The following is a 72,089-nucleotide window of genomic DNA, read 5'->3' on the forward strand; positions in this document are numbered from 1 at the left end:
AAGCTTCATGGGAGTGCCAGCCTACAATCCCATGGCCAGAGAGTCTGGGAAACAGAAACTTCATTCAGTGGCTGATGGAAGAAGAGGCAGACTCCCACGGCTAAGTACTGAGCTGAACTCAAGAAAGCCAGTAACAGACAGGGAGGACTGATGGCCAAAGGAGTTAAGACTGGGCTGGTTTAACCCCAGAAACAGCTGACCTGACAAGGGTTAATTCTTGAATCCCAGGCTGATGCCTGGGAATCCAACATGGGACTGATCAAGACCCCCTGAATGGGGGCATCAGTGAGGAGGCCTAGGTAATCTATTGAGCCTTGGGCAGTAGATCAGTCTACATCCCAAGTATACACATGGATTTTGGACTCCCAGCAATGTGAGAAGAACTCTCACCCTGAACTCTTGTGGGGAGGGTATAGGCCCTGCCCTGGATGAAATGACAGACTATGGACACCCCCTTGCAGGGCCTCACCCTCCCTGGGAAAATGAGGGGATAATGGGGGAGTTGGTGGGAGGGCATGGGAGTAGGGGAAGGAAAGGGAGGGGACCTGGAACTGACTTGTGAACCAACCATGTTTCTAATCTAAATTTAAACATAAAAATAAAAAAAATTTATAAAAGCTTGGCTGTGTTCATGAAGAATGATTAAAATTTGTCTGTATTTGTAAAAAATGGCAGGAAGAAAGAATACAAATGTGATGTTTTCTAAAGATTTTGACTTGTTTTGTGAGATTTCGTTAGCTTGGCACATCTGTCTTCTGACAATGCTTATATAGCAGACACTGTTCCACACTCTTCGGTGTACATTTTAACAGCTGAATTAGGAATCTGTTGTTTCCTTGTCTTTTTATTGTTTGTTTTGTTTTCGTTTAGTTTGTTTTCTGTTGGGGAAGTCCTGTTATTTGCCTGTGCATTTGTCAATAAAGTACTGTCTGGCCAATAGAAAACCTAGATAGGAGGGACTAGGAGTCGAGGAGGATTCTGGGAAGGGAAAACACAAGAGAGTCAACATGTGACGCCATGGGGGTAGGACGCCGGGAACTATTCTCCGGTAAGAAATATACTTAGATTAATAATTATGGGGTAATTACTTAAGGCAGAGCTAGCCAGTAAGAGACAAACAAGGCCAACAGCTTCATAATTAATATAGCCTCCTGTGTGTTTATTTGGGACTGATGCCGCTCTGGAACTAGGCGGGTGGGAAGGCTCTTCTCAAAGAAAAAGCTTCTTGTAACAGTTTTCTCCTTATTTTTTTTAAAGAAAGGGAGAGAGAAAAAAAGGCTTGTAGTTGTGTGGATGAGTAAATTGGGAGGATTTGGGAGGAGTTGTGTTTTATGGAATTTCTGTCTAATTAAAAGACATTTGCATGAAAAAAAAGAAACAAGCCTGCTTCTCATGTCAGTCCCAGCTCCTCCTCCCTTTCTTCCTCCCCTGTCCCCCTCACCCCCATCCAGTCCTCACTCCACTCTTGCTGAAGGGTGAGGCTCTTCATGGTGGAATCTCCAAAGTCTGTTATATTATTCAGTGCAGGTCCTAGGGACTCCCCCATGTGTCCAGGCTGAGATTGCATCCCTCCATGTGGAATGAGCTCACAAAGTCCATTTGGATGCCAGGGATAAATACTGATCTATGCACCAAATTATCTTAACCACTACTTCATGTATTTACTTACCATTTATGATACATATTTTAACTACATAGCAATGTACCCGGTATTGTGTTGACCTAATTAAATGTCAATGAGTGAACACTCTTTTCCCCTTTGTTAGATGTCTACATCTTTGATCAACTGCTAACAGCAAAATGACAGTTCTTCTCCAAACATGAACTCTGCTGTCTACATTCCTTACCAACCAGTGGTGATCTAAAAAGAGCTAATGAATTCTGATTCTTTCCATGAATGATTCTTACAAAATGTACTTAGTTATGATATTACAATAAGCATCTGTGGGTTCTGTTTACACATTGCCCCTCAAAATTCTCGCAGTATTTTTTAAAAGCATGCCTAAAATAGAGGTAAAGTCATACTGCATAGCCATGCAAAATGTATTCATATGAGAAAAAAATCACACAAATTACTGAATTTTATATATACTTTACAGACTTTGGGTATTTTCCCTTTAATAACAAAGAAGAAATTTGCATAGGACTGGCAAACACATCTTTTACTGTCATGTCTTGATTTTTAAAATGCCTGCACTAAACAGAAAATCATGGGATTCAACATTCTGTTTGTCATTAATTAGTGTTTGAGAATTCATAGAAAACATTGCTAAAGATTGGAACAAATGACTATTCAAACATTTCCACAGTGTGAGATGTTCAATATAAGTTGGCTGAGAATTAAAAATGATTTGTCAGTTTCATGGTATTTTCCATATTCTTCTTGAATAATCTAAATTTTTCTTGAGTTATAAAAGTAACAAAGTATTAGAATTATTTTCAAAGAAAACATACATTATAGAAAAACTATTAAGGTATAATTGCTACTTAGACTACTAATTTCTGTAGTTTATTTTTAAGTTGTTGCAGATAAAATAACAGCACATTTGAGAGCAATTCACTCTATCGATAGTGAGTCTTTCGTGCATAAAAGTTGAATCCATACTTTTATAAAGAGATTCAGGATCTTATTGTTTTAAGAAGTAACAGTTTTTCATGATCATCAGCTGGGTAATAAACACATTTCTTGGTGTGATTATCATAATGTATCTAGAGATATCTAGATCATAATGGACTCACTAATCCTTTGCTGAATCTATAATACAATATTATAGGGAGGTGATGGAAGTTAGGAAAATGAATCTAGATGAAGGAAGTAGGTCACAGGGGCATGTTGTTAGGCTGTATCTCCATCTGGATCCTTTTGATAATTCTGATTTCTCATCACTTTCATTGTAATGATGTGAATTGATCTCTCTGCCACATGCTTGACACCACTATGTATTGATACCTCCAAACCCAAGATAAATGCTTCTTTCCTTAAGTAGTTTTCTTCAGGTATCCTCATCACGCCAATAAAACGCTAACATAGGATATCAATACCAGTAGAGTCATTACTGTGTGTGTAAACCATGTGTGTCTTCAGCCTCTGGAGAGCTGGTTTGCAGGAAGATTTTGGGGGAAGAGTAGAAAAATCCTAGAATACTATACAGACATATTAATGCATGATTCTTATGAGACTCAGAAGGCCTAGATGCCAACAGAGATGTGAACAGTGAAGATTGTGTTCCTGAGGTTTCACAAAACAATAGGGACCCCACTAGTAACTGGACAAGGTGACATTCACGTTACCTTCTAGCAAAGAATTTGTCTTCCTACATATTGCCCAAGGCTATAACTTTGTGTAAGCTGAGTTTAAAGATGATGAACTGAGTAATTTTATGTGAAATTCCAAGAGAGTAATCCATTTAATTTGTGTGATGGTTATTAATGTTTGCATTTAAAGACATTTATAGGAAGAATAGTGGGCAAAGAACAGAGTGGATGAATTTGAGAGAGAAAAAAAATGTACTTCCTGACAGTAAAATGTGTGTAAAGGAAAGTGGTGGTCAAAAAAGAAGGAATGACATTAAGGATGAGCCATGAGCCAAGGAGTTTGTTTTGGAACAATACAATGGTTATCTTTATGTCATCTCAGAAATTGTAAGCTAATTTGAAGGAGTTTCTCTTGAGAATAAAAGGCATCCAGGACACACTGATCACACCAGGAGTTGTTTCCACAGATTCAGCAATCCAGGCACTCATGGATGACTACAACTATGGTCCAAGGAAGCCTGGACACAGCTTGAGCTGTTGGAGATCATGTTATTGTACAAGAGATGCTAAGTATACATTAATGCTGAATGTATAGAAGCTAGTACAATGATTTCAAAAGATAGCCTGAAAACATAGGAAATAAGTGGCAGGTTCAGAGTCTTTGAGTAGAGTCCTTAAGATGGCAATGAATAAAAGAGAATCCTGAACTTCTCAGAGAATGAAAGATTTTTGGTACATCAGAAACAGGGAGCACCTATTGGGACCAGTCCAAGAGAAAAACTATGTTGATATCAATAGCAAAATCACTAGATATGCAGTTTCCCAAACTATTTGAAGTTCAAATACAACACCAGTCCTTTATTCATATCCTACTTCTTTCCATGTCTGCAATGGAAATTGTAGTGCCCATGCCATGAACAAGTCCAAGTTATCAGGAAATGAAAGACAAGACATCCAACCATTTTTGCTAAGAGAATGTGTCTGCCTCTTTTATTGCCAGGAGACTGTGTGAGTGCATGTGTGCGTACTTGCATGAGTGTATGTCTGTGTGTGTGTGTGTGTTTGTTGCACGTGCAAAAAGATCTCTCTCTCTCCCATTGAGAGGGAGAAGCTTTATATACATGCTTATGGGACAGTGAAAAAACCCCAGGTGGAAGAGATCATGTTTTCCTCATGATAGATGTTGGTGTCAGTGGGGCAATGTGGGACCAGTAAGCCAGGACCAGAAAACAGGATGCATTTAGACTGGAAAACAGGATGGACTTGTAAACTGACCAGAGACTCATAGAGATCCTGTGGGCACTTGGACCCAACTGGAAATGTCTAGTTTTTGTCATTGTATGCTGAAGTAAGTATGCAATTTGTTAAATTTGATTATACAAGGACTCACAGCTACAGTTGCCTTAAATCTCAGAACATACTTTGTGCTTTTGATAGAATGAGATTGCTGAACTGTAGGCACTCTTAGAGAAGATCCAAATGAATTTTTCAATGTGAGATGATTATGAGCATTCTTTGAGGGGGATATTACAGTTTACTAAGATGTGCTTGGCTGCCAAGTAGACAAAGGGTGAACTTGTGATAACCATAAAATTAATGTGATGAAGAAAGAGCTGGGATATTTGTGAATCATGTCTCTAGTTCTTTCTGGGATGGTATTTCTGGAAGCAAGTACATAATAATAACTTGACCAAAACAAAGAACTGATCATTGACTGTATAATACTGGAATAGTTTTAAAGGGGTAGAGAAAGGTAGAAAGTGAAGTCTAGTTCAATGTAGGTCACTGGTGGCCAGTACTCATAGTCATATTTTACACTTGTCCTTTTCGTATTTCTTCTCTCTATCCTCTACTAACTAAGAAGGGAAGAAGCTTGTCTACCATACTGTTCTACTGTCTTGATGTTTTCCCCAAGCACATCAAAACCCATTGTATGACATTCTCAAAGTCCTTATTTAATTTAAAAAATAAAATAAATTCATAATGACAGAAAGCAGTTTATTTGAGAATGGAGTGGAAGAAGTGATAATTGTTTAAATGGACAAGAAAAGGCTGTTGTCTTACAGATGTGTTGACTATTGCTGTATTCATTTTAAACTCGAGAAAAATGAATAATGCCAAAGATATCATGCCTGATTTCAAGATATTCTATGGAGTCATATTATCAACATGGTCCTCTCATAAAAATAGACGTTTTGTATCACTGGAAGAGAGAGAGGTTTCATAAACAATTCTGCTGATTACATGTCAAGAAAGAGTTCATGTACTATTCTTTTCAGAGGCTACACGTAAAACACCATCATATTTGAGATTATATTTCATAGCATAAATTTTGCAATGACACATTCTGTGCATTAAAGAAGGGAACCATTGTAGATTCTGTTTTGAGCATGATGACTTTGGGAGTATGGAAGGCATACTGCTATGGATTTTCAAGGAGAGAGAAGAACATCTGAAAAAAATGATGATACAGACTTCAGAGAGATCTCTTCAAAGGAGAGTCAGCTGGAGATGAAGAAATTAAAAGAAAGAAGTACAAGGAAATCCAGAGCTAGAACAGAATCTATGAGGTGGAATGTGTGTGCTACTCAGTCACAGCAGCAGGAAAAATGAGAACTTTCCCAGCCTTGTCTTGAAAAAGAAGTAAAAATATATTTTCTCTAGAACATAGAGCTTTCATCAAAAGTATTCCAGGAAACTGAGGAGGTTACTATCAATAATCAAGAAGTCTTCTCTTTACCTACTCTCTATTTCAAACTCAGAACTTTCCAATAAGGCCAACTTCTTCACTCCAACCCACACTTATGATTCTTTGCTTTCTCAAAGAAAGATAGACTCCAACATAAAATTTCTCAGCATGAATGATAAACCACAAGAAAATGGATAGTATTCTCTTTGGTCTCTGGGTTAAATCCCCACTGCCTTCTTCTTGGGTAAATTGTTTCCTAGTTTTCAATTATTGACATAACACTGATAACAGTATATATTCTCAAATGTCATCTTTTATCATTAATCACAGATCTCCTATGAAGCAGACAGTGCAACTTTGATTTGTTCCTTTGACAGAAGACAATGCATTCAACTAGTGGAAGCACACATAATGGCCTCACACAGATTCTAAATGAAGCCTCCACTTTTGTCAGCATAACCCTTCAGGCGGCGGCCAGCTATGAGTGTGTGTTGGCTTATGACGACTTATATTGTCAACATATACCTCAGGTAATTGCATTTTTGATCAGCCTTCTGGAAAATAAAGGGTTGTGGGTGTGTTTTGGTTGGGTTTTTATTGTGAATTGCTGTGAAGAGACACCATGGCCATGACAACCCTTATAAAAATATGTTTATTTGGGGTGGCTTGCTTGCAGTTTCGGAGGTTCAGTCATTTATCATCATGCTGGAAAGCATGGCAACATACAGGCAGACAGTGATGGAAGTAAGAGTGCTATATCTTTCAGGAAAAAGGAACTGAACTGAGACACTAGGTGGTAATTTGAGCATAGCAAACCTCAAAGCCCATGTCTACAGTAATGCAGTTCCTCCAAGGCCATAGCCACTCCAACAAAGCCAAACCTCCTAATAATGCCACTCCCTATCAGATTATGAGAACCAATTACATTTAAATTACCACATTCCACTCTCTGGCCCCATAAGCTTTCAACAATATCACAATGCAAAATTCATTTAGTCAACTTCAAACCCTCCATAGTCTATCACAGACTTAACAATGTCTTAAATTCCAAAGTTAGAATTCTCTTCTGAGATTCATGGAATCTCTTAACTGCCATTCCCTATAAAACCAAAATCAAAAAGCAGATCATATACTTTGAACATATAATGGCAAAGGATATACATTAGTATTCTAAAATGTAGGAAAGGGGGCATGGTGAGGAAATACTTGATCAAAGCAAGACTGAAACCCAACTACACAAACTCAAAACTCTGCATCTCTTCTCATGTCAAGATGATTTTCAGATTTCCAACTCTGTTTAGTTTTTTTGTCTGTAACATACTTCTTTCTCATGAGCTGGTTCTACTCCCTGTCAGCAGCTGTCCTGGGCAGTTATCCCATGACTCTGGCAGCTATAATATCTTGGGATCTCTAAGGCAATCCAGGCTTAAATGACATAGCTTCACAAAATTGCCTCTAATGGACTCCAGTTCAGGTACACCTCTGATATGTTCTTGGACTCAACTGCTATTTTAGGCTCAGAGGCAAATTCTATAACCCATTTCTTTTATCCTTAATTCTAAAGCCAGAACCATGTGGCTGAACCTGCCAAATTCTGCTATTCGCTCGGACTAGAACATGGAACATGGACCCCCTGTGAAATTACATCTTCATCTGCTTTCTGTCTTTGACTGCCCTATGATGCTGCCCTGAAACTGAATCTCTAGATCAGGCTGGTCTCATACTCAGAGATCTACCAGACTTGGCTTTCCCGGTTCTAAGACCTTTAGGTGTGCACTACCCCAACCAGCTCTAAGATTTTCTTTAGTTCCTTTTCACAAATTGCAAGTTTAACTGGGTGTGATCTTACCCTGAAGTCACCCCTCCCTTTATTGCATTCTTCATCCCTTTATATGCTTAAACACAAGTGTGGTAGCTTGAATGCAATTGACCCCCATAATCTCATAAAGAATGTCCTAATGGGCTTTGTTGGAGTGGGTATGGCCTTGTTTGAGGAAGTGTGTCACTGTGTGGGTGGGCTTTGATGTTTCCTATGCTCAGCATGCCACCCAGTGTGTTAGTCAACTTCCTGTAGAACTCTCAGCTCCAGCACACATCTCCCTGCATGCCACCATGCTCCCCTCCATGATGACCTCTAAAACTGTAAGCAAGCAATCCCAATTAAATGTTTTCTTTATAAGAGTTGCTGAAGTCATGGTGTCTCTTCACAGCAATAGTAAAACCTAGCTAAGACACCAAGATTCAGCTCTATTCAATTTTCTGGTGTTCTTTTTCTCCTCAAATATTTTTTCATGCTCAGCTTGCTCCTTTTCATTATAAATCTTCATCATAGTTGACACTAATAACCACACAACTGAGTCTATATTAGGCTGTTTTGAGATTTCTTGTGCCAAGAGAATTAATCCAAAACTCCTCACTTTAGCCTCAGGCAGACTCTTCAGACAAGGCAAAAGGCATCCATTTTCTTCAGCAAAATATCACAAGAATGATTTATAGGAAACGTACTATCCTTGTTCTCCTCTGAAATCTCTTGACACCAACACAGCAAATCACATTCAACACTGCTTTGTTCCATGATCCTTATAGTTTGGTCCCTTATACAGCAGTTAAAGCATTCCAATATATTCCTTAACCCAACTCCCAAAGTTCACATTACTCAAAAAAAATGGTCAGGCTTGTCACAGCAATATCCCAGTCCCTGGTACTAACTTCTGTCTTGTTATGTTTTTTTTTAATTGCTGTGAAGAGACACCATGGCAACACTTATAAATCAAAGCAGTTAACTAGGGTGGTTAATTTACAGTTTCAGAGATTCAGTCCATTATCATCATGGCAGAGAGCATGGTAATATACAGTCAGATATAGTGAGGTAGAAATAGTTGAGAGTCTTACATCTTGCAGGCAACAGGATGTCAACTGAGACATTGGGCAATAACCTGTCCTTGAACTTACCAAGTAGGCAAAACTGACTGAACAGCAAGCTCCAGGGATTGAACTAGCAACTCCTCCACAGTATGGACACACTGAAAATATTTTTAAATGGCTTTTTTGTATTAAATTTAGGTTCTCATGCTTGTAAGACAAACACTTTACTAGAAGAGCTATTCCCCCAGCTTTTGAAAGCCTACAAAATATGTGTGCCTTATAATATGATTGTGTACTATGTAGTTATGAGATATTGAGAATTCCAGCTTCTTCACTTATAAGATGAATGTTATTGACTTGAATTTGATAGTAATTTTAGATGTGGGAAAAGATGGGATTCTGTGCAGCACAAGTGGTACACTGTCTTGACACACTGCAAAGCATCATTGCATAGACTTTCCTTACTTCTGGTTTAGTGCATCCCTCCTAATCATCATTTGTTTTTGAAACTAAAGCAGGTACTTAGAGTGCTGATTAAGTTTGGATTATGCAGATTATATACACTAATGGTAACTTAGTATTTTAAAAAACTATAACATGTGCTTCTGGGTCAGAAGTAGCTAATTTCACATGCTGATTCCATCCTTTACTTGGGGAGACATAGCTAAGTTAATATCCCCAAGTCTTTCTTGGTTACCAAGATATAACATACTTCATTTACAAAATTTTTGGGTGAACTGAAAGTATTATATATAAACATATTCACAGATCTTGGCTTGTGGAATATAATTGTGTCAAATATTTATTATTCAGGAAGTTAAATTAATTCAAGACATTAAACGAATGCTCATTTGTTTACAAAATTTGAAGATTTTTTAATAATTCCTGTTGGTTTCAGGAACATACACAGGGTGAGTTTTAAGTGTGCATATTAACAAGCTTCTACTCTGATCCAAAAACTCTTGTGTGGAAGGAAAGCGTCTTGGTGTATAGAACTATAACTTTGATGCCAACCCTGCCTTCTCCAGTTACAGATAAGTGAATATGTATGTATGTATGTATGTATGTATGTATGTGGATAGAGATAGAGATATCTTTGAGTCACTATCTGGATTTGCAAATAGCTCAAGCACTGCAAAGTCAATACAATACTTGATTCAAACCCTTTGTTGGAGACCCACCAGAAAAATGATTTTGTTTGCCTTCATTCTGAAAGCAAGCTTTATATGAGAAAAAATTGTGGGAATATTGGCTGGAAACAGTATTTATCCACTAATGTTTCACTGAACACTTGAAAAGAAGAAACATTAATGAGAATAATGGCTCTTTAGATCCAGTTTAAGTATGCTATGTCCCTGTCGAGCAGATTAACAAAAAACCTTATCTCTTGAGCCAAATGTAAAAAAAACAGCTAGCTGTAAAGCTTTGTAAGCTGAGGAGCAAGGAGGAGATGCTGGGGTCTGCAAGACGCAAACCATTCTACCAAGTCTGCCTTGATGTAGCTTTTAAAATTTATATGGGAAGAGCCACTGCAAACTTCCATAAGCCATAAAAATCAAGAAAGTCAGAGTTGGAAAGTTCCATGAATATCAGGTGATGAAACACAAGAAAACAAAATGATTTGCTTATGAAATCAAGGTAAGCCTTGATTTGAGGTCACTTCTGATGGGCTTCCTGTTGTATAATCCCATGAATCATAATAGTCAACCTCCCTTACTACTTCATATTTCAAAATTTTTCTCTTCAACTTAAAAAAACTGTGTTGATAAGAACCCCAATATTTACTAATCATATATCCTACAGGAATAAGACACAATCCACTGCTTTAAAAAAGTTTCTCTAAGATAAATAGTAAAAACTAGAAGATAAATCCATTTTGATAGAGAGATGGTTAGCAGGACAGGTCTAGAAATGGAGACAAACATGGGGAAAACTGAGGGAGAATATTCCAGGTAGATGACAAGAAAAACAGCCATTCTAAACTGCTCAAGTGTTAAAATCAAGAAAAGCTGAGAAGTACCTCCAATAGGAATGAAAAAAAGATAACACATGATACTGAATTCTTCTCCAGTAACTCAGACTTTCTACATGGAGATGAGAAATCAGACTAGAAACAAGACCATGACTGTCATTTTTGCTTTAGTGACAGAATGGCAGTGTGTTCATTTGGAAGTTGAAGAACTTGGAATAGATGGTCTCTGGGGCTGGTTATAAGGCTCTGATATACTCTGTTCTTATATGTTATCAACTGCATGAATCTGATCACTTCCTTCCTATGGGTGCCCTGCAAACAGCAGTAATCAACCATGATGCTTTCAAATTCAGCTCAGATATATAGAGCCTACAAAAGGAAATGACTACTGGTAGTAATCTATCTAAATTAGCCAGGAGGTGAAATCCATTTGCCATCACTCTTGTTTGTATTCATGTTCCTAAATTATCTCAAAGACTCTCAAAAATGATGAAAGTGACTTCAAAATGGAGTTTCAATGTTTTCCCAGAAGTGGAATAAATTCATGCAGATGCTTTTGGGTTGAGTCAACCACTATGGGTGGAGAAAAAGGCAAACTGTGTCAGCTGATGCCTGCAGAGATTTGAACAAGTTGTGATCAATGTTTTGCCACTTTGTTCTTTACTTTTATGCAACTATGGCTTCATTTTAAGATTTAATGTTTCCTCTGAAAAGAAAACTAGCTAGAAAGTATTTGAAACATAGGCATAAGAGTTCAAGGACTCAGGCCATACCTGGCACTGAGGGGGTTCACTGAGAACCTGTGCACATAGAAACCATATCTTGTGAGAATAGATAAAAATATTTTGTAGAGTTGTTGAAAAGATAAACAAGATAGTGTAGGTAAAAACACATTGAATGACAGTTGACAGATAAAGATTTACACAGAAATATGGGGTCAAGTAAAGACCTACATTAAACATTCCTCTAGAGGATTTATTTCATAGACAATTACAAAATGAAATAAAATGAGCACAACGTAGATGTCTTGCGTTTCAGAATATTTGTTTGCACTGTAAATATGTGTCTTTGCCAAGGTGCCTTCTGATTGGTTTAAGAAAAAGATGAATGGCCAATAGCTAGGCAGGAAGAGACTAGGTGATACTTCCAGAGACAAAAAGAACTATTAAAAGAAGAAAAGGGAGATGTCAGGAGACACAGACAGGAAATAGGAGGTGTAAGATGAAAGAAAGGTAAAATGCTACATGGTAAAACATAGAGCAATAAAGCAGGTTAGTTTAAGTTATATGATCTAATGGGACAAGCCTAAGCTAAGGACAAGCCTTCATAATTGATAATAAGTTTCCATGTCATTAATAGTGAGCTGGTGGCTCAAAGGAAAATCTGACTATAGTCTTTCTACTGAAGAAAGAAAAAGACCATGATGGGAGCATAGAAGGACAAAAAAACTGGTGTTCTATCATGATGTCATTTCCCTTCCATCCTCAGTGGGTTATCACTGCATCAACAATGTGATTTTCAGGTTCTTTTATAACAACCTCCAATAGTTTACTGAGTCTTTCTTAAAACTTGGAAGCTTAATATTCTGTAAACCCTGTTCCCTGCCTACCTTTTCCTCACTGTGCTTCCCCCGTTGACAGAAAACATGTGAATTACTGAGGACTGGTCATTGCTGTAATAACAGCTGGGAATGTTTGGGGTTCTTGGACATCAATAAATATTCTTGTGAAATATTTGAGGTGGGGAGACTTATAAGTTCAACTATGTCCTACGATAATGAGTACTATCTGTAAATTAACTTCCCTATCAGATTTATAAACTAAACCCTGAAGCACAGAAGCAGTCTACAAGAAAGCTGTGTCTGTAAGGAAAGCCTAGCCAGAATTCATTCTCTACTTCATTAGTTGTGTGTTTTATATGATGGGCAAAATATAGATGTGCCTGGGAAACTTGTAGGAGAAACAAATATTTAGTAAAGTGAGGAAGGAAGTTATATAAAGGAGGTAAAGCCACCCTATGTTTGCTCCACTTGTACATAAGCACATAGAGAAAAACTGATACACTGTGACTTAAACAAGTAAATCCTCACAAGTGCTTTATGGTTCTGAGAGCATAACATGAAATTTTCAGACGTTAGAAGTCTTGCATCAAAGATACTCATTATTTCTCAACTTTAATAACCTTTGAAGGAGAAAAAAATTGATCACTTGATCCTTGGTCTTTCATTTGTTAAGATAACTAGCACTCCTCTTTTACACTCAAAACTATTGAAACTCAGAAAGGAATATAGGTGGTCAAGGTGTGAGGTATTTTCCTGCATCCTCCGCCACCACAGCATGATGTGAGAGAAGAGATCTTCAATAAAGGCAGACCAAAGAGAGGTAGGAAATGAGAGAGATGGATTTGCAGCTGCCTGTTAGGGTCATCACTGTAGATTTTGTTGTTCTTGTTAGAAGGACATACATTCCATGCATTTCACAGAACTGGAGTGCACTTCAGAGCTCTAGCAGCTCAGACATTCCTGCCACATGTTTTCATTCTAGACCATGCAATCTTCACAGCAAAGATTTCAATGTTGCTGTCTATTTTGGAAAATACCATTCCAATAATCCTAAAATATTCTGAAAGTGGAATTAAGGAAATGTTAAATGTGAGATCATTTTACCTCTGTGTAAAGTTATGCCATGCCTTGAACATGAATTAGCTATTTCTTCTCAGATTACCAGTAAGAAAAATATGAGTTCTTAACTATTAGTTTGCTTCCTGAGTAGTAACTCCCAGGGGCTCTCATTTGTGCTAGAAAGAGGATGTAGACACCACAAGAAGTTTCAAACTAACTATCATAATAAAAAATCAGCTTAATAAAAGGTGTCTAAATTGCATAAAATAGAAGAATATCTTCTTTTCTTACAGGACATGCCACTCACTTGTGTACATGTCATGTATCAGTAAATAGACTGATACATAGATAATAATAGCATGCAGAGAAAATCCTGGATTGAAGTTGAATCAGGGATGTCACTTACTGCATGCATTACCAGGAGTGGTTGACTGCTCTTTGATCCCTGTTACCTACCAATATGAGAGGGGAAGACAAGTACCTGTTTATCTTGATTTTGAATGAGATATCTGTGTACACAGTGTGCTTTAGTAATAGATAATTCTTGATTGGAACTAAAATGTAATGTTTTGGACACACTAATGAGAATTGAAGCACAGATCTCATTGTTCTTATTTCTTTATTGTAGATGATGATATGTTTTGGGTTTTGTGTGCTTAGTGTTCCAGGATAAAGAAAGACAGAACCAACAGACAAGAAGCAGAAGTAGTCTCAGAAACAACTTCTTCATCACCTAGTCATTTTAATGTTTCTCTAATTTGGGGTTGTATCATAGCTATTTACATGTCTTAAGCACCTCAAAGAACAGACTGAAGCCTTGCAAAAAAAAATATGTTGTAGGCGCTGGTTTGTTAATTAAATTTTAGGAGTGAGCAACTGCAAAAAAAAGACCCCCTCAAATTGGAGTAATATACCTAAGATGTTACTATGCATTGTATCATATGGAAAAGATATGAAATTATGAAATGGAACCAATTTACACACACGTGCGTGCATGCATGCACACACACATGCACACACGCATGCATGCGTAGCTTTGAAGTCATATAAAATCTATTTCTAAGGAAGGAAGTCATTGGTGGAGCATCAGCTAGGACCCAGAAATCTCAACATGACCTTGACCCCCAAAATCCCAGTTTCCTAAAATAAATTTAAAAGTTTAAATAATCATCACCAAGCATTCATTAAGAGATAGGGCTCAGCTTTTTTCTTGCTCTACACTTTAAAATCCTAGTATCTAAAGCTAATGAATGCAGCTGAATTCGGAGCCTAGGATAAAAGTCAAGCCTCAGATCTGAAAGAATTCTGTATTTAGTTCATTTGGATTAAAGTATGAGATCTATACATTGCATATACTATTTTTAGTATCCTTGGAGAATGTATTTCAACATATCATTAGATGTAAGATACTATATGACCTAAACCTGCAACATTTTGTGGATTAAGACTAATTGGAGTTTGCATTGAATTTGTCTGTGAAACTCATGTCCTCACTACCAGTAGGGAGAAGACTATTTTTAACCACAAGCAGGAAGAAAATGCACTAGCAATATGAAAAAATCATTGCAGAAACATACCCCAGAATGCTGAATCTCTATAGGATTTTTTTCTGCACGAGGATGCCAAGTACTAACTTTAGAATATGACTTGTGTTCAAGTATAAGGCAATCTCTGAATGATTAAACCTCTTCAGTCCAGAAACATGAACTTCACCAAGCAAGTTGGCTTGGAGGAAGTCCTTTTCCTTTTTTTTTTTTTTTTTTTTTTTTTTTTGGTTTTATGAGACAGGGTTTCTTTGTATTGTTTTGGAAGCAGTCCTTTTCCTTTTCTTCTAGCTTTTGTGATGATCTATAAGATTCTACTTATTTCTCCCACTTAATATACATTAGCATCTGTCAATCAACCTATCCCAGTTCTGCCTCCCTCCTTCTCTCAAAATTCTGATATCATTTATTGTTCTTTTTTAATAATTTTTTATTTAAATTAGAAACATGAATGCTTCATATGTCAATCCCAGCTCCCTTTCCCACCCCTCTGCCCTAATCCCTCCACCAGATCCCTCAGCCCCCCACCCAATCCCCACATCACTCCCCAGGGAGGGTGAGGGAGGCCCTCCTTGGGGGATCTCCAAAGTCTGACATTTCATCTAGGGCAGGATCTAGGCCCTTCCCCATGTGTCCAGGCTGACAGAGCATCCCTCTATTTTGAATGGGCTCCCAAAAATTATTCATAAACCATGATAAACACTGATATACTACCCAAAGCCACAGTGATTTCTGTTGACTCCTCACTGAGACTACATTCATAGAGTCTGGATCAGTCCCCTGTTGGCCTCTCAGGCATCAGTCTGGGGTTCAAGAGCTCCCCCTTACCCAGTCATCTGTCTTTGTGTGTTTCACCATCATGGTCTTGACCCCTTTGGACATCACTCCTTCATCTCTGTCACTCAGTTCCAGGAGTGCAGTTCAGTGTTTAGCTGTGGATAACTGTCTCTGCTTCCATCAGTCTAGGATGGTATATAAGGTAGTCATCAACCTTACCATCAAGGAGGTGCAATTAAAGTAGTCTCTTCACTATAGCTTAGTTTGCAAGTTGGTGTTACCCTTGTAGATCTCTGGAGATCTCACTAGTATCAGCTCTCTCCTCAGGGTTAGGACTCAATCTCTCCTCCTGCTCTCTTCTATTCTTACTGCAAATCAATCTTGCTGTGCCCCCATACCTTCTTCTCATGTCCTCTTATACCCCTCTCTTTTTCCTGGCTCCTTTTTCCCTCCCTTGATGTCCCCAATGTGCTCAGGAGATCTTGCCTCATCCCAGTTCTCTGAGGTATCATGCATATCTCTTGGGCACCTCCCTGTTTCCTAGACCCATTGGCACTGGAATTGTAGGCTGACAATCCCCTGATCCATGTCTAAAATTCACATATATGAGTAAGTACATACCATGTTTGTCTTTTTGTGCATGGTTTACCTCACTCAGAATGGTTTCTTATTGTGCCATCCATTTGCCTGCAAGTGTCAAGATTCCATTGTTTGTTTGTTTGTTTTAGCTGAGTAGTACTCCATTGTGTAAAAGTACCATATTTTCTCTGTCCACTCTTCAGTTGTGGGGCATCTAGGTTGATTCTAGGATCTAGCTATTACATATAATACTGCAATGAACATAGTGGAACAGACATCCTTGTTGTGTGAATGCATAAGGTTTGGGTATATGCCTAAGAGTGGAATTGCTGGGTCTTGTGATAGACTGAGTCCCATTTTACTGAGGAATCTCCACACTGATTTCCATAGTGGCTGTATCAGTTGGCACTCCCACCAGCAGTGGAGGAGTGTTCCCCTTTCTCCACATCCTTTCCAGCACAAAATGTAATTGGTGTTTTTGATTTTAGCCATTCTGACAGGAGTAAGATGATATCTCGGAGTTGCTTTGATTTACATTTCCCTAATGGCTAATGATGTTGAACACTTTCTCAAGGGTCTCTCTGCCATTTTATAATCCCCTATTGAGAATTCTCTATTTAGTTCAGTCCCCCATTTTTTAATTGGATCCTTTGGTGTTTTGGAGACTTGCTTCTTGACTTCTTTGTAAATTTTGGAGATTTACAAAGATTTGTCAGATGTGGGGTTAGAAAATATCTTTTCCCAATCTGTGGGGTGTCTTTTTGTCTTGCTGACTATGTCTTTTGCCTTACAGAAGCTTCTCAGTTTCAAGAGGTCCCATTTATTAATTGTTGATCTCACTGTTTGTGCTACTGGTGTTATATTCATGAAGCAGTCTCCTGTACCAATTCATTCAAGGGTACCTCCCACTTTTTCTTCTAGCAGGTTCAGTGTGGCTGGCTTTACGTTGAGGTCTTTGATCCATTTAGACTTAAGTTTTGTGCATGGCGATAGACATGGGTCTATCTGCAGTCTTCTACATGCCAATATCTGGTTATGCCAGCATCATTTGTTAAAGATGCTATCTTTTTTCCTTTGTATAATTTTAGCTTCTTTGTTGAAAACCATGTGTTCATAGGTTTGTGGATTAATCTCAGGGCTTTCAATTTGATTCCATTGGTCTACATGTCTATTTTTGTGCCAATACCAAGCTGTTTTCAGGACTATAGCTCTGTAATAGAGCTTGAAGTCAGGGATGGTGATGTCTGCAGACGTTGCTTTGTTGAGCAGGGTTGTCCTGGCTATTCTGGGATTTTTGTTTTTCCATATAAAGTTGAAAAATTGTTCTTTTAAGGTCTGTCAAGAATTGTGCTGGGATTTTGATGGAGATTGCATTGAGTCTGTAGATTGCTTTTGGCAGGATTGCCATTTTTACTACATTTATCTATCTATCAAAGAGCATGGGAGATCTTTCCATTTCCTGGTGTCTTCTTAATATCTTTCTTTAAAGACTCAAAGTCCTTTCTATACAAGTTTTTCACTTGTTTGGTTAGTGTTACCTCCAGGTATTTTATGTTGTTTATGGCAATTGTAAAGGGTGATGTTTCTCTGATTACTTTCTCAGCCACTTTATGAAATGTATATAATAGGTATGTTCCTGTTATCCCGGATCTCTTCAAGACCTTAATCATGAAAGGGTGCTGTGTTTTATCAAAGGTTTTTCAGCATCTAGTGAGAAGATCATGTGATATTTGTTTCTCAGCTTGTTTATATGGTGGATTACATTGATGGATTTTCATATGTTGAACATCCCTGCATACCTGGAATGAAGCCTACTTGATCATGGTGGATGAATTTTCTGATGTTTTCTTGGATCCGATTTGCCAGTATTTTATTGAGTATTTGTGCATCAATGTTCATGAGGGATACTGGTCTGAAGTTCTCTTTCTTAGTTGTGTCTTTGTGTAGCTTGGGTATCAATGTTATTGAAGCCTCATAGAAAGAGTTTGGCAAAGACCCTTCTGCTTCTATTTCATGGAATCCTTTGAGGAGAATTGGTATAAGCTGTTCTTTGAATTTCTGGCAAAATTCCACAATGAAGCCATCTGGGCCTGGGGTTTTTTTAGTTGGGAAGCTGTTGCTGGCTGTTTCTATTTCCCTAGGTGTTATAGTACTATTTACATTGCTTATCTGTTCTTGATTTAATTTTGTTAAATGATATTTATCTAGAAAATTGTCCATTTCCTTTAAATTTTCAAATTTTATGAAGTACATGTTTTCAAAATATGATTTGATAACTCTATGGATTTCCTCACTGTCCATTGTTATGTCTCCCTTTTCATTTCTATTTTTGTTAATTTGCATGTTCATATTCTGCCGTTTGATAAGTTTGGACAAAGGTTTGTCTATCTGTTGATTTTTCTCAAAGAACGAACTCTTTGTGTCATTTTCCTACTTTCTGTTTTATTGATTTCAGCCCTCAATTTAATTATTTCTTGGCGTCTGCTCTTCTGGGGTGAGTTTGCTTTCTTTTGTTCTAGAGCTTTCAGTTGTGCTGTTAATTATCTAGTGTGACTATTCTCCAGTTTCTTCATGTGGGCACTTAGTGCTATGAACTCTCCTCTTAGCACTGCTTTCAAAGTATCCCATAAGTTTGGGTATGTTGTATCTTCATTCTCATTGAATTCTAGGAAGTCTTTAATTTCTTTTTTATTTATTCTTTGACCCAGGATTGATGCAATTCTGTATTATTTAGTTTCCATGAGTTTGCAGGGTTTCTGCAATTTGTGTTATTGTTCAATTCTAACTTTAATACATGATGGGCTGATAAGATACATGGAGTTATTCCAATTTTTTTGTACCTGTTAAGGTTTGCTATGTTGCCAAGTATGTGGTGAATTTTTGAGAAGGTTCTGTGTGGAACTGAGAAGAAGGTAAATTCTTTTGTGTTTGGATGGAGTGTACTGTAGATGTCTGTTAAACCCAATTGGGTCATAACATCTATTAGTTCCTTCGTATCCTTGTTAAGTTTCTGTCTTGTGGTCCTGTCTAGTGGTGAGAGTGTGTGTTGAAGTCTCCCACTGCAATTGTGTGAGGTGTTATATGTGCTTTGAGTTTTAGTGATGTTTCTTTTATGAACGTGGAGTGCTTTGTATTTGGGGCATAGATGTTCAGAATTGAGACTTTGTTTTGGTTGATTTCTCCTGTGATGAGTATGAAGTTGCCTCCTTCATCTCTTTTGATCGATTTTAGTTTAAAATCTAATTTGTTAGATATTAGAATTGCTACCCATGCTTATTTCTTTAGTCCATTTGCTTGGAAAATCTTTCCCAACCCTTAACTCTGAAATAACGTCTGTCTTTGAAGCTGAGGTTTGTTTCCTGTATACAGCAGAAGGATGGATTCTGTCTTTGAATCTATTCTGTTAAACTGTGTCTTTTTATGGGTGAGTTAATACCATTTATAGTGAGGGAAATTAATGACCATTGATATCTCATTCTTATTTGTTTTGGAGTAGTTGGTGGTGGTGGAATTGCATTTAGATTTCCACCACTTTTTCTTTTACCTCTTGGTAAAGTGGGATTATCTATTGCCTATGTTTTTCTTGTTGTAGTTAACTTGCTTGGGTTGGGGTTTTCCTTCCTGGATTTCCTGTAGGGCTGGGTTAGTGGATATGTATAGTTTAAATCTGGTTTTGTCGTGAAATATCCTGTTTTCTCCATCTATATTAATTGAAAGCTTTGCTGGGTAGAGCAGTCTTGGCTGGCATCCATGGTCTCTTAATGTTGGTAGAATGTCTGTCCAGGACCTTCTGTCTTTCATAGTTTCCATGGAGAAGTCAGGTGTAATTCTGATAGGTTTGCCTTTATATGTTTCTTAGCCTTTTTCCTAGCTGCTGTTAATATTCTTTCTTTATTCTGTATGTTTGGGGTCTTGATTATTATGTGTTGAGGGGATTTTTTGGGGGGGTTTCACTCTATTTGGTGTTCTGTAAGCTTCTTTTACCTCCATTGGCATGTCTTTCTTTAGGTTGGGAAAGTATTCTTCAATTATTTTGTTGAATATGTCTTCTGGCCCTTTGAAGTGGGTTTCTTCACCTTCTTTGATACCTATTATTCTTAAGTTTGGTCTTTTTACGGTGTCCCAAATTTCCTGGATATTTTGTGTTAGGGATTTTTTGGACTTAGAGTTTTCTTTGGTTGATGAATCTAATTCTCCTGGTGTATCCTCAACCCCTGAGATTTTCTCTTCCATCTCTTGTATTCTGTTGGTTATGCTTGCATCTGTAGTTTCTGACCATTTTCCCAGTTTTTCTAATTCAAGCATTCCTTCAGATTGTGTTTTTTTATTGTTTCTATTTCAGATTTTAGCCCTTGCTCTGTTTGAATTGTTTCTTGCAATTTTTGCTTTGTTTTTTGCTACATTTCTTGAATTTTTTTGGATTGTTTTTTCTTCCATCTCTTTAAGGGATTTTTCTCATATCCTCTTTGAGGGCCTCTATCTTTTCCATAAGGTTGTTTTTTATGTCATTCTCTTCTAGTTCATTTGTGTTGTGGTGTTCCAGTCTTGTTGGTGTAGGGTCTCTGGACTCTGGTGGTGTGATTTTGGTTTTTCAATTGCTCCTTGTGTTTTTATATTGTGTCCTTCTCATCCATTCTTGCAGTGGCTTCCATAGGTGGCCTCTCCCTCTCATGGTGGGTGTGGATCTGGTACTCCCTTCTGGTGGGTGTAGCCAAGTTCACTTTTGTGGTAGCTCTCTGCTTCCTGGTTTCATGGGTGGAGAAATGGACTAGGATTCTGGGGTGTTTTGGATTCCACTGGGATGGTTTGGGGCCCCAGTGGTATTCCCCAGGAGTATGGCCTGGAGACAGGCCCTGATTGTCTTAGTCACATGGTGGAGCAGGAGACTAGGATGCTGGGGTGAGTTTGCTCCTGCCGCTGGGATGAAAGATGCAGTTGTAGGCCCCAAGTGCACGCAGCCAAGCGAGTCCTAGTTACGTGGGTGGAGCAGGAAACTATGGTGGTTCCTTGGCTCCTGCCACTTCTGCTGGGATGGAAGCCTCAGTGGCAGAGCCTATTTTTTGTTCTTAATGTCCACTTTTATTGACATCAATAGTCTAAAGTTTTCCACAGTGCATTTCATCATGTGGTATTTCTCTTTCTTGTGCATTACTTATCTGCTTGACATAATGACATCTAGCTATATCCGTGTTACTTCATATGGCTGAAGAAACAAGTGTAATGTGGGATATTCAGAAGAAATGTGAGCATAAATTTTCCCTCCAGTACAGAAGAAACTATTCATCAGTTATGACATTTAGCTAATTGAGAAAATGATTTAAAAATTATTTATCTGGTTGGGGGAATGTCTCAGTCAACAAAGTATGTGCCAAGCATGCATGAGGATCTATATTCAAGCACCAGAAGAAATGTAAATTTTTAGATCTGAAGATGGACAGGAAGCTCCCTGGAGCTTTCTAGTCAGCTAGCCTTCTTATCATAAGTTTTATTTTTTAATACTATATATGTATATATATATATATATATATGTACATGTGCAGTGACCACAGAGGCCAGAGGATGGTGTCAGAACCACTAAAGCTGCACTTTCAGGAAGTTGTGAGCTGCATAGAGTAGGTGCTGTGAACTGAAATCATGTCCTCTGTAACAGCAGTAAGTGCTCTTAACCACTGATTCATCTCTCCAACCCTAGTCAGCCAGTGATGCACAACTGGTATGAAACCCTGTATCTAAAATTAAGGTAGAGTGTTAAAGAGCAAGATATCTGGCACGGAAATGTAGCCTACACATGCGGGGTCGGGGAGGGGGTCGTGGAGAGTGGTATAGGAGGGAATGCATAATCACTGACCTGATCTATTACTATTTGACTGTGAAGAAGAAAGTTGTCAAAGATTTGAAGCTTCATGTCTTAACTGTACCAACAATGCCCTAACTTAGCAGAAACTCAATGTACAGTCCTGCCAAAGGAGACTTACCAGGAATCACTCCATTAACCCTCACAGTGTCAATAGCAAGCTTATTACAGTCAGTTCTGCTTTAGAAGTGAAGGAACTAGGATTCTTTCTAAGTAAATAAACGATTCAGGAAATCTGAACTTGAGATCTGACTGACTGGGAAGTTGGAACACTTCTTCCTTCCATCATCCACCTGCCTCACGCTCATTGCCATCTGGGCATGCCTTGCTGAAGGACAGACTGTGACCGGAGAAGGGCAAGCAAATCAGAGGTTCATTTGTTGTTTCCTGGAGGGAGATAAGTAAAGATTTACTTGAAAGAGAGGGCATGTGCCAAAATGAAATGGACATGTTTATATGAAACTGGGACATGGTTTTACTATGTAATTAATTAGTCTGTGAATACTGATAAATGTGCATTTCCAGACATCTTCAGAATGCTGTTTGCCTAACAATTACTCACTATCATCTCAGAGGCTTATGAGTCCAGAATTTAATTAATGTGAGGACTATCACTAAGCTTCTGAACCGCACATTTTCAAGGGAAAGCTATCAAAGCCTTGGTTTGCACCCAGTATTGGAAACCTGACACTGGCTTGGTATGCAGCAATTCACATTACCAAAGTGTGGTATCTTATATTCAGTAAGAAAAAGAGTTTGATCAGCCAGTAGGTACTTATTTGTCAAGTCCCATCAATAGGCCAAGTTTTGATGTAGACACACATTCTGACCAACCATGTGTTTCAGCTTCTGTTGCAATATGAAGACCATAAGATTTTACTTCAATGATTCCTAGAACTTCCTGCTTTCCCATGCCCTGCTCAGAGCCACCTGAGACCTGGGAACTGCACACAGGGAAGCCTGTCCTGTCCCCACTGGACAGGTCATCCAGTGTCTGCTGATGGTACATTGCTAGTCTTGCCTCCACCCAGACAAAGAGGAAAAGTATCAGAGTATTGGACCTGCTTGTACCCACCAGAAGAGAAACGTGGACCCATATACACCAGGTTGGGGAGAGAACCTACTGGCACCCATTGGAAAAAGGGATGGGAAGACAATAGTATAAGAATACATTCAACAACAGAAAAGAATCAATATAAAGGGACACCACACCATCAACACCTGAACATCCCAACACAGATGAAGCAGGCTAAAAACAACTTTATGAAAATGATAGAGACCCTCAAAGAAGAAATGAGAAAATTCATTACAGAAAGGGAAGAAAAAACAAGCAAAATATTCAGGAAATGAAGGAAAATACAAACCAAAAAATGTAATAAATAAACAAATCTATGAAAAAAACGAAAGTCAAGAAAAAACAATCAAACAAGCAAAGGAAACAACTAAAACACTGCAAGGCTTGAAAGCTGAAATAGAAACAGAAAAAAAACCCACAGTCTGAGGGAATGCTGGAAATGGAAAAGCTGAGTAAATGATCAGGAACTACAGATGCAAGCATAACCAACAGAATACAAGAGATGGAAGAGAAGATCTCAGGCATTGAAGATACACTAGGAGAAATAGATGCATCTACCAAAGAAAATCTTAAGTCCAATAAAACCCTAAAACAAAATGTCGAGGAAATATGGGACACCATGAAACAGCCAAACCTAAGAATAACAGGTATAGAAGAAGGTGAAGAAACCCACCAAAAAAGTGCAGAAAATATATTCAGCAAAATCTTAGAAGAAAACATTCCCAAACTAAAGAAAGAAATGCCCATGAAAGTAAGAGAAGCTTACAGAACAACAAATAGAGGGGACCACAAAAAAAGTCCCCTCACCACATAACAATCAAAACATACAGAAAGAATATGAAGAGCAGAAAAGGAAAGGAAACAGGCCAAGTAACATATAAAGGCAAACCTACCAGAATTACACATGACTTCTCCATGGAAACTGAAAGCCAGAAGGTGCTGGATAGATATTTTACAAACACCGAGAGACCACGGATGCCAGTCCAGACTACTATCCCCAGCAAAGCTTTCAATCACTATGGATAGAAAAAAAGATATTCAACAACAAAACTATATTTAAACAATACATATCCATTAATCCAGCCCTACAGAAAGTTCAGCAAGTAAAACTCCAACGCTAAGAAGTTAACTACACTCATAAAAACATAGGCAATAGATAATCCCAATTTACCAACAGCCAAAAGAAAGATGGGAGGGAAAGATGCATAAAATACCGCAACCAACAGCAAATCCAAAACAAACAAGAATTAACAATCAATGGTCATTAATATCCATCAATGTTAATTTTATTAATTCACCTATTAAAAGACACAGGCTAGCAGTATGGATACAAAAATAGAATCTATCCTTCTGCTGCATACAAGAAACACACCTCAACTTCAAAGACAGACATTACCTCAGATTTAAGGGTTGACAAAAAATTTCCAATCAAATGGACCCAAAAAGCCAAAAAGCAAGCTGGTGTAGGAATCCTAATATCTAACAAATTAGACTTCAAATAAAATCAACCAAAAGAGATAAAGAACGTCACTTCATATTCATCACAGGAATAATCCATCATGGTGAAAACTCAATTGTGAACACCTATGCCCCAAATACAAAGGAATCCATATTCTTGAAAGAAACATACCTAAAACTCAAATCACACAGTTACTGTGGGAGACTTCAACACCCCCACTCTCACCACTAGACAGGACCACCACACAGAAACTTATCAAAGAAACAAAGGAACTAACAAAAGTTATGACTGAGTTTAGCAGATATTTACAGAACATTACATGCAAACACAAAAGAATATGCCTTCTTCTCAGCACCACATGGAACCTTCTCTAAAATTGACCACATACTAAGCAACATAGCAACCCTGAACAAATACAAAAAAAATTGTAATAACCCCCTATATTGTATCAGATCACCATCACTGAAGTTAGTATTCAACAACACAAATTGCAGAAAACCTACAAACTCATGGAAATTGAGCAATGCACACTTGTATCACTCCTGGGACAAGGAAGAAATAAGAAATTAAAGACTTCCTAGAATTCAATGACAATGAAGACATAACCTATCCAAACTTATGGGGCACATTTGAAGCAGTGCTAGGAGGAAAGTTCATAGCTCTAAGTGGCCACATACAGAAACTGCAGAATAGGCACACTAGAAAATTAACAGCACAACTGAAAGTGCTAGAACAAAAAGAAGCAAACACACCCTGAGGGATTAGATGCCAGGAAATAATCAAATCAAGGGTTATCTGGGATAACAGGAACATACCTAAAATTAATAATAGCAGCATACAGCAACCTGACAGCCAACATCAAACTAAATGGAAAGAAACTCAATGTGATTACTCTAAAATCAAAAACAAGACAGACTGTCCACTCTGTCCATATCTCTTCAATATTGTACTTGAAGTTATAACTAGAGCGATAATAAAACAAAAGGATATCAAGAGGACACAAATTGGAAAGAAAGAAGTCAAAAATTAGGTGGGGACTTTTGTTTTTTGGGTTTTTGTTTTGTTTTGTTTGTTTGTTTTTTGGTTTTTCAAGGCAGGGTTTCTCTGTATTGTTTTGGACGCTGTCCTGGAACTCACTCTGTAGAGCAGGCTGGCCTCGAACTCACAGAGACCTGCCTGCCTCTGTCTCCTGAGTGTTGGGATTAAAGGCATGTGCCACCAACACTCGGCTTAAAAATTAGGTAATTGGCTTAAAAAATTAGGTAATTTTAATAGTGTAATTTTCTTCTTCCAACTTTACATACATTACTTGCTATTAGTGGCTGCTGCACTCAGGAACTTTGTATCTTTACCAGAAATAGGACAAATGAGTCATTAAAATTCAATTGTGACTGAATTAAGCACACACAACTGAAAGACATTGTGATAACTAATTGTCATTGTCAACCTGAGTGGATTTGGAGTCACCTAGCAAATGCCACCCCCCTTTTATACTGCAAGGGAACTTCCAAAGAGTTTTAACAGAAGAGGGAAGACATTAATCTTAACCAAGATGGGATCATCCTATGTGCTGACGTTCCAGGCTAGATAGAAGGGAGCTTAAAGATTCTCTCCATCCTGCCTGAAGATCTGATATTGCCAGACACCTCACACTCATGGCACAATAGATTTTATTCCTATGAACTACTGTGAGTCAAACCAAGCCTTTCCCTCTTTCCTTAAGTTGACTTTTGTCAGGTAATCTGATGATAGCAACAAAAGAATAATTAAAACAAACAGTGATTCCAGATAGAGAGGTCAAGAGAGCATTAGCTGGGACCTAAAAGTGTGTGGATGTTAACCAGTATCTTATAAAGCAAGACAACAGAGTAGGAGAAGGTCCACAAAAGAAAGGTAGTAGGGCTAAAATTGTAGGCAGAGATCAGGGGATTGGAGATGAAGCTGAGATCTTAGGTTAGGGCTAGTGTGCATCTCATGAATCACATTAGGGAAGGTACAATCTGGCCAGCTATGACATTGAAAGTGGATTGACACCATAGAAAGTAGAAACATACATGGGAAATCTATTAAATGTGCAAGACGAGAGTGATGCTGATCCAACCAGAGCATCAAAGATGGGACAGAAAGTGACTGGAGGTTTCAGAGGATAGCTAGAAAGTAGGATAAAAGGGCTCTGCTGTTTGTCTAAACTCACTTTGCTGAAGCACAAAGACTTTCATGTTTACAGCTCCTTCTAGTGAGAATAACTCTACCCATGCCTCCTAAGGAGACAACCCAATTTGTACCATATGATGGCACCACTTACAGAATGAAGGGACTAGGAAAAGAATCCTTCAGTATCTGACTCAAAACTGAACTATGTGCTGCCTGTCTTGGACTGTGCCCAATATGTTACTATCTGATATTAATAAATCAGTGTCTTTAATGAGAATTGAAACCTAGAATTACAAAGAGAATAAGGTATAATTTAAAATGATGAGGTAAGCCAGACTCCTGGAGAGCTGAACTATGAAGCCTAAATGAAAAGTCGTATATATTCTGAGCTGCAGAGACCACTTAACTAACCATAGTCTCTGAGCCACCTCTTGCCTCCTGCTCTATGTGTTATTCTGTACTGGCAGAAGCCCCACAACTTGATCCACTGTAAATCCACACTGTTTGAGAAAATTTGAAGCCATGGTGTTCTAAGCAAAACATTCTATCACACATCTCTTAAGAAAGGTCTTACATGAGCCATCCTTAAAAGTGCTGCCACAGTGGAATTTTTGTCACAGAGACCATTCCTGGAGAGTTGCCCTCAAGTACATGCAGGAAGAAAAGGTTTAATGAAGTGCATGGCTTTTCTGTATTTCCATAAGAAAGGGGACTTCAAAGAGAACTATACAATTAGAGAAATTCAGATCGGACTTTCTTTGACAGTGATGAACGAAAGCCTGACGTAATGAATCTTCTCAATGAATAGGATAGAAAGCCATTCAAGAGAAAGCAGAATTCCTCATTGAACTCTTGGCTCTGTGCACTCTTACCTTCTGGTGTGGTTTTTTATTTCCCATTGCTCCTGTAAAAATTTCCAGATTAAAAGAAGTTACAGTATAGGAAAGCACCAAGTAAACTACAATGTTGTGACAGAAAAGTTGTCTATCTAAGTAAAGAAAGCTAATGAAACTCAGGGGACAAAGGTGCTGACACTAAGAGTCTGACAGGCCTGGCTTTGAGAGATTGCTAGTTAGATCATGTCACTACACCCATGATGTTAAAGAACTCACTTGATCTTTCCAATCCTCAGTTTCAACTCCTGTAGAATGAGTTCAATGGTATCATTGTTCACAAGCTGAAATAATTTTAAGTAACAATAAGTCACCTGAATACAAAGCACTGGACCCTAGAAGTGTTGGTTGTGTACTATGAATGTCTTTCAATAGTCCAGCAGAAGCAATAATATTTCAAGTGTTATTTGTAAGCAGAGTCCTTACTGCATTATCTATGCCTATGCTCAAAAAGTAACTCAGAATCGACAACCTTGGCTATGCATCTAATTTTTATACCAGCTAGTGTTAGGCATCATTTATGTGATGAAGCAACTTCCTGATTGCTAAGTTTCCATACAATGAGTAAATTAAAATAAAATATATCCAGCTTTTTCAGCCACCTGTGTGTAATTTTCATATTAGCAGAATGGAGAACTGGTGGACCATAATAAGAAAATATATTTTGTTAACCCCAGTGTTTAATATGCTGTTTAGAATCTCCTGATTTACTTGAAAGAATAAAATCTAGCTGAAGAAAACATTCTATGCTGCATTAAATCAACATATTAATTCTTAGTGGTTGTAATTTTAAAACCCATGTGCAATAGTGTTCTCTTTTATTTAGTCATTCTACAAATGACATTCTATTTATTGGTAGTAGACTAGACATTGATTAATAGGTAGTAAGCAAAATACATACAGCCCCTCCCTTTAGTAGTCAATATACATACTGAGTACATATATGAAGCAACTAAAATTCAGAGTCCTGAGTCTAAAACCTATGATATGTTGGGCTGGGGAGACTGCTCAGCAGATTAGAGCACATGGACATGATTCAGTTCTCAGCATTCACAGAGCAGTTCACAGGCATCCATAACTCCAGTTCCAGAGTCTCCAGTGGAATCTTCTGGCTTCTTCAGGCACCACATGAGGCAGACAAAACACTCATACATGTAAAATAAAATCTAAAGATGTTAAAACATAAATTTAAAAATTCCTTTTTAAACACTTATATGAAAATATTCTTTCTGCATGAGTGTGGAGGACATGAGACTTAGACTCATGAAAAACAAATCCCATTACACAAAGATGCTGTTCTTGTCTCTACTCCTTTATACAAACATGCTTGAGTTCCCATGACAAAACCTGGATTACTTGTCTCTGCATTCTCTGAATTATCACAGATAGCTTCCACAGTTAATTTCTGATTGATTTATACTCACTCGACTTCTATCCCAATCTCTTTATACTATCAAAAAGCCTGTAAGTTGAAACACATCATTTCCCAGAACATCTTGCCTGCTTATGGCTGTGACTTGAATTATGCCAGTCAGAATCACATGTAATTTGTTTTGGAAACATAGTCTATGAACATATTCATGGAAATTATAATAGGCTCGTGGGTGGGACTGGAGACAGAATCTTTAAAAGTGATTTCTTTGTTTGTTATCAAGGAGATAAGAACCTAAGGCCAGCAGTTTCAACATCGGCTTCCTCATTACCTGTTTGTTTTTTGTTTGTTTGCTTGTTTGTTTGTTTTTTGTTTATATATATATTTTTTATTTAAATTTAAATTAGAAACAAGGTTGCTTCACGTATCAATTCCAGGGCCCTCTCCGTTTCCCTCCCCTCCTCCTATGTCCCCAACCCCCCCCCCAATATCCCCTCATTTCCTCAGGGAGGGTGAAGCCCTCCACGGGGGTGTCCATATTCTGTCATTTCATCCAGGGCAGGGCCTAGACCCTCCCCCCAAGAGTTCAGGGTGAGAGTACATCTCACATTGTTGGATGGGAGTCCAAAGTCCATTTGTATACTTGGGATAAATACTGATCTACTACCCAAGGCTCAATAGATTACCTAGGCCTCCTCACTGACACCTACATTCAGGGGGTCTTAATCAGTCCCATGCTAGATTCCCAGGCATCAGTCTGGGATTCAAGAGCTAACCCTTGTCAGCTCTGCAGTTTCTGGGTGTTAAACTAGCCCAGTCTTAATCCCTTTGCTCATCAGTCCTCCCTCTCTGTCACTGGATTTCTTGAGTTCAGCTCAGTGCTTAGCCATGGGAATCTGCCTCTGCTTCCATCAGCCACTGAATGAAGGTTCTGTTTCCCAGACTCTCTGTCCATGTGATTGTAGGCTGGTACTCTGCAGATCTATGTCTAAAATCCATATATGACAGAGTACATGCCATGTTTCTCTTTTTGTGACTGGGTTACCTCACTCAGGATGGTTTATTCGAGTGCCATCCATTTGCCTGCAAATTTCAGGATTCCATTATTTTTTCTGCTGAATAGTACTCCATTGTGTAAATGTACCACATTTTCTCTATTCACTCTTTGGTTGAGGGGCATCTAGGTTGCTTCCAAGTTCTGGCTATTACAAATAATGCTGCTATGAACATAGTGGAACAGACATCCTTGTTGTATGAATGGGCATCTTTTGGATATATGCCTAAGAATGGAGTTGCTGGGTCTTGTGGTAGGTTTATTCCCATTTTTCTGAGGAATCTCCATACTGATTTCCAAAGTGGCTGTACAAGTTGACACTCCCACCAGCAGTGGAGGAGTGTTTCCCTTTTACCACATCCTCTCCAGCATAAATTGCCATTGGTGTTTCTGACTTTAGCCATTCTGACAGAAGTGAGATGGTATCTCAGATTTGTTTTGATTTGCATTCCCAGATGGCTAAGGATGTTGAGCACTTTCTCAAGTGCCTCTCAACCATTTTAGACTCCTCTATTGAGAATTCTCTATTTAGTTCTGTAGCTCACTTTTTAATTGGATCCTTTGGTGTTTTGGAGACTTGCTTCTTGAGTTCTTTGTAAATTTTGGAGATCAGCCCTCTGTCAGATGTGGGGTTAGTGAATATATTTTCCCATTCTGTGGGGTGTCTTTTTGTCTTGCTGACTGTGTCCTTTGCCTTACAGAAGCTTCTCAGTTTCAGGAGGTCCCATTTATTAATTGTTGATCTCACTGTCTGTGCTACTGGTGTTATGTTCAGGAAGCTGTCTCCTGTACCAAGTCATTCAAGGGTACCACCCACTTTCTCTTCTAAGAGGTTCAGTGTGGCTGGATTTATGTTGAGGTCTTTGATCCATTTGGACTTAAGTTTTGTGCATGGTGATAGACATGGTTCGATCTGCATTCTTCTACATCCCAGAATCCAGTTATGCCAGCACCATTTGTTGAAGATGCTTTCTTTTTTCCATTGTATATTTTTAGCTTCTTTGTCAAAGATTAGATGTTCATTCATGTGTGGATTAACTGTGGCAGGATGGCAATTGTCTTGGGTCACCAGTTTTCTAAATGTTATTCTTATTCTAATGTCATTCCCAGAGGGCCCACCTAAGAATTTCTTCTGCGTACTTGGAGCAGTGTAGTTGCAGACATGTTCTCTCTGTTGACTCACAGCATCCAGAACAACTTGTTATCCTCAAATGCACTTTAGTGTATGGTTTTGAGTAAAACTGAATTTGCTAGAAATACATACTGGGTTCCATTTTTAGTACATAAAGCTGATGAGATAATAATAACAATAATTATCAGCTTGAAATTGTATTTAAATTGTTTGCTTTTTGGAAATATGGAGTAGTACAAAGGCAATTCATGTGTCATAGCCTTCAGTAGTTAAGAAAGAAGTCAACGAGTATTAGCAAATCAGTGTCTTCTGCATCTTTGTGAAGATTGAGATCTGACCACAAGAGAAGAGTGTCCACTTTCCTGAGATTGTGTGATTCTGTGACATGTATCAAGCATCATAAGAAGAAAGGAAAGTTTCTATAAGAGACAGGACCCTCTCACCAGCTGAAAAAGGAAGAATTCCAGGACAAAATTGCTGACATATGTTAAAATAGCAATAACCCAAGCTTAAAACCAGGATGTATGTTTTCTCCAAACATCTTAGAACCTCAAACAAGCCTATTAACTTGGTTTACAATGAATATAACATACAATTACTTTTCCTATTGCTGCGATACAAACACCTGACAAAAGTAGCCTAAGAAAGGATTTGTCTTAGCTCACAAGTCAGCATTCATCATTGTGCAGAACTCCCAGCAGCAGGGGTTTAAGGCATCTAATCGAATGCTATCAGGAGTAAAGAAACAGAGAACAAGGGGTTATGGAGATGTCTCAGGGGTTCAGAGTACTTGTTGTTCTTGAAGAGGGCCAGAGTACAGTTGCCAGCATTCTAGTTGGGTGACTCACAACAGTCTGTAACTCCAGCTCCAGGGGCTAATGTCCCTCCACTGGCTTCCACTCTCATGATCAATATCCCTACTGTACACATACATATACATATACTTTTTTAAATTAAAGTTAATAAAAGAAGCAGAAGGAAATGAATGCTTATGTTCAAGTCATTTTCTTCTTTGTATGTCATCTAGCATCTCAGCGCAGAGAAGGGTACTATGCATAGCAGTCTTCCTACTCAATTAGCCTAGTCAAGATAATTCCCAGACAAGTCCAGAGACCTGTTTCCCAGGTGATTCAAGAATTCATTCACTTCAAAATTGAGATTAACCATCACACGTACCCACTTTTATCCCTGTGATGGGGACTTTACCTTGTCGAGTATGATTCTGACAGACCTGCCTCAGGAACCATCCCAAAGTGTCATTTAGGTTCCTTAGAAATTAGTTGAATATAACATCTTCAAACTCATAAAAAAGAATATTACGTGTGACTATTGTAAAAATCACTGAAGTGTGCGTCTCTTAGGTAAGTTCACACTGATGCTTTCAGAAGGACCTTACTTTCTTCTGAGTTCCTCTCTTCCTCTTAACCCTTGTGTTTATAACTATATTGAAGTATCTATATTAAACTACAACTCTGCTTCATTCTAGCTACTTCCTTTATGAAAGATTCAATTCTAGGACTCCCAGTTGCCTGAGTCAATATCTCTAAAAGCATGGACCCCATCAGTGTGCTATGGGCAAGAATGGAGCTTTGCCTTTTTCCATGCTTCTTGACTCCCAAATAGTATAGAATAATGAAACTCCTTCAGCTAATGGTCTAGTTCTTTTGGGTCAAGGATAGATTTATCAAAGATTTACTAAATTATTTAGCTAGCTGCCATTCACCTAGTGTTTTATCTATGTAAATTCACTTTCTTCACCCAAATCTGTAAGTCCATCTTATAGGTATAAGTTCTTAGGATCATGAGGCGTAAGCGATGCATCATAGAACATAGAGTCAGTAGTTGGCAGTCAGAATTCTTTGGCTTTAAAGCTCTTGAATACTTTTTATATTATGCAGCCCCACATAATAAGTTTCCTTCCAAAGAAAGAATAAATTGAAAGACCCCAACCCAGCGAGCCCAGCTTCAGGTGAGATTGGGTCCCCGGCTGGGACCACCCGCCCATCACCCATCCCCCCATCTTCGGGGCCGCTCCCGGCTTCTAGAAGAGCCGCCCACACAGGAAAGAGATCAGCGCCTCCAAGACCCCAACCCAGCGAGCCCAGCTTCAGGTGAGATTGGGTCCCTGGCTGGGACCACCCGCCCGTCACCCATCCCCCTCCATCTTCGGGGCCGCTCCCGGCTTCCAGAAGAGCCGCCCACACAGGAAAGAGATCAGCCCCTCCAAGACCCCAACCCAGCGAGCCCAGCTTCAGGTGAGATTGGGTCTCTGGCTGGGACCACCCGCCCATCACCCATCCCCCTCCATCTTCGGGGCCGCTCCCAGCTTTCAGAAGAACCGCCCACACAGGCTCCTCCAAGACCCCAACCCAGCAAGCCCAGCTTCAGGTGAGATTGGATCCCCGGCTGGGACCACCTGCCCATCACCCATCCCCCTCCATCTTCGGGGCCGCTCCCGGCTTCCAGAAGAGCCGCCCACACAGGAAAGAGATCAGCCCCTCCAAGACCCCAACCCAGCGAGCCCAGCTTCAGGTGAGATCGGGTCTCTGGCCGGGACCACCCGCCCATCACCCATCCCCCTCCATCTTCGGGGCCGCTCCCGGCTTCCAGAAGAGCCGCCCACACAGGAAAGAGATCAGCCCCTCCAAGACCCCAACCCAGCGAGCCCAGCTTCAGGTGAGATTGGGTCCCCGGCTGGGACCACCCGCCCATCACCCATCCCCCTCCATCTTCGGGGCCGCTCCCAGCTTTCAGAAGAACCGCCCACACAGGCCCCTCCAAGACCCCAACCCAGCAAGCCCAGCTTCAGGTGAGATTGGATCCCCGGCTGGGACCACCTGCCCATCACCCATCCCCCTCCATCTTCGGGGCCGCTCCCGGCTTCCAGAAGAGCCGCCCACACAGGAAAGAGATCAGCCCCTCCAAGACTCCAACCCAGCGAGCCCAGCTTCAGAAGAGCCGCCCACACAGGAAAGAGATCAGCCCCTCCAAGACTCCAACCCAGCGAGCCCAGCTTCAGGAAAGAGATCAGCCCCTCCAAGACCCCAACCCCAGCGAGGCCAGCTTCAGCTTCAGCTGCAGTAAGGAAGGAGACCAGTGGAAACAGAAAGCCCCCACCAGCACCCACTGGAAGAAGAGATGGGAAGAAGACAGAATAAGAGATCACTCAGCAATAGAAACACCAACACGACCCCACCAGAATCCAGGGATCCAACATCAGCAAGATCTGAAAAGCACTACATAGATGAAGAAGAGGAGACAGACCTTAAATGTTATTTCATGAAGATGATGGAGAGCCTCAAAGAAGAAACGAGGAAATCCCTTAAAGAAATAGAAGAAAAAACAAACAAAAAAATCCATGAAATGGGGGAAAAAATTCAAGAAATAAACAAATCTCTCAAAGAATCTAAAGAGCACCAAGAAAAAACAACCAAGAAAATTAAGGAAACAGCTCAAACAGTTGAAGGATTGAAAGCTGAAATAGAAACGATAAAGAAAACACAGAATGAAGGGATGCTGGAAATAGAAAAGCTCGGTAAACGGTCTGGAATTACAGATGCAAGCATCACCAATAGAATACAAGAGATAGAAGAGAGAATCTCAGGTGTTGAAGACTCATTAGAGGACATAGCATCGTCAACCAAAGAAAATCTCAAAACCAACAAATCCTTAACACAAAATATTCAGGAAATATGGGACACCGTGAAGAAGCCAAACCTGAGAATAATAGGTATAGAAGAAGGTGAAGAACTTCAACTTGAAGGTACAGAAAACATATTCAACAAAATCATAGAAGAAAACTTCCCTAACCTAAAGAAAGATATGCCTATGAAAGTACAAGAATCTTACAGAACACCAAATAGGCTTGACCAGAAAAAGAAGTCACCTCGCCATATAATAATCAAAACATCAAACCTACAGAGTAAAGAGAAAATATTAAGAGCAGCTAAAGAAAAAGGCCAAGTAACATATAAAGGCAGACCTATCCGAATTACACCTGACTTCTCAATGGAAACGATGAAAGCCAGAAGATCCTGGTCAGATGTCCTACAAACGCTAAGGGAACAAGGATGCCAGCCCAGACTACTATATCCAGCAAAGCTCTCAATTACCATAGATGGAGAAAACAAAATATTCCATGACAAAGCCAGATTTAAACAATACGTATCCATGAATCCAGCTCTACAGAAAATGCTAGAAGGAAAACCTAGAGCCAAGGAAGATAACTACATTCACAAAGACACAGGCAATATAGAATCATACTTTACAAAACACTAAAAGAAAAAGGGAGGAGAAACTACACAAAATAACTTCACTAACAATAAATCAAGCGCAAACAAGGATCACCAATCAATGGTCATTAATATCCCTCAATGTCAATGGCCTCAACTTACCTATAAAAAGACACAGACTAGCAGAATGGATACGAAGACAGAACCCTTCCTTCTGCTGCATACAAGAAACACATCTCAACACCAAAGACAGACGTTATCTCAGAGTAAAGGGCTGGGAAAAGATCTTCCAATCAAACGGCCCCAAGAAACAAGCGGGCGTAGCAATCCTAATATCTAACAAATTAGGCTTCAAATTAAAATCAATCAAAAGAGATGAAGAAGGGCACTTCATATTCATCAAAGGAAAAATACATCAAGACGAAGTCTCGATTTTAAATATCTACGCCCCAAATACAAAGGCACCTACATTCGTGAAAGAAACATTACTAAAGCTCAAAATGCACATAAAATCTCACACACTAATAGTAGGAGACTTCAACACTCCGCTCTCACCGCTAGATAGGACCTCCAGACAGAAACTTAACAAAGAAACAAAAGAATTAATAGAAGTTATGACCCAACTGGGTTTAACAGACATCTATAGAACATTCCACCCAAATACAAAGGGATATACCTTCTTCTCGGCACCACATGGAACCTTCTCTAAAATTGACCACATAATAGGAAACATAGCAAATCTCCACAGATACAAAAAAATTGGAATAACCCCCTGCATCTTATCAGACCACCATGCATTAACATTAGAATTCAACAATAACACAAATCGCAGAAACCCTACAAACTCATGGAGATTGAACAATGCACAATTGCACCATCCCTGGGTAAAGGAACAAATAAAAAAGAAATTAAAGACTTCCTCGATTTCAATGAGAATGAAGACACAACATACACAAACTTATGGGACACTTTGAAAGCAGTGCTGAGAGGAAAGTTTATAGCACTAAGTGCCCACATGAAAAAACTGGAGAACAGTCATACTAGAGAATTAATAGCACAGCTGAATGTTCTAGAACAAAAAGAAGCAAACTCCCCCAGGAGGAGCAGACGCCAGGAAATAATCAAATTGAGGGCTGAAATCAATCAAGTAGAAACCAGGAAAACATTGAGAAGAATCAATGAAACAAAGAGTTGGTTCTTTGAGAAAATCAACAAAATAGACAAACCTCTGTCCAAACTAACCAAAAGACAGAGAGAGAACATGCTAATTAACAAAATCAGGGATGAGAAAGGGGACATAACAACGGACTCTGAGGAAATCAAGAGAATCATCAGGGCATACTTTGAAAATCTGTACTCCACAAAATTTGAAAATTTAAAGGAAATGGACAATTTCTTGGATAGATATCACTTGCCAAAACTAAATCAAGAACAGATAAATAATCTAAACAGACCTATAACCCCTAATGAAATAGAAGCAGTCATCAAAAGTCTCCCAAACAAAAAAAGCCCAGGCCCAGATGGCTTCAGTGCAGAATTCTACCAGAAATTCAAAGAAGAGCTCATTCCAATACTCGTCAAAGTATTCCACACTATAGAAGCAGGAGGCTCACTGCCAAACTCTTTCTACGAGGCTACAATTACCTTGATACCCAAGCCACACAAAGACACAACTAAGAAAGAGAACTATAGACCAATTTCCCTCATGAACATTGATGCAAAAATACTCAATAAAATACTTGCAAACCGGATTCAAGAACACATCAGAAAAATCATCCACCATGATCAAGTAGGCTTCATTCCAGGAATGCAGGGATGGTTCAACATTAGAAAATCTATCAATGTAATCCACCATATTAACAATCTGCGAAAGAAAAACCACATGATCATCTCGCTAGATGCTGAAAAAGCCTTTGACAAAATCCAGCACCCCTTCATGATAAAGGTCCTAGAGAGATCAGGGATAACAGGAACGTACCTGAATATAATAAAAGCAATATACAGTAAACCAACAGCTAACATCAAACTAAATGGAGAGAAACTCAAAGCAATTCCTCTAAAATCAGGAACAAGACAAGGCTGTCCACTCTCTCCATATCTCTTCAATATTGTACTTGAAGTTCTAGCTACAGCAATAAGACAACAAAAGGAGATAAAGGGGATACAAATAGGAAAAGAAGAAGTCAAGCTTTCATTATTTGCAGATGATATGATAGTTTACATAAGTGACCCAAAAAACGCCGCAAGGTCACTCCTAGAGCTGATAAACACCTACAGCAATGTGGCTGGATACAAGGTAAACTCAAAAAATCAGTGGCCCTATTATATACAGATGATGAAGTGACTGAGAAAGAAATCAGAGAAACATCACCTTTTACAATAGCCAAAAACAGCATCAAATATCTGGGGATAATGTTAACCAAGGAAGTGAAAGACCTGTATATCAAGAACTTTGTGTCTTTGAAGAAAGAAATCAAAGAAGATACCAGAAAATGGAAAGATCTCCCATGCTCTTGGATTGGTAGGATCAACATAATAAAAATGGCAATCTTGCCAAAAGCAGTCTATAGATTCAATGCAATCCCTATCAAAATTCCATCACAATTCTTCAAGGACCTGGAAAGAACATTAATCAACTTTATATGGAAAAACAAAAGGCCCAGGATAGCCAAAACATCCCTATACAATAAAGGAACTTCAGGAGGCATCACCATACCTGACTTCAAGCTCTATTATAGAGCTATAGTCCTGAAAACAGCTTGGTATTGGCACAAAAATAGGCAGGTAGACCAATGGAACCGAATCGAAAGCCCTAATTTTAACCCACACACCTATGAACACCTGATTTTTGACAAAGAAGCTACAACTGTACAGTGGAAAAAAGAAAGCATCTTCAACAAATGGTGCTGGCATAACTGGGTAGTGGTATGCAGAAGACTGCAGATAGATCCATGTTTATCGCCTTGTACAAAACTTAAGTCCAAATGGATCAAAGATCTCAACATACATCCAGCCACACTGAAACTTTTAGAAGAGAAAGTGGGAGATACTCTTCAACGAGTTGGTACAGGAGACCACTTCCTAAACATAACACCAGTGGCACAGGCACTGAGATCAACAATTAACAAATGGGACCTTCTGAAACTAAAAAGCTTCTGTAAGGCAAAGGACACAATCAAAAAGACAAAAAGGCAGGCCACAGAATGGGAAAAGATATTCACTAACCCTACATCTGACAGAGGGCTAATCTCCAAAATTTACAAAGAACTCAAGAAACAAGTCTCCAAAACACCAAAGGATCCACTTGAAAGGTGGGGTACAGAGCTAAATAGAGAATTCTCAGTAGAGGAGGCTAAAATGGCCAAGAGACACTTAAGAAAGTGCTCAACATCCTTAGCCATCAGGGAAATGCAAATCAAAACAACTCTGAGATACCATCTTACTCCTGTCAGAATGGCTAGAATCAAAAACACCGAAGACAATTTATGCTGGAGGGGATGTGGAGAGAGAGGAACACTCCTCCACTGCTGGTGGGAATGCCAACTCATACAGCCTCTTTGGAAATCAGTATGGAGATTCCTCAGGAAAATGGGAATTAATCTACCACTAGACCCAGCAATTCCACTCTTAGGCATTTATCCAAATGAGGCAGGTTCATACAACAAGGGCATCTGCTCCACTATGTTCATAGCAGCATTGTTTGTAATAGCCAGAACCTGGAAGCAACCTAGATGCCCCTCAACTGAAGAGTGGATAGAGAAAATGTGGTACATTTACACAATGGAGTATTACTCAGCAGAAAAAAACAATGGAATCTTGAAATTCGCAGGGAAATGGATAGCACTGGAAGAAACCATCCTGAGTGAGGTAACCCAGTCGCAAAAAGACAAACATGGTATGTACTCACTCATATATGGATTTTAGATATGGATCAGGATAGTGCCAGTCTGCACTTCCACAGATAGAGAGTCTGGGAAACAGGAAAGAACCTAAAAGATATGCATATATACATAGTACCCAAGAGAAGAGGATGGAGACAAGATCCTCTGAATGGATGGGGAACAGGGCGAGGGGGGGTAGTGGGACCTGGGAAGAATAGAGGGGGTAAAGAGGAAGGGAGTTGGTCATGGGGGAACAGGAAGTTGAGGGGGTGGGGGTAGAATAGGGGGAAGAGGGAATCATAGGATCGAAGACAGATCAGGCACCAGAGTGACCTCGAGTGATCTAAAGGTATAACATCAATTGGCAAGCTAAGCAATAGTGGAAGGACCACCTCGAATGCCCATTCCTGATAATGAACTTGATGTCTATAACTATCCGGGAGCCTTCATCCTGGGACTGATGGAAGCAGAGGCAAACACACATCTAAGCACTGAACTGAACCCAAGGAACCCAGTGACAGAGAGAGAGGAATGATGAGCAAATTGGCAAAGAATGGGCTGGCAAAACCAGCAGAGACAGCTGATCTGAACAGGGGAGTGCTCTTAGACCCCAGACCGACAGTGGGGAGGCCAGAATGGGACTGATCTGGACCCCCCAAATGTGAGTGTCAGTGAGAAGGCCTGGACAACCTATGGGGCTCTGAGCTGTGGATCAGTGTCTATTCCTGGTATACAATCTGTCTTCATGTGCCTATAGCACAAAGAGAGATGGTCTCTCAGCCTGGACTCTTAGGGGAGTGCCTTGACCCTACCAAGAGTAAAATGATAGACTCTAGACATCCCCTATGTGGAAGTATGTGGCAATAGGGTGGGAGGGAGGGTGGAAGGGGAGTGCGGGAGGAGGGGAGGGAGAGGGAACTGGGATTGACATGTAAAACAAGCTATTTAAAATAAAAAAAAAACTAACGAAAAAAAAAAAAAGAAAGAATAAATTGGCCAACTAACACAATTTTCAGGTCTTCTTGCCAATAACAGTTGTCCACAAAATGAACAATTGTGTCTGGTTATAAAACATTCACTACTAAGCTGGTAGAGTGTGATGGAACTCATCTGCTCCCCCAGATGTGATCCATAAGTTACATCAATTTTAAGGATGGGTTCTTAAGAACTAAATCAAAATCATGCAAGCTTTACCCATTAGAACTTTGCTGAGATCAAGAGGCTGGTGCACTTTGTACGTGAAGCTCCTAGGTATTTGGTATAACTGAACAAAACATATTTCCTAGCTGTTCTGGGGAGGGAGAGGCCTGCTTCCATAATCCTCACATGCAAGATTTCCCTAGGAAATAGCCCTAGGACTCAGTCCCCCTTCACTGGTCTTTTAAATTTACCATTTTTGTGACATAATTTTAAGGTAATCAAGAAAGCATCTCTGACACCCAAGAAATTTTGTCTCCATCTATTCAATGGTGTCTTAAATATATAGCTTTATTTATTTAAATGATAACACCATGCATTTTCAATAGTTCAAATGTCACAAGAGAATTAATATAGAAAACTTATTTGTCATTAATAACTGTATTCATTTCCTGTTGCTGTGATAAAATTTAGAATCAAATGCAAATTTAAAAAGTATTTATTTTTGGCTTATAGTTGCAGAGGGCTGGAATTTATCATGGCAGAAAAACATGTCAACCTTCAAGGAAAACCTGGTGGCAGGAGCTGAATGCTGGCTGATGACAGTTTTATTCACACACAGGAAGCACATGGAGATGGGAGGAGAACGGAGGAGCAGAAAGTGAGGTGAGACTATAAGCCCTCAAAGTCTGACCCTTGTAACATACTTTGTTCATTAAGTCTGTCCCTTCTGAAGTTTCACAGCCTCCCCCTAACAGAGCCACCAACTAGGGAACAAGCATTTAAATATATGAGGCCAGGGGATACATGTCTCATTCAAACCATCATAACATCCTACTGTCTGAGTTTATCAGTTCTTCTAAATGTGTCTCAGGAATTTTTCCAAGAAGGTAAGTGCCAGAGCAAATGCTGTGTTTTAGATACAGACTGGGGATGGGATATGAAAAACTCCATCTGAAGTTTAAAAGTCATCTTACAGTAAAGACAAACTAGGTTCTATACTATTTATGATCAAGCATCCATTTCTCAATGATTGAACTATGTCCCACTTGTAAACTTAACTACAAGTGGTTCTGTAGTGCTCATTCCAGTCATGGCAATCATATCTTTGTTTCAGAAAGTTGCTTATAACCATACTTTTCAACCCTACCTTTGTTTCAAAAGGGATGTTATGGCTGCCCTGTTAGGACTACCTCTTCTTAAGGCCACTTACAACCAGGTCTTTGTTTCAGGAAGTTGTTAGGACTAGCTTGTTGTGCTTATGTTCTTCTCCTGTAATCCCACCTATTTTTCTCAAAGATCCATCATTTGGAAAACCCCTACTTCTTGGCTATAAAAACCTTGTCTTCCTCACATCCAATGCTGACCTCTCAAATCCTGCCTTATGGAGAGACAGCCCATGTACACTAATAAAAAAGCTTCCTTTAATTAGTTGCTTGCTCTAATTAATTTGACCATGATGATTTGGGTCAGTAGCCTTTCTCCTCCCATCTTTGGGATTAACAAAAACTGTCCCTCTGTTTTATACATCCTATAGTCATGACCCCCTCATCATTACAGGGGTTCACTGTATTCAGCACAGTTTTATGTCTCCTGGAATCTAAGGTGACCATAGATTTAGGAAAATGTTTTATCTCTCTACCTTCACCTTTAAATAGGAGAAAAGAGCTTAGATAGTCTGAATGATTGTCATGCCAACCTGCAGAGATAATGAGCTAACCCAAAATAAAGGAGACACATTCAAAAGGAAAGCAGGGTGCCATGTTTTCCACCCAGCTTAGGAGTTAATGCCTTTTAGCAAAAGCAGTTTCTAAGTGTCTCTTGCAAGTGCATGAAAATGTTTTACAGGGTACCAAATTGTGACAATTCCGCAGGGTCATCCTTAAGAGCTGGCTTGCCTACTGATTCATTCTTTGAAGTGTGAGTGAAGTCTTGCATTATGATGAACAGCTATGATGTTCTTTTTCTTTTAGGGCATAGCTCTTATCAGATAGTAAGTTCAAATTTAGTGTCTACATGATGCTACTGTGCATGAAACCCTCCAACAATTCAGTATTTATGAGTTTGCTTCATGGCAGACTCAACACAATGCTTCCTTAGGTTTCTGAGCTTTCATTCTCCCTGACGTGATACAGCTATCCTGCACATTAGAGCCTTTGCAGAACTCATACCCATTTTTAGGAGTGCGGTATCAGGTGCTTCTATTGTTTGGAAATTATTAGAAGCTCTTTGTCTAGAAACTGCAGCAAATACCAAACTTGTGAACAAAATTCCTCTATAGCCTCCATTGAAAAGGACGTGCAAGAATCTGTCAGAGATAACGATGGGCAGCATAATGAGGTCTGAAAGGCCTGATAGAATGCTACAAAATTGGTGATTGTCAGAGATGACTGAAAATACTTGAGGAAGAACAGCAAGGAATAGACATGAGAGAGAAAGCCTTGTGTATAAGGCCTGGAAAGCCCCAGTACTTCCTGTAACATTTGGCCTTTCTTCTTGGCCCTTAGATCTGTGGGGTTTTAGTTTTGCTGTTTCCAAATGTTTCTGTTTCTGCTACTATCCCACCATGCCCACATCTAATTCCTTTCTACTTTCTGGATATGAATCTGGAAATCTGACAGGTACCCTAATACTTGTTGATTGTGTTAATACCAAAGATGGAAGGAAAAATACCACTGACCCAAATCATCTTGGCCAAATTAATTAAAGCAAACAATTAGTTAAAGCAATTCTTTTCACTTCTATACATGGTCTGTGGATGTGAGGAAGACAATGTTTTTGTACCTCAGGGGTAGGTGTAAGGATCTGCCCACATTCCAGAACCAGGACCCCACAAGCCCACCTTCAGTGATTCAGCACTAACAGCCACATCATCACCAGCCACTAAATGTAACACATGCACCACTTTAAAAGCATCATGGCCTGCTCTCTTGCTCTGTTTCTCTGTCTCTCTCTGCATCATGCTCTCAATCTGTCTTTCCCTGTCTGTCTTTCCTTTATCCCTACTGTGTGGCAGCCTTTTGTTCCACCCCCCAAATAAGTATCTTTCATGAAATCTGTTGCATGACATAATTTCTGAGGCATTCCTTGGCCCCGATCCACCAAGGCACTCTTCCTTCACAGAAACCCTAACATTGGTTCTGAGACTTGGTAGGGTATCCTGGTGCCTGTGTAATCCTGCCTTAGAGGTTTAAACTATACTAGGACTCTATTGCTTGTCTGCATTTCACCTGTAACAGACAACTCAGGATTGCTGGGCACCCCGTCTTACAGCAGCAACTGGTAAGTTTTCCCTTTGGTCTGAGTTAATGCTTCCCTTGATCTGAGAGACTGACTGTTGAGCATTCAGCATCTCTCTGGTACTCTTGGAGGTGGAGGTACCTTCAATCACAATCTATAAGGATGCAGTTGACTATTTTTGCTGACCCCATCTCTGGCCCTTTTGTGTTTTTTAGTTCACCTTTCACCTTTTGGATTCATTCAAAAGTTCTGTTACCAGTCACCCTGTTTCCTCAAGCTTTTAGCATTTGACCTCTGTCCAGTGAGATGGCAATCCATTGAAAAGCTTGTGTCTTCCAGTTAGAATCTACCCTAGGTCCTGGGGGTGCTTTTCACTTCAGGCCTAGGACCGTCCCTGCTTCCTCTCCCATGGAAACGGTGTCATGCATACCTCCTGTGTCCCCTGTGAGATGCATCTTGAAGAAACTTTGATCCCTCCATCTAGCATCCAACTTAAGGGTCTCTAAACTTGTCCATCTTTGCAGTTGAATGTGGCATCAATATACCTTAAATAATCAATCCAAATGTGGGCCACTAGTGGCACTTCTTAGATCACAATTTCATCCTGCACCTGTAGAAATACTACAAGTGATCAGAATGAAAAAGGATTCCCATTCCCTATCCACCAGCAAGCCCTGAATGTCTGGTCTCCTCCCTTTACCCCCGACACTGTGTAAATGTCCTTCCTGTCTTTAAGTTACTGCTGATGGATCTGTAAGTTTGCTGTAAAGTGCAAGCTGAAAGCAAACCTAGCAAGGGGACAGGCAGGGGAGCCAAGGAGTATGCCAGCTACAGTGTGCACATGCCCAGCACACACCTATTCTCCACTCCAGATCTCGCACCCCCACCCTGGCTCTGAAGCAAAATATTGAGCTTATTCTTCTAAGGTATGTAAGGATCATTTTTTGGAAGTTTGATTCCGAGTTCTAGAGTCCTATTCTGCTTCTCCCTGATGCTTCTCTCTGGCCTGCTGTGCATTCCAAGTGGGCACCTATGTGCTTCTCTGGCTCCTGCCAACCTGCTGCACCTCTGGCCTCCTGTACTCACATGGCTATCTCCCTTTCCTCCTGCTTTCACCCCTCTCTCCTCCCCTAGGAGCAGCAGTCATACCTGTGGCAGCCTGGAATGCTTTCCTTTATTTCCTCCTACTCAGAGCTACCTGCTCTATCTCTCTTTGTACTTTCTTAGACCTAGACTTGGGGAATTTCTTCGTCTCCCCATAGGGGCTGCCTGCTAAGTACTGAAGCTTCCCTACATGACTTCTGTGACATAGGAACCCTCTCTCAGGTGGAGTTGCTGGTTGTTTCTCCTTGGCTCTTAGACATTCTTCACCTTGTTCTTCGCTATTAGAGTCTCTCTGGCTCCTGTAGCCAGCTTCTATGCCCTTGGAGCGCCTACCATGTGGACAACATTCTCTCTTGACTTTGGCCTTCTGGGTTTCTCTACTAAAGACACATACTGATTCCCTTTCCCCACATGCTTCTGGCTGTCTCTGACTCCAACCTGCAGTCCTACAGCAGCAGCTCTCAGCTCCCCCTTAGAGCTTTCAGGACCCCAACATTATGTTCCATTTTATGACCTCTCTCCCTCCAGAGACTCTGATTTACTATGGCAGCCAAACTCTGGTGTACCTGACTTCCAAATTCTCACAATCACAACGGCTGCTAATGCACAGACAAATGACCCCAAAATGTCTTCTATTCAAACTTGTTTTGCTCTATACCTTCTCTACTTCCCACTCCTAAAATTGTTTGAATCAATAATTTCTCTGTGCTCTGACCTCAAAAAAATCTCTTAAGATTGTGCTGTAAAGTCTTATCTCACAATTTATAATATTCATAGGGTATGGTTAAAAACTATAAAATCTAAGTTAAATTAAAAGTCTTTACATTGGTATATATGGGATTCAACTCTTTTTTATGGTGTGTGTGTGTGTGTGTATTTAGCTCCACGTGTGTGTATATGTGTATATTCAACTCTGTGTGTGTGTGTGTGTAACTTGAATTCAATTCACAGCCATGTAGCTGACAGCCATCTTCACTAAAGTTAGAGTATGTGTCATATGATTGAACCACCATGTCACTGCAGTTAAAGAGTATGTACTTTATGATTGAACTACCATCTTCAGATGACCACATGGCATAGAACAATGTAAAACTTTTTAGTTTTTTACTTTTTTACTAAGTCTTTATGGATTCACAGTATATATTACAATCCAATTCATCTCCCCATCCTTCATATCTACCCTCTGCCCTTGATGCCTCCCTTCAAAAATAAAATAAATTTTAAAGAAAAATAAAAAAGCAAAAACAGACAAAACAACAACAAAAAGCCTCAGCACAGAAGCTGTAGTGTGAGACAGTGAGTTACACAGTATACTCTTTAGTCCATACATCTTTACTTATAAGTGTTCATTGCAATAAGTCATTAGTCTGGCTCGAGGCCCCTGGCTTCCGCTACGCTCTTAGCACGGGGTCTTTACTGGAATTCTTCTTGGATATTCTGGTGCTGTCTTGTGTCATGTAGATTCTGCAGGTTTGGATCTGCAGGTCTGGCCCCTTCACATGATCCAGCATTTCACAGATGGGGTAGATGTTGAAATGACCCAATTCATAGCCCTGGATCTGAGCCTGGGTAGTAGCTGGGCTGCTCAGCCTGCCAGCTTTCCCTCAACATCACCACCAGGGTGAGCTCTCCAGCATTGCCCTGGCTGGTTCACCCACTGCAGCAGACATCGAGGAGCTGGCTCACATCTCTCATGCCCGTGGGTCCAACTTACCCATACACACAGAACCAGGGCCAGCTCTAATGTGTTTCTCAGACAAGGTGCAGGGCCCGCTCTCCTGCCTGCTGCAGTTGGGGAGGTACAGAATCATCTCTCCTACTCTAGTGCACCAAAGGCCAGCTCTCCTGCCTGCTGCAGGTGGTGAGGATCAAGAGGAGGAGGCATCTTTCCCTCACACATGCATGGCAAATGTGGGGGGGGGGCAGCTCTCCTGCCTTCATACCTTCTGGATGGGCTCACCTGTGCTCTGCTAACAGTGTCAGCTCTATTGCGTCTCCCAGGCAAGGTGCAAGACCTGCTCTCCTGAGTGCTGGAGTCAAGGAGGGGTGGGCTCAGCTCTCCTACTCTCATGACCCCAAGACCAGCTTTCTCACCAGGAGTAGGGGCCGAGGTGCAAAGGCAGCATCTCTCCCTTGTGCAGGCCACCTCATAACAAGGAGAGTGGCACTAGCTCTCCCACTCCCACGCCTTCCTTGACAGCTCACCTGCACACTCACCAATAGGGTCAGCTTTCTCTACTGTGTTGCCCAGGCAAGGTACAGGGCCCACTCTCCTGGTGAGGAGTTTTCCCTAGTGCTGCAACCAGTGATGGGTGGGGTAGCTCTGCAGCCCTACCCTCACTGTCTTTGGTGGTAACAGGAGCCACAGACATCAACAAGAATGATGTTGTGACAGAGCTATGGACCTGGACATGGTCATTGACAGCAGCCCAGGCCAGGATGACACAGTGGCCCTGGATGCCAGCATAGGTCTCTCAGATCTTCATGGCCCTACTAAAAGAACAGCTCTCAGACACTAACTTGGCCCTAGGTAGTAGCCCACTTCCCACATGTCTGTGTGGCCCTTGGTGGCAACACAAGCCATGGGCCCCAAATACTGTTAAACCATGGACCCAGACATAGCCCTCATCAGGCCAGGATGTCAGCATGGACCCAGTCAGCAGTTCAGGTCACTCCGAATGGTACAGACCCAGCAGCTTCATGGTCCTTGAACCCAGGTAGCAGACCAGACCTAGGGCAACAGAAGCCTCAGACATCAATGCAAACCCTGCTGTGGCTGGGCCATGAACCCAGACAAGGGCCCAGCTGAAGCTTGGCCCATACAACATAGCCCCCACTGGTAGCACATGGCACTCAAGTTGGTATGGCCCCAAGAGCAGCACAGGCCTTGAACACCAACCTAGCCACAGGTGGCAGCTCAAATCCTGGGTGTCCATGTGGCATTTAGTGGCAACATGGGCTGTGGACATCAACACAGGCCCGTGCTGCACTAGGGCCATGTACCAAGACTGGTTACTAGCAGCAACATGGCCCCAGATGTCATCCTCACCCTAGCTGGCATCACAGGTCACTCAGATCAGTATAGCCCCATCGACAGCACAGCCTTTTGATTGATCTCTGCCTACACAGGGATAGTGTCCTGGAGCTGAGCTGTATAGCTCTCCTCAGGCCTCATAGATCTCTGTATATCATTGTATCTCCTTTTTAGACTAAGAAAACAACACTTCTCCAAAAGATTTTGGATTGGTACTGATTTTTGTACCAATTTAAGGTTATTTTCTTAGTTTGGGATTTTTTGTTTGTTTGTTTGTTTGTTTTGGTTTTTCAAGACAGGGTTTCTCTGTGTCGTACTGTAGACCAGGCTGCCTGCCTCTCAAGTGCTAGAATTAAAGGGGTGTACCACCACTGCCTGGAGAAGATGTGCTTTGTTTTTTGTTATTGCTCTGTTTATTTTAAGGATTTAAAAATTTATTTCTTCTTGTGTCTTAGGGTTTTCATTGCTGTGAAGAGACACCATGAACTCTTACAAAGAAAACATTTAACTGAGGTGTTGGCTTACAGCTTTGGAGGTTCAATCCATCATTATCATGATGCGGAGCATGGCAGTGAGCAGGCACACATGGTGCTGGAGCTGAGAGCACGGCATCTTACAGGCAACAGAAAGTCAACTGGCAGTCACACTGAGGGACATTCTGGCAAAGGAGACCTCAAAGCCTGCCCCTTCAATGACACACTTCCTTCAGCAAGTCCACACCTCTTAATAGTGCCCCTCCATTTGGGGGACGTTTTCTTTCAAATCACCACAGTTATATTTCCTGAAACATAGTATATATGTGATTTAATTCTGGTTTAGGACATACTGTATATGACAATAAAAATTTTAAGATTATAAAGTTCTATTCAGATTAACAAAAGCTGATATAAGATGTATGTATAATTACTTTGTTTTTGCTAAAATTATATTTTATAAATAAGGTATACTTAATAAATAAAGTGTACAAATTCCAAAGGTCTACTAAGAGTCACAGCACAATCAAAACTTTTATTTTGATACTAAAAGGAATTCAGTTCAAAATTGTTATTTTTAAAGCTAAACCTAGCAGGGATGAAATGTAAAGCCCTAATCATAAAAATTACAAACTTTTGTTAAGGATATTTAAGACATGTAAATTCATGGCCAGTCATCTTACAGATAATAAGATTCTTCACTGTGTTCATAACTATACTTGAAGTCCTGCTAGATACTAATGTAACTAATTTCAAGAATAAGTTTTATTTAGCATCCTGTATATGCTTTCAAAATTAAACCTAAAGCAAGTAACTAAATCAGATATATTTAATGGTCCTCAACCTCTTCAGAGATCTGTTGAACATGATATTTTAAATGTTTCACTTAAATAAAAAAAAGGGGGCAAAGGCATTTTGTGATAGAAAGAAGTGACGGCTCCTAGAAACACACCTAAGATCTCCTCCAAACATGATGGGGCACAGAATGAAGGGACCAGCCCCCTGTTCTTGCAGCCATGACAGTCTAACATGTGCTCACCTGACTTTGCTGCTCCAGTCCTACTCACTAGGAGGTCAGAACCCCTCGTGGCAAGGATCCAATCAGAAGATAGCTGGCAGGGCTGTGCTTTACAGCTCTGGGTGTGCTTTACATACAAGTGCACGAGAGTGACATGCAGAGAATAGCAAGTGCCCTGGGAGGGCCTGTGGGCCATAACAACCACCTCACCAATCAGTACAGGACAGGCTGCCCAAGCCCAGAAGCACACCAATCCTGAGACTGTTGTGTACCCCAAGACACTCCCCTTATGCTACCCCATATATTCCTTGCCTGGTGGTTTGTCAGCCACAGTGAATGGATGAAAGGCCCCAGTTAATGGGCTTAGCTTGTTAAACAACTACAATAAAAGACTCGTTGCTTTTGCATCGAAATGGGCCTCTTGGTGATTTTGGGATTTCAGAATTTGGGTACAACAAGAAGAACTCCACCTGGAGCTTGTTTTAAATGTGGCAAAGCCAGGCCCTGGATAAAAAAGCTGCCCTTCACTTCACCCGCAACCAGTCCCTGTCCAAACTGTAGAAGCAGGGCACTCAAGAGGTGGTCATGCCTCTTTGCCCAGACAAGGCAGGCCAATACCCCAACCTCCTACTCCACAGGAAGGCTGTCAGGTTTTCTAGGCTTGCAAGACAAAGACTGATGCTGCTCTGGGACCTCTGCCCCTAACCACCACAGAGATTGTGATTGTCTAGGTAGCCAGTAAGTCTGTGTTATTTTTAATAGATTCAGGGGCTGCTTGGTCTGTACTTTCTGCTTAACGCTGGTGAAATTTCTCCTTCTAGGATGTCTGATGGCATTGATGACTAGGTGATAGCTTTGCCAGTTTACAGCAGCAACCAGGCTTCAGCTGCCTTCTCAGTTTTCCTTACAAATGAAAATCAGGTCTCAGGCTCCACTTTCCTCAAGCTACTACCAGGTCTATACACAGTTTATCTCCTACCAGACTCCTATAAAGAGATAAAGTCACAGAACAGATCTCAATGCAACGTTTTACTATTCCTTTATGAAAAGGAACTTGCTTTATAAGACTTCTCTCAGTAATCAACCACCTGTGTCTCATGATAAATAATTCGATAGAAAAAAAGTGGCAATATTTATGTAAGGTCTGAAAGTATGAAAGCTTACATTCTAAAGTTGTAAGAAAGTGTTCTCGGGTATGCAAATTTAAGTTCTGAAGTTCTGAGGACATGAAAGCATGAGTTCTTCTGAGGGTCTAAGAAAGCTTTTTAAGATGTTTAAATGCTATTTGTAAAGGTATATAAAAGTTATTTAAGGTATATAAAAGTGAAAAATATTTCAAATTTCATTCCCTCTCTGTGCTATTAAGTTCAGAGCTTTTTTTCTGCATGTGCTGGTTTCTTATTTATTTATTTATATTATTATTTTAGTTTTAAATAGCTTGCTTCACATGTCAATCCCAGTTCCCTCTCCCTCCCCTTCTCCTGTGCGCAACCCCCCCATTATCTCCCCCAGCCTCCCACCCTATCCCCACTTCCTTCCACATAGGGGATATCTAGAGTCTGTCATTTCACTCAGGGCAGGGTCCAGGCACTCCCCTAATACTCCAGGCTGAGAGAGCATTCCTCTTTGTGTTATGGACACATGAAGTCTGTTTGTGTGCCAGGGATAAACACTGATCTACTGCCCAGGAACCCATAGGTTGCCCAGGCCTCCTCACTGACTCTCACACTCAGGGGGTCTGGACCAGTCCCATGCTGGCCTCTCAACTGTCGGTCTGGGGTCCAAGAGCTCTCCCTTGTTCAGATCAGCTATCTCTGCTGGTTTTGGGGGGTAGAATAGGGGGAAGAGGAAATCATAGGTTAGAAGACAGATCTGGCACCAGTGAGACCTCTAGTGATCTAAAGGGATGATACCAACTGGCAAGCTAAGCAATAGTGGAGAGACCACATTAAATGCCCATTCCTGATAATGAACTTGATGTCTATAACCATCCTGGAGCCTTCATCCAGTGACTGATGGATGCAGAGACAAACACCCACAGTTAAACACTGAACTGAACCCAAGGAACCCAGTGACAGAGAGAGAGGAGCAATGAGCAAAAAAGTTCAGAGTTTTAACACTAATCAGTAGAGCTCTGGTAGCTGTCTATCTATGTCTGGTAAGTGTTAAAGAGGAAGCTTCAGGCCAGCCCCTGGCATCCATACCCAAAAAGTCTGGGATGTTATGGTGGAGTTTCCATCCAAGACCCCTCCCCCATCTCCCTCCAAACCCTGCTGCATCTCAGAACACCCATCTCAGATTACCCCTCCCCTGACAGTAAGGGTTTCCACATGGGGGATTTGGAGAGGAAAACATGTAGAGTTACAGAAGCAGAACATAAGCATTCAAATTAATCCTAACAAAAGGAAGACAAGGGTGCAAACCAGGCTAAGCAAGGTAGTCATAACAAGGTAGTCAGAGGTGGTTATAGAACCTTTTGAAACAAAGGTAGGGTCGCAAGATGTTTATAAACAACTTTTGAAACAAAGACATGATTGTCACTCCTGGGACAGGTAGTACTGAACCATCTGTAGTTAAGGTTACAGGTAGAGCATAGCCCAGTCTTTGAGAAATAGAGGTTTAATTACAAACAGGAAGGGACCTAGTTTGTCTTTACTATAATATGGCTTTTAAGGCTAAAATGGAGGAAGGACGATTCTTCAATTGACTCATTCATAGACTTTTCCTCCTGTGGGAATTATGGTTTGGGGGAATTTCTATTTTTGGGACTTCCAAATTCAATGTTTTAATTTTTTAAAATTGTGATGTTTGACAATTTGGATTTTAGAGATTTTGAACTTTTATACTTTGGGTCATACAGGATTATATTTTTCAAGACTGTGAGTAAATGATGACAAGGAAAGCTGTCTGTCCACCATGAACATGGATACTGCTGTTTCCATAAGCAAGAAATAAACTTAGCTGTCAGTAATGAGATTTTTCAAAGATGCTTTCCTTATCATAAATCATTGTAATCTTAGGCAGCATTCCAGACTTTTTCTAACAAAGCAGAATAACAATTACAGAGAAAGCAAGGATACATTTATGAAAAAGGAGCAACGCCTTAGCAGATTATTGGTGTGCAAAGTAAACAAAGTCTTGTTAGACTCGGCCACTGACCCACCCATCATCTCCCTCCTCCCCTAGAAAAGCCATCATTCTCCCCGCAGCTTCCGGGGAACAGCCTTCCTTTACCTATTAGTATGTTAATGGAGATTCCTGTTGTTTCGGAACCTGGAAAGGCTCTAGAGAGCTATAAGAGCAAGTCTGTAACCTTAAATTCCTTGGATTAATAAGAACTCCAAGAACAAGAAATTTCCATGCATTCTCTCAGGAAAACTCCTGCAATCCCTTCCCCAATGAAAATGGAGACTGCTTTTCTATAAGCATTTTGCCAAGACTGGCAAGCCTCGATGTGGGGTAGGCTTGGTGCTGCCTCAACTTGATATGCTATGCTTTGCTGACTCCCAGGGGAGACGTATCCTTTTCTGAATAAGACAGAGGAGGAGTGAATGGAGCAGATAAATGGGAGGTGGGGGGGCAGGGAATAGGAGAAGAGAAGGAAGTGGAAACTGTGGTTGGTATGCAAAATAAATGGAAAATTTTTCATGTAAAATGAATTTTTAAAAATCTCCTCTGCTAGTTATTATGTCTGGGTTGTTGTGGGTATAGGCATGGTAACACTGTCACTCAGCTTTTATAGGTGGATCTTTTATTCTCAGGTTTGGCTTTTGCCTCAGTTTGTAGACACAGAAATTCTAAGGCTTTAGTGATTTGCTGAAAGATAGGCGTATCTGACACAGAGCTTCTAAATTCCTTAGAATTATCTGGGTGGTGGGAGTATTTTTTGTTCTAATGAGATCACTCTGGGCCCCTGGAAAACTCCATGATGACAGCTGGTTGCTAGGGAACCAAATATTTAATTAGGGGGTTGGAATTTTCAGCCTTAACTTCCAACCTCCAGGGAGGGGGGAGGGACTGCTGCCTGGTGATCACTAACAGCCAACAGCATACCCTGCACACTTGCGGAAGGACAATGCCATCTGAGAGGAGCAGGGAGCTCCTCATGCCTTTCCATTTTCTGTCACTTTGCCACTGAATAACCTCAGCCTTTGTTATAAGGTTTGTAATAAACCATTGAACATAAGTGCGTTCTGCTGTCCTCAGAGTAACTTGAATTTTAATTAAATCCAAAGAGAAAGCCATTTATACAACACAGATTTCAACCTGTCACTTGCAATTGGCAAAGCAGAGGGGGAGTTTTGTGAAACCAAGTCCTTATTCTGTGGGATGTGACTCTAACTCCAGGTAGACTGTGCCAGAATTGAATTGAATTATATTATAACATATATTTATAACTATATATATCTGTATATATCCTAGTTTTTACACACACACATACACACAGAGAGAGAGAGAGGGGGGGAGGGAGGGAGGGATGGAGAGAGGAAGAGAGAGAGTTTCCAGCATACAGCTTCTATAACAAGAAAACATCTTGGAGAACTGTGGAGTGTGTGTCAAACATTTTGTGCTAAAGTAGAAATAGAAAAAACACATCTGTGGCTTTCTATTACTGGCTGTTTTGTTGCTGTCATTGTCAAATGGTTAGTTAGTTCATCAAGAATCTTGTTCCCTTGATAGCTGACCACTGTATGCATCTACTTTATATTTATCTCCCACAGTCCTCCAGGTCACCCACACTATCTTCACTAGGAATCCTGCTTAATCAATTTAGCCAGAAATAGCCTCCCCTTGCTGGTTCTCGTAAACATTTTTTGTCCACTCACCCCACCCTAATCCTTAGCTGTGAGTCCTCATTTCCCTGGGCTGCATTCTGAGGTCAGCTTGGTGTTTCTGCCACACACAGAGTTCCAATACTATGGGATCAAGGCCTGTCCCAGTAGACCAGAATACTTTTCCTTACTGTTTCTTAACAGATAGCATTACCTAAGTTTTTCTTTGACATTACATGATGGTAAGATTATCTCCTGAAGCCAACAACATTTCACCTTGCAGAATGGCAATCCATTGCCACCAACAGGAAAAACCTCCCTTTATTTATTTGTCTCCTCTGTGCTAACAGTGACTTTGTTCCAGTGGTCATCCCCTTGCATCATGTGGCAATTTTCTCCAAATTGAAGCACTTTCTCCAGGAGTATAGATAGCATGAGGCTCAGAAGGCAGACAAACCTCATGCATCTCGAAAACTGAACCTTGCAAGGTTCAAGTAACTATGGCCATAGAAATAGTAAACAATTGTGGAAGACAAGATCTGACTGCCCAAGCTACCCAGAGGAGATTTCTCAGACCTATTGAGCTTCCTGCAAGGTGTTCAAGTTTGCAGTTGCATTAGAGTCATTCCTACTTCTCTAAGTAACCCCAGTAATAACTCACTGGCTGACAAAGTTAGACTTTGTCAGTAGTGAATTGTGTCTCCCCAGAAACAGCTTGCACATAGTATCTGGGGTGGATTCTCAGTGCCTTTTTAAAACAACTTCAGACGTGGAAGTGAGGATGAGGGAGAGAGTGAGGGAGGAGGAGAGGGAAAGGGAAAGGGAGAGACAGAGAAAGAGATTTCATTCAAAAGCAAAAGCTGAAAGAGAGAGCCTGGACTCTGAGTGAGATTCTAAGGAGCCTGAGTTACTGTTTGGGTCTTGCCTTTATGGGTCCAAAAGGAACTGGAGTTGGTTGCTAAGGGGTGAGATGAGATGGTTTCCTGTTCAGGCTTAAGTTAGGTAAGGCTTTCTTCACAGGGCATGACCTCCCCTGTGGTACATCTGATTTTGATCAAATAACATTCCCATTGGTGTAAGAGATTTTCTCTAAAATTTTGCTCAGAGAATACAATTTGCTTTACTGAGCACACACTCAAAACTAGTCCAGGTTATATTAAAGAAATTGTTATACTCTTATTTTGTAAATGAGATTTGACATCAGAGAAGTCAATTAAGTTTCTCAAATGTAGATAGTAAACTAATTTGAATGCAGATATGACATTTATGTAAAAAATAATTTTTCATTCCCCTCTCACAACTCCTCCCAGATCCTCCCCACTTCTTCACCCACCCAAATGCGTACCCTTTCTTTTTCTCTCTCCCATTAGAATAAAAAGAGACACTAACAACAACAAATCAAAATAAGGTTAAATAAAAGCAAACAGACCAGGAAAAAGAGTTTTTAAAAAGCCCACAAAGCACATACAAATTCTCAGACACATTTTTCTGCCTCCAGAAAACCCATAAAACAGAAGCATAAACCACAATGTAGAAGCAAAAGATCTATAAGGACTTAAAAAATTCTTTTACAAATATAATGAGACAAAAAGAAAAGCCTCTAAAAATACCAGAGTTCTTTTAGTATTAGTCATCTACTGGAGCCATGGGCCTGCCTATAAGTGTATGGTTTGTATACACAGTATGAATCTAGCAGCGATAACTGATTTTCCTTGGCAGTTATCAGTTGAGATAGCCTCTGTCTTAGGAATACGGGCGTGTGTCCACTTCCCTGTCAGCTCTGGCACCTCATGTGGCTCAGGCCTGTGCCTGCCGTTGCGGTCTCTGTGAGTCCTTATGTGCATCAGCCCTGTTGTGTCTAGAATGCCTTATTTCCTTGGTGTCATCAGATGTTACTGCTCACTTTTACATCATTCTCTGTGTGGTAGTTGACTATAAGTTTGAAAGAAATCTAAGTACACAAGGATCAGTTGCACTAGACTAGAAAATGGAATAATACATGCAAGATTGAAGACAGAACTTTTCAGACAATGGGAAATCACACCACAAAATAATCCTTAAATAAACTCAATGACTGTAAGGCTTTCCTAGCTGTTTGCTGAAATTCATGACTTACACCTCACACCCGAGAGATTACTCTGATTTTAAACCAAGACTTCTACCTCTGAAGTTAGAAATGTATTCTAATTGTGGTTGAAAGAGAATGACAATGTTTAGATTTCAGAGAAATTACTTCTGCACTCTTGTTTCTTAGATAATGAGCAAAGAGTTGCCATACTTGCCACAAATCAGCTGTTACATCAGCTTTGGTGACTTCTAGGTGCAGCTGAGAAAAGTTTATTGTTGTTGTTCATTTTTTGGGCAACATATCATTATATTCAGTATTTCATGAGATTTCAACTTGAGGTTGAAAATGATAAATGTTTAAAGGTGTCAAAATGTATAATTGAGTTGAATATGATTTTAGGATGTAAGTAGTCTATGATTTCTCCTGGCTTCCTAGATTGTTTATCCCCACTGTAGAGATATAAAATTAGTTTCTTTTTCAAACTGCTCACTCTGAAATAAGAAGAGAAAGCTGAGAAACAGATGTCATCAGCCTTCAGGCTTAGTAAACCACCCAGAAAGAGTCAAGGGAAGGAAGCCTCTGGAATGCCACTGATAAACACTGAATATGTACAACAGGCAGGGCTGAGCATTTGCTTCAGGCTGATACCATTTCCCATTAAGAAAACATGGTATTAGCGTCAAGGAACTGTTTCAGCAAGGAAACACTTGGTACAAAAGCATAAGGACCTCAGTCAGAACCCTGGAGGCAACAATAAAATGGATACTAAAGTGTATTTCTATAATCCAAGCTCCTGTGGTCAGATGGGAAGTAAAGACAGGGATTTCCAGAAACTTGTGAGCTGCCTCGTTTAGCACATACATAGGCAAACAAGATACCTTGTCTCAGAAACATAGAAGGTGAAGAGTGACAACTGAGCTTGTCCTGTGATCTACACACACACACAACATTTCAAGCATACATGGGGCTGGGGGATAGGAAGAAAACGAAAAGCAAAGGGGGCCTGGAAAGATGGCTCAGAGTACCTGCTGCTTTTGCAGAGGACCGGGACTCAGTTCCCAGTGCCAGGGGATCTGATGTCCTCTTCTTATACAGGCTACAGTTGCACACATGATGAGGATACATTATACCAGCAAATACTTGTACACATAAAATAAAATTTAAATATCCAAAAACAAAATTAAAAAAAATCCAAGAAGACATAACCTGAAGTTAAGTTCTCCAAATCCTTACAGCAAGTATGAGGAAAAGCAGTGCTGAAGACTACCTTGTACTTGTTGATTTGTGAAACACTGATTAACCATCGAATCTTCTTCCATAGGTCATATGCTCCCCAGGATAGCTAGGAGTGTAGTCCAACATGAAACCACACAGCCCTAAAACATCGTGAGACCAGTTCCGAAATGTCCAAGAGTTTTGTTTTTGTTTTTTGTTTGTTTTTTATTTTCTGTAACTTGGCTGTGTGGTTCTGAAACTTGAACTTTATAATTGGCTATGTTGTGCCATTGTCAAAAGGTTGGACATATCTAAATGATAGCCAAGAAAATCAACATTTGAAGAACCAAATAAGGATCAAAGTACCCATACAAGGCAACTATTACTGCCAAAACTTCATGGCAGTGTGGTGACTCCTCTTATCCCCTGCAAAACAAAACAGAACAAATAAACAAAACTTAAACAGAAGAGTCTGAAAAGAAAGCGACAGAATTCTCTACCTCTCAGAAGTGAGAAGACTTAAGAGTAGACACTTGATGTGTCCTCCAAAGATACAACATGAATCATCTTCTCCTAAGGAGAAGGAAACAGGAGTCCATACTGCCTTTGTCATTCACATCTAACAGATAACCTGGCTTGCTGATAGTCTGAATGCCAGTCTCTCCTCTAAAAGGGATTCACAACAAAAAGGTAAATGCCACTGTTTCTAAATCAAAATGGGGGTGGAAATCCTTTAAAGGGATGATATGTTCCTCAAGAAAAAGGAAACAATATTCTCACTGTATTCGTAGCCCTATGTCCTTTCTGTAGACAAGTCTTACCCTTTATAACAGAGCCTGAAGGCCCAGCCAGTCAGGCTCCACAGTGTTAGGAGCTGTGCAGAATCTCCCTGCTCACATGAGAAACTTATGGTGGCCAACTATTCTATTGTGCCATTTGAATTTAGGACTTAACCTAACAATAGACAATTTCCAAACCTTTGAAGAATCAAGTGGACTTGCATAAATATTATCAAACCCAATGTAATCTGTCCTGATTTTCTCAACAGCTTTCCTCCCCAGGAATATTGGAAGTGAGTTTTCATTTGTGTTCCACATTTGAATGGTGGTTCTGTTATGTGGTTTAGAAATGATGTGAAGATTAGTCAATGAGTATCTGCTTCATCAGCATACCACATGTGCCTGAGGAGGGCTGAACTAAGTGGATGATGGATGGTTTGTGTGAAAAACAGAGAACTCAGAAGCCGGGAGGAATCCTCTGTTTCTTGAAGAGGCACTGAGTTTCTCTGAGGAATTGTTGCATTCAGGCAGGTATTACTTTGTGTGAAGGAAACACTGTGCTTTCCTCCAGCTCACTGCTCAAATACTCTAAGCTCATATGATCTACATCTTTCCCTACTTGCCAAGATCTTTGAGCTGCTGATACAACTGTTTTACTCTAGACAACTTCCTCCAGGTTTGCATAGGGACACACTTCATTTATTGGCTTCACCTCCAAAACTAGAGTATTCAATGGCACCTTCAAAGTAGCATGTTTTCTAGTTTCCATGGGTCCCAGGGACCAACTTTATCCCTACAACATTCTCACCAAAATAGCTTGATCAAAATCTATAGCCAAAAAAAGATGGACTTCCTATGCCAAGAAAATTGTAGGTCACCAATAGATAACTCAAACTTTCTTTTGCTAGGAGCCCCACAGTTCATGCCGACCAGCAGACTCTACTTTCAGCTAATACTCAAGTAGAGAAACATTCATCACTCTACTTTGAATTAGAGTCTTTTTTATAATTTATTAACTCCTAGAACTCAAAATCCATTTCTTCTCCAAATCATTATAACAAGAGCAAAAACGTTACTTCAACCCAATGCATTCTCTTGGAGAAGCCCAGTGAGGATGGATGTAGCACCTTATATTGAAATTTAGAGCATAGGAAGAAAATAGGGGTTAAATAACAGCAATGCTTTGATATGTGTTTTAGTTTGTTTTACAGATAAAAGAAATTTGAACAGAAACTTTAGAGTTTAAAAATCGTATTCCAGAAAAACAAGTTGAAAAACAAAAATCACATGACCATCTCACTAGTTGCTGAAAAAGCCTTTGAAAAATTCAACACCCCTTCATGATAAAGGTCTTGGAGAGATCTGGGATAACAGGAACATGTCTAAACATAATAAAAGCTATATACAGCAAACCAACAGACAACAACAAATTAAATGGACAGAAATTCAACATGACTCCTCTAAAATCAGGAACAACATAAGGCTGACTACTCTCTTTATACCTCTTCAATATTGTACTTGAAGTTCTAGCTAGAGCAATAAGACAAAAAAAAAGGAATCAAGGGGATACAAATTGGAAAGAAGAGGTCAAATTTCACTATTTGCAGATGATATGATAGTTTACATAAGTGACCCAAAAAACTCTACCAGGGAGATCCTTGCAGCTGATAAATACTTTCAGCGAAGTGGCAGGATATAAGATCAACTCAAGAAAATCAATAGCCCTACCATATACAGATGATAAAAGGGCTAAGCAAGAAATCAGAGAAATATCACCCTTTACAATTGCCACAAACAACATAAAATACCTTGGGGTAACCCTAGCCAAATAAGTGAAAGACCTGTATCACAAGAACTTTGAGTCTTTAAAGAAAGAAATTAAAGAACATAACAGAAAATGGAAAGATCTCGCATGCTCTTGGATAGGTAGGATTAATGTAGTAAAAATGGCAATCTTGCCAAATCAATCTACAGATTCAATGTAATCCCCATTAAAATCCCAGCAAAATTCTTCTCAGACCTTGAAAGAACAATTCTCAACTTCATATGGAAAAACAAAAGATCCAAGATAGCCAAAACAACCCTATTCAACAAAGCAATGTCCTGAGGCATGACAATTCCTGACTTCAAGCTTTATTATAGAGCTGTAGTCCTGAAAACAGCTTAGTATTGGCACAAAAATAGACAGGTAGACCAATGGGATCTAATTGAACACCCCAACATTAATCCACATATATATGAACAACTGATCTTTGACAAAGAAGCTAAAGTTATACAATGGAAAAAAGAAAGCATCTTCAACAAATGGTGCTGGCATAAATGAATACTGGCATGTAGAAGACTGAAGATAGATCTATGTCTATCGCCATGCAAAAAACTTAAATCCAAATGGATCAAGGACCTCAACATAAATCTAGCTACACTAAACCTCTTAGAAGAGAAAGTGGGAGGTACCCTTGAACAGATTGGTACAGACTCCCACGGCTAAGCACTGAGCTGAAGTCAAGAAATCCAGTGACAGAGAGGAAGGACTGATGAGCAAAGGGGTCAAGACTGGACTGGTTTAACCTACAGAAACAGCTGACCTGAACAAGTAGGAGCTCGTGTAACCCAGACTGATGGTTGAGAATCCAGCATGGGACAGATCCAGACCCCCTGAATGTGGGTGTCAGTGAGGAGGCCTAGGCAATCTATGGGGTTTGGGGTACTATATCAGTAGAGTGAGGGATGTTCTCTTATCCTGGACACTAGGGTCCTAGGCCCTTCCCTGAAGGAAATGACAGATTCTGGAGATCCCCCATGGAGGGCCTCACCCTCCCTGGGGAATGGAGTAGGGATTGGGTGGGGTGTTGGGGGGTGGGGAAGAGGGGCAGGAAGGGAGGGAGAGGGAACTGGGATTGACATGTGAAGCAAGCTTGTTTCTAATTTAAATAAAAAATCTTAAAAAAATAGTATTCTTGATGTATTTCTATTCAATTTTTATTTTTTAATTCTTGTTTTATAATATATTCAATTACACATGGTTTTAAAAGAATAAGTTTTGGAAGCAAATTCAAAATTAAAATACAAAATCCAAGTAAGTCTTGAAGATCTGACAACTGAGTCTATTTATTCATCACTGATTGAGGTGAAATGTTGGGAACAATGTGGCCTAGTTTCTGATCAGCATATGTTCATTAAGGAGCTTCTTTTAATAATATGAAACAATATTTATTTAGAATAATTCATATTGTTCAGTGCTTATGAAAAAGTGAAGATTGAATCATTTTTGGGATTTTTCTTGAATGAAAAAAAAACAGTCTTATCTTCTAAGTTTGAAAAAGAAAAAAATAAGTGAATTAGGTAGTCTGATCGCCATTCTCATCATTTATATGTGTTTTAAATTAAAATTTTAATTTAGAACTCTTATAGGGTATTAATCTCCAAGTCACCCTTGAGATGTGAGGGGACGTTTCTACTATTCTTCTTTTTTATTTTGTTTCTTTTTTAATTAGAAACAATCTTATTTCACAAATCAACCCCAGTTGCCTCTTCTTCTCATCCTCCCATGCCCCCACTGACTCCCCATCCCATCCCTCTTCTGCTCTTCAGGGAGCATAAGGCCTTCCATGGGGGAATCTTCAAAGTCTGTCATATCATTTGGGATAGGGTCTAGACCCTCCCCTGTGTGTCCAGGCTGAGAGAATATCCGTCTATGGGGAATGGGCTCCCAAAGTCAATTTGTATTCTAGGGATAAATACTGATCCACTCATACATTGCCCAGGCCTCCTAACTGACACCCACATTCAGGGGGTCTGTATCAGTCCTATGCTGGTTTCCCAGCTATCAGTCTGGGGTCCATGAGCTCTCCCTTGTTCAGATCAGCTGTTTCTGTGGGTTTCCCCAGCCTGGTTTTGACCGCTTTGCCCATCACTCCTCTTTAGACTATCAGTCACAAACATTCACTAAGGGCCTGCTGCTGCAGAGTGAAGGAGAAAAACAAAGATCAGGGTATTATACAGGCAAGACTCAGTCACTAATAGGATGTTTCGAAATATGTCTGTGTAAGGATCATACAACCATGAGCCATTTCTATTTCTGATGCAACAGTACTGCTCTTCTCTCCCAGTAGACAACTGGAAACACATGAATATTCTAGCAAACAGCCCATAAGGGATCCTCCAGATATGGTTAAAATTAGGGGCTGAGATAAAAAGGACCTGTGGTCCCAGAGAGACAGCTTTGTGGGTAAAGTGCTTGTCCTGCACTCAGGAAAGCTGCATTTGAGCCCCAGAACCCACATAACAAAAGCTGGGCTTGTAACCCATCACTGGGGAGAGAGACAGATAGACAGATCCCTATACTCATAGGTCAGCCAGCAGAACCTACTTGGTGAGTGCCAGGCAAATGAGAGATCCTGTTCCTCAAAATAAAAGGATCAACACCAGAAATTATCTGATCTCCACACACAAACACACATGCACATAGGCATGCACATATACATGTGTAAACACACACAGGGAGACAGTCATAGGTGTAGTGGATGTGTCCAATCCTTAAAATATGAAGTATTTCCTCTGACCAATGGCAGATTAATAATTGTCACCCAAGGAAAGCAGATATGGCTAGAAGGGCAGCTCAATGGTTAAGGGTATGCATTGGTCCTGAAGAGGTCACAGTTCAATTACTAGCTACCAAGTCAAGCAACTCCTTACAGTCTATAAATCCAACTCCTGGAGATCTGAGGCCCTCTTCTGGCCATTCCAGGCAGGCAGACACACACAGAGGCACTCACATGTACCTTTTTTAAAAAGTGCATCTTGTTTTAATTACAAGAAGGTAGAGACACATAGTAGGTAAGGAACCTAGGTTTGAGACAGAAGAGGTAGTTGACAGGAAGACTCAAAATCTATCATTAGAGAAGATATGGTAGATAATACTGTGTGAATGCTGCCTAGAAACTAACAAGAATAGAGGCAATAAATAAAAGCAGAAATAAATATAAAAGCGTGTGTGTGTGTGTGTGTGTGTGTGTGTGTGTGTGTGTGTGTGTGTGTGTGTGTAATCCTGGCCCTAACCTTAGAAAAGAAATTCTAGCATTTCCAATAACAAAATTAGAGAATGTCATGGTATTGTGAAAATAGTGCACACACAAAGAAATCACTGAATATGTTAGCTTACATGCGGAATCTAAGAAGCCATGTTCAAACAGACAAAAAATGCAATGAGCTTTATCAGAGTTTGCGGTAGGATGGGAGATGAATGAGGGGATATAAGTCACAGGATTCCCCTGTTAGGAGGAGTGTGTTTTCTCTTTTCTGTTGAGAGTTACTTCATAGCATGATAATTATGGAAGGCAATAATGTAATATATATTTTTCATGCTAAGAGAATACATTTCAAATATTCCTGCCACAAATCCATAAGATAGTGGCTGCTGAGGAAGGAAAGCCATTCTCTACGACTTTGTATAAGGAATCCTATCTCTATGCTAAGAGATGTTTCTTTGCTGAAGCTGACTTTGTGCTTGGCTGCATTGTACTCTGGTTTTACTCTGCTAGTCCTTGCCTCTACAATCCTAATGGTTTGTATCTACCTCAATGGCTCACTATGTTCTACTGGCTCAAGTTCACCTTTTCTCTTTTTCATCAGATATTATGAAGTATATAAGGAAAGGAGAGAAAACTATGTAATTTTAAAATGTGAAAATTTGACACCAGAAACTACAGTTTATTTTTTCAATGATATTTCGTATAGAAAACTCTGGCATATGGAGCTTTCTTGGAAAAGACTTGATTAACACATGGATGTCGACATCCAGTATCCTCCCAAGGAACCCTCACAGACATTGCTGTGTTGGTTTCCTTTTGTTCTGCTATCACAGGTCCGTGGAGGAATCTGTGGACTAAAGTCCAGTTTGTGTCTCTCCCTTATTAGCTGCAGTTGAAACCATCAATAGACTCAGGAGCCAATGGATGTGAAGAAGAAAAGATGGTACCTTGTTAAAAACCACAGGAAACCTAATTCAGAGAACATATTTACAAACTCTTTTTGTCAGTAAACATTTCAATCTCAAAGCAATAGTTGACATGTGAGAACTATAAAATGGTGTTGATGCAGCCCAAATACTGAGCATGGGAAGTTCCTCCTGTGCTTGGTACAGATCTGAAAGAGAGCAGTGAAAAGCCTGAGTATAGTGCAGAAACGTTGCTATTTTAAGTATGTAACCATGTGAGTTTGAAATTGGCAGTGGAAGCCTCTCTGCAAACACTGGCTACTTGTGATTAGACTCAAACGAAGACTCCTCAGAAGTGGGAGAAAAACTCAACAACAGGAGGGTGCTGTGAGTACCCAGGACCTCTGTAGTGAAAATCACCACTTTTTATTGATGGAGACTGTAAGACCGGGATACCGGATAGTGCCAAGTCCATCCTCACAGACTGAGGTGTAAAACCTAAGCCTTCATTCCATGGTGCAGACCTAAGAAACCATAGATTTCACAAAATGTGTCAAATCCAGAGCTAACTTACATACTCTTCTTTCCCTATTGTTAAAATCTCCAGTTTAATCTTCATTTATATATCCCCAGTAACAAAATTTCTTAACAAGGAAAATCATTCTTTCATGAGTCTATCTAGGTGATACACAGGGAGAAATTGTCTTTGGACTTCTAAACTTCACATAACTATTAAATCTGTATACTCCATGAGAAGCATAAATATTTCTGAGTGCATCCTATTTTATATAAATTTTATTTAAATTAGAAAAAATCTTATTTTACATATCAATCCCAGTTCCCTGTCACTCCCATCCTCCCAAATCCCCAAATGACACCCCCATCCCATTCCCCATCCACTCCTCAGGGAGGTAGAAGCCTTTCCATGAGGGATCATTAAAATTTGTCAAGTCATTTGGAGCAGGGCATAGGCCCTCACCTGTGTATCTAGGCTAAAAGAGGTATCCATCCATGGGAAATAGGCTCCTGAAATCTGTTCTTGCACTAGGGATACATCCTGGTTTCACTGTCAGAGGAACCATAGACTGCCCAGTGTTCCTAACTGACATCCACGGTCAGGGGGCCTGGTGTGGTCCTATGCTTGTTCCCCAACTGTCAGACTGGGATCCATGAGTTCCCACTTGCTCAGGTCAGCTGTTTCTGTGGATTTTCCCAGTGTGGTCATGACCACTTTGTTAGTCATCCCTCCCTCTCTAAAACTGGATTCCAGGAGTTTGACTCAGTGCTTGTCTGTGGATCTCTGCTTCAGCTTCCATCAGCTACTGCATGAAGGCTCTATGATGGCATTTAAGGTAGTCAGCATTCTCATTATATTGGACAGGCACTTAAGGCAGCCTCTTCACTATTGCTTAGGGTCCTAGCTGGGGTCATCCTTTAGGATCTCTGTATTTCCTAGTGTCAGATTTCTCTTTAAATCTAAAATGGCTCCCTCTATTGGTGTGTCTCTTTTCTTTCTCTCCTCTGTTCCTCTCCCCACTCAATCTTCCTGATCCCTCATGTTTTCCTCCCCCCTCCTCTTGTTCCCTCTTCTTTCCTTACCTCTCTTCCCCATCCCCCCATACTCCCTATTTGTTCAGGGACTCTTCTCCCTTTCTGTTTCACTGGGGGACCATGTATGTCTCTCTTAAGGCCCTCCTTGTTTCCTAGCTTCTCTGGAGGTGTGGATTGTAGGATGATAATCCTTTTCACTATGTCTAGAATACATATATGAGTGAGTATCTTTCTGTGACTGAGTTACCTCACTTAGAATGGTTTCTTCTAGTTCCATCCATTTGCCTGCAAATTTCAAGATTCCATTGTTTTTTTTCTTCTGCTGAGTAGTACTCTATTGTGTAAATGTACCACATTGTCTATATCTATTCTTAGGTTGAGGGGCATCTAGGTTGCTTCCAGGTTCTGGCTATTACAAATAATACTGCTATGAACATAGTCCTTGTTGTATGAATGTGCATCCTTTGGGTATATGCCTAAGAGTGGAATTGCTGCATCTTGAGGTAGACTGGTTCCCATTTTCCAGTGAAACCACCATTCTGAGTATATCTTACATCACCACATCACCTTTGTTCTATGTGCTTGTTTTTTGTATGAAATGTTACAATTCTTGAGAAAATTTGGAATCACAGTCACCCCTTAACAGATGTTGCATAAATCAATTCCCATTGAATTAACATATACCTAGAGATTGTTGTTCTTATGTGCCAGTTTAACCCTTCTGCTACACAAGCATCCAAAGGCTATAATTTCCAGAGTTTTATCAAGAAGCTTAAATGCCACAAAGGCTATCTTCAGGAAGATTTGGAAGGTAAGCAGAACATACATTGCTTGTGAGACACAAATGACATTAATACCACAGCTGTTCAGTTGCACAGAGCATTACTGAGCCCATATGCTGTTTGCAGAGGGCAGCAAAGGAAGATCTAGTTTGGAATATTCTCTTCTTGTGGAGACATGAATTAAATGGCTCAAAAGGACTCTTTCCTTTCATTTTCTGGGGGAAGTATTTCTCTCCATTCAATAAATGAATGAAAACACAGAAGACTCAACCAGAACTAGGCTGTACCTGGTGGTATTACTACATCAATCATATCACTGACCAAAAAAACTGACTTCAGGATGGCTCAGTAAATTTCAGTGCCTAGACTGATTGGCTCTCTAGTAGCCAGCAGGTAGTACTGATGGTATTCTGACCTGGTGTTACTCTTCTTCTAACAAACCAAACAGGAGGAGATTTCAAGAATTAGACAGGGCCTGTCTCAGAATTGGACTATGTATTAGTGACAGTACATATGTGGCCTCTCTAGGGAACCTTCTGAGACAGGCAGCATCCACTACTATGCAACACACATTTTAAAAGATTGGAAGATCTCGCCGGGCGGTGGTGGCACACGCCTTTAATCCCAGCACTCGGGAGGCAGAGGCAGGCGGATCTCTGTGAGTTCGAGGCCAGGCTGGACCGATAGCCTCCAAAACAATACAGAGAAACCCTGTCTCGTAAAACCAAAAAAAAAAAAAAAAAAAAAAAAAGATTGGAAGATCTCTTGTCCGACAAACAGGAAAGGAAAAAAAACATAAAAAAAAAACCAACAGCAACAACGAAAAACACCCTCTGAGATATACTTTGATTTTTCTCGGGAAAATTCTACTACAGCTAAGCCAAGTAAGCCATGTCCCATCACGGACATAGATTCTGTAGCTTTTTCTTTCAACCATTCCCACAATGCTATTTCAGAGAGCCAAAATTAAAAATAAGCCTGCTCTCCCTCAGCTAGACCTGACATGCTTTTAACATATTTTAGAAAATAACTACATGGATGGTTAAGGTAATTCAATGATAATATTCATTTTATTCTACAAACAGCTATTCTATCCACCTGGGTTGTTTAAAGGATCACCATGTGTTCTAAATGGTGACTCCTCATGAGGGTCCAAACTCTAACCTGAGTCTCGTTTTCTTTTTTCTCTGCTTTCTGCTTTTATTTAATAATTACATTCACTAGGCATTAATAACAGTATACTTTCTGATTAAATCCATGTTACCCTGACAAATACAAACATTAAAAAGAATAACACACATTTCCAAAGTAATTATACTCCATCAGAGAATAGACATCAAATATAAAACCACTTATGTTTATTCAATAATTGATGTAACCTGCATGAATATACCAGGATAGTATTGAAAGTCTTTGTCTAATATCCTGCTGTTTATAGAATTCAGTGAGAGGATGTTTGTAAAGAGCACAAAAAGAATGTATGAATAAAATGTCATTACTTGGCACTGCAACATAATATTTTTCATAAAGTTCCATCTCTTCTTGATAGGTAAAGGGTTAATGACAGTGACATAAGTTTATTTGCTATTAAAATGAAGTTTAAGAACTGGGGAGTTGGCTCAGTTGTTAAAAGCACTTGTTGCTTTTGCAGAGGACCCAAGTTCAATTCTCAGAACCCACATTGCATCTACAGTCCTTCTAACCTGAGTCTTCTAATCTTCCTTAATTTCTTAGTAATAATTAGTATGACTGAGACAGAACCTGAGTGTTTAATACATTAGCAAACTCATGTAATACACTGAAGCAGAAGGATTCCTCATTTCTTTTTAGAAGTTTCCATACAATCAAGCAGCACAGCTACTTGACCTAGCTGGTGACAGTTCCTCTCTCAAGTTGTATTAATACTTACTTTCTCTTCACTCTATGCCTAATCAGCATAGTTAAATGATGGTAGAACTGGGCACCCCCTCCCAGTACAGGGTTTTCCTACCTTAAAAATGTTTGCTTTTTAAGAGCTACTCTTCATCCTAAGCTTTGTTGTGTGCTGAAAACGTCCAGGCAAAATAGTTAATGTAGGAAATCTCATTGCCTACAGGAAATGTACACACAGAAATATGTTTCATTATACCAATTGAGATATGATAATTTTACACATGCTAGGGAACTCTTTGGGACAACTAGGGATCTTTGGGAGAGCTATGCAGTTATGTCCTCCATCATTCTCACCTGGAAATTACCCCAAAGTAAAATGATATCTCTAGCTAATTCTTGAATACAGTTGACCAAGTGTCCCCCAGGGATACCAAACCCTACAAGCCCTCAAACTGCAAACCTGCACCCCCTTTACTTCCTCTTTATATTTTAAATTTATTATGTTTTAGCATGTCTCCTGCATCTTCTGCCTATGACACTACAACAATTTCCTGGGCTTCAGTATTAGTCTTATATCTATTGGCCATTCCTTTGTATGTGTAAATGAAAATGCTTTTAAAAGACAAAGCTGATCATCCTTTCCTTGTATAAAATTTTCTCATCACAAATAGGATAGTATGGGATGAGGAACAAGCATTAAGTTATATCTGTGTGTAACATTTTAATTCCTTAAAAATAAGCAAACAAAACAAAAACTAAAAACAAAAACCTTAGGGACCACAAGGTAAAGGTGCTTGGTGTGAAGCCTGACATCTTGAGTTTGATCCCTGGAAACCCACAGGTTTTCCTCTGATCTCTACAGCCATATTGTAGCATGTACATGTATGCCCACACATATAGTCATATATACACACACACAGACACACACACACACACACAATAATGTAATGAAATATTTCAAGTGAAAGTAAATAATCAAAAACCTAAAGCAAATGCAATTGTTTTTAAGATAAGATGTCACTATGTAGTCCCAAAGATATGAAACTCAGGATGTAGCTCAGGCTGGCCTTGAGTTCACAAAGATCTTCTTGCCTCTGCCTCCCAAATGCTAGTATTAAAGGAGTACATCACCATACCCGGTCTGGAATTTTTAATAGAATCCATGGTATTATTTTCTTCTCTATATGTGACATAGATCAGAAAAAGAAATTAAACTATTAAAAACATTCTCATAGCTAGCTCAATAGAGGAAGCCATTATAGGGTTAGAGAGAAACCTGATTCTAGGAAAATTCCCAGCCCAAAAGGATGACCCCAGCTAAGACTGCTAATAGTGGAGAGGGTGCCTGAACTGGCCTTCCCCTGTAATCAGATTGGTGACTACCCTAACTGCCATCATAGAACCTTCATTCAGTAGCTGATGGAAGCAGATGCAGAGATCCACAGCCAAGCACCCCTGGCAGAGCTCTGGGAGTCCAGCCTAAGGGAGGAAGAAGGTATTATATGAGTAATGGGGGGGGGGTAAAGATCATAATGGGGAAACCCACAGAGACAGTTGACCTGAACTTGTGGGAGCTCATAGACTAGATCAACAGCTGGGGAGCCTGCATGGGACTGAACCAGGCCCTCTGCATGTGGGGAGCAGTTTTGTAACCTGGTCTGTTTGTAGGACCCCTAGCAGTAGGACCAGGATCTATCCCTGGTGCATGAGCTGACTTTTTGAAACCCATTCCATACAGTGGGATGCCTTGCTCAACCTTGATAGGGAGGTGGTCCTGCCTCAACTGAATGTGTTAAGCTTTGCTGACTCCCCATGGAAGGACTTACCCTTTCTGTGTAGTAGATGGGGGTGGGCTGGGGAGAGGTGGAGGGAGGGGGAACTGTGGTTGGTATGTAAAATGAATAAAAAATAAAATTAATAAAAGAATATTCTCATAAAGTCTCACTGTATGTAGAAGGAAATGATACAATATGAGTAAGTATTCAATAAGTATTTGTTAAATTAAAAAGTTAATTACTGTATGATGTTGCTGTGGGAATATTCTATTGAGGTAAGGCATAGTAATGGCTCTCAGTGTTGTGTGGGCCCTACTCCCGAGAACCTATGGAATGTGTCATATTAAAAGACAGAGAAATGAAAGCTGAAGACTGAGTGAAGGTTTTAAATACTGACCTTACAATACAGGCTTTTCTTCCAGGTTGTGCATTAAAGGCCACCAGATCTTACAAGTCAAAGATGAAGATAACCGTTGGACCCAGGGGACTTTAAAAGAGAAAGAGGAAGAAGGCAAGACATTGAATTCCAGAGTTTTGCATCATAAGAAAGATCTAAATACCTATTGGTGGCTTTGAAGATGTGAAAGGTCCAAGAATCCAGAGAATCTTCTTCTCACTAGCAGCTAGAAAAGACTAGGAAATCAGTTCTCATTAGAGCTTGGAACTTTCAGCAAGGTTCCAGCCCAACAATGACCATTTTAGATACCTGCTCTGTGTGGTAATTCCCTTTTCCTATGCTAACCCAGTACATTGGCATGGGCTTGAACATACATCATTACGCAGCATTTTTTTCTTACTTTTTAAAAATTTTATTTTAGAAGCTTTCTTATTTACATATCAATCCCCACATTCTCTCACCTTCCATCCTCCCATACTCCCCACTGATCCCTCAGCCCACCCACTACCCAGGGATAGTGAGGCCCTCAACGGGGGACCATCAAAGTATGTCATATCATTTGGGGGAGGGTCCAGTCGCTCCTTCCCATATCTGAGCTTCAATAGTATCCCTCCATGGGGGATAGTCTCCCAAAGTCCATTTGTGCTCTAGGGATATACACTAGGGATAAATAGAGGTTCCATAGACTGCCCAGGCCTCCTAACTGGCACCCACTTTCAGAGGATTTGGTTCTGTCTAATGCTGGTTCCCCAGCTTCATGACTAGGGTCTTCCATGCTCTCACTGGGTCAGGTCAACTATTACTGAGGGTTTCTCTAGCACCATCTTGGCTCCTTTGCTTATCCCTCCTCCCTCTCTGCAACTGGATTCCAGGAATATGACTCAATGTTTAGCTGTGGGTGCCTGTTTCTGCTTCAATCAGCTCCTGGATGAAGGCTCTAGGGAGGGTAGCCAAGAGAGTCATCAATCTCATTACAAAGGAAGGACATCAAAGGCAGCCTCTCCACCACTGCCTAGATTCTTATTTGGGGTCATCCCTGTGGATCCCCTAACATTTCCCCAGTGCCAGACCTCTCTCCAAACCTGTACTGGCTCCCTCCATCAGACATCTCCTTTCTTACCCTTCTCTATTGTCTCCATAGTTAGCAAGTTGGTCTTGTTTTTTCGTGTGTTCTCAAGACTGAGCCAAATCTATTGAAAAGAATCTTACTAAGTAATTTTTTTAACTAAATGAGAATGATAGGAAGAATTTCTTAAGTATTTGATGGCAACTAAATATCCACAAATATTTCAAGTTCATTTGTTAAGAAAAATCAAAGTATATATGTTATCATTTCAATTACATCACCATCAAGTTTATCATTGAGACCTATGCATTTTATTTTCCTTAACTCCTTTGTATATTTTTCAAATTTCCCTTATTATTGAAGATAGAAAAAATTAGTAAGATGGAATTTTCCCATGCCCAGCTTTGCTTTAGCAGGAGCCCCTTATGCCTTTTGTTTAACTCTACCCAAGCTTTCCTTTCCTT

The sequence above is a fragment of the Mesocricetus auratus genome, unplaced genomic scaffold, assembly GCF_017639785.1.
Source record: "Mesocricetus auratus isolate SY011 unplaced genomic scaffold, BCM_Maur_2.0 Super-Scaffold_100040, whole genome shotgun sequence".
Lineage (NCBI taxonomy): Eukaryota > Metazoa > Chordata > Mammalia > Rodentia > Cricetidae > Mesocricetus > Mesocricetus auratus.